Source organism: Castor canadensis, chromosome 14 (assembly GCF_047511655.1).
Source record: "Castor canadensis chromosome 14, mCasCan1.hap1v2, whole genome shotgun sequence".
Classification (NCBI taxonomy): domain Eukaryota; kingdom Metazoa; phylum Chordata; class Mammalia; order Rodentia; family Castoridae; genus Castor; species Castor canadensis.
The window spans coordinates 18144270-18216358 of NC_133399.1; the positions used below are offsets into that span (position 1 = coordinate 18144270).

General features: G+C 38.1%; 1 protein-coding gene and 2 pseudogenes across 1 annotated transcript in view; all 3 read right to left on the reverse strand.

Annotated features, from left to right (window-relative positions):
- The window catches only part of LOC141416129 (RNA-binding protein 12B-like), a 3748-nt gene extending 2581 nt beyond the window's left edge, over positions 1 to 1167 (reverse strand). Inside the window, 2 exon segments of the mRNA XM_074053257.1 lie at positions 761 to 856; positions 1005 to 1167. Coding sequence (XP_073909358.1) covers positions 761 to 856; positions 1005 to 1167 — 259 coding nt within the window.
- Positions 1168 to 10617: 9450 nt separating this feature from the next.
- Positions 10618 to 12561, reverse strand: LOC109676073 (olfactory receptor 7A10-like; annotated as a pseudogene).
- A 7640-nt stretch (positions 12562 to 20201) lies between these two features.
- Positions 20202 to 30965, reverse strand: LOC109676072 (putative olfactory receptor 7A2; annotated as a pseudogene).
- Positions 30966 to 72089: the final 41124 nt, after the last annotated feature.

Genomic DNA, 72089 nt, shown 5'->3' on the forward strand with positions numbered 1-72089 from the left:
CAAGAGATAAATGGATTAGATTTGTAATCCATGTTTGAAAATAAAGAAATATGAAACTAATAAAGGGGAACCTTTTAAATGTCAGAAAGAGCAGAAATCTTAAAGGGGACTAATATAAATTTCATAAGAATTGTATATACATCAAATAAACAGGAGCAAGTTCTAATTTCAAATTTGATAAAAATAAATTTATTGCACTTAGAATCAGTCTTGGAGTCAACAACAATTGTTTATGCCCAGAATAATGGGTAATTTTGCCTTTTATTTCTTGTTGAATGTTTTCAGAGCTCTCTTGATATCTTTGTTCCTTAGACTTTAGAAGAAGGGATTCAGCAGGTAAGTCATCACTATGTACATCACCGACCCTACTGGCATTGAATGAGAGTTTGGGGTCAGGACAGAGCTGGTATATAATCTTAGAATAGTACAGTAATATAAGGAGACAACTGAGGTAAGAGACACAGGCAGAAAACGCTTTGTATTTCCTCTAAGGTGATGACATTGCAATGATGGAGGAAAGTATCTTAGAGTAAAAGTAAAAAATTCCAATGAAGGGACCACCACCAACCAGGCAAGTACAAAGTTCATCACCACAATTTTAAGGAAAGTGCTAGAACAGTCTAGGGGAACCAGCTGATTACATTCACAAAGAAGTATTGGACTTCTAAATCTGTGCAGAAGGACAGACAAAACAACATGTGGCTGTGTAACAGGGAATTCAGGGCACTCGGGAAACAGGACAGCAACAGTAACAACTCACAGATGTTAGTCTTCATGATGACTATGTAGTGTAGGAGGTGACAGATGGCCACAAAATGGTCATGAGCCACCACAACCAGGAGGAAGTTGTCCAACCCTAGAAAAATTTGAAAGAGTAAGTCGGGGTGATGCAGCCTTTATGTATTATCACCTTGCTTTGTGTCTGTAGGTTCAGCAGCATCTTTCAGATGGTAGCAGAGGTGAAACAGAAGTTCCCAAAGGAAAATTCGGAGAGAAAGAAGTACGTGGGTGTGTGTCTGTGTGAGCCAGGATGATAAGTACGTTCCCAGGCACAGTGACCAGGTACATGGACAGGAACAGAACAAATAAGAGAAGCTGCAGTTCTGGTTTTACTAAAAATCCTAGAACATGAAATTCTGAAGATTTAGTACAAGTTTTTGGTTCCATGTGCTGAAGGTGACTATAGGAAAAAATAACATGATTACTTTTGTTACTCGGTCTTATTTTATAAGTACCACATGCTATATTTGATTATGAGTTCCTGTCCCTATCTATATTTTTTTCTCAATATATCGATTTTTCTACATGTTTTTTTCTGTGACTTGGATTTGAACTCAGGGACTCATGCTTGCCAGGCAGGCACTCAATCAAATTCATCAGTCAACACTTTTTTGTGTTGAGCTAGTCTCATTTACTAGTTGCCCATGTTGGGCTTGAACCTCAATCTTGGTATCTGCTTATTGAGAATCTGGGATTAGAGGAATGAGTCATTGTAGCCAAACTAGTCTACAGTTTTCATGAGAAATTCTTTCATGCACTTGAGAAATGTAAATTTCTCATTTGGTCTCATCAACTTAATTTGGTCTCATCATATAATTGTTGAGAGACATCTATGTTTTAAAGGATTTAAAAGACATTCCCCTTTATAAAATGTTAAACAAATTGCCACTTAGTGAACTAAACAAACATAGAGATCTCTCAGCTCTGAGTAGGATGGCTTGGTCCTCAGGTGACACTAAGTAAATTATGCTAACTTCCATTCTTGCTGAGCCTTTCCCATAGTACATACCCAGAGTCTCAGACTCACCTGGATGGGGTTTATATGTAGAACGTCTTGTTGTGGAAATCTTTATTCAACCATGGATGGTTATTATGGAGACTAAAGTACTGCCTAGACAAGATGGCAGGGGAGAGTGAATTATTGTTGCCCTACCGAGACTTGGGAATCCAAAAGGAACCACCAGTCCTGTTTAATCCAGGATTTTACCCTCTGAGGGACAATACCAGAGGATGTATTTGTACCTCTCTACTTACTAATTAATCACATTTACTCTTGTTACTTCAGCATCTGAGACACTGATTTCCCTGAGTTCCATCAGTCTGAACAGAAAGAAAAGCTTCCTGCACAATCTATGTTCTGAAAAGACCAGGTCAGAAATCAGGTAAATCCAGTCTTTATTACTTTTTTGCATGAATTCTCCTGACTTCCTGGGCTGATGTTCTCAACACTTTTGCCCAATTCTTAGTTTGATTTTTCTCCAAAATCTGAGTACCTAATTTTCCTAATTTGTAGTGAGAACACAGCCCTTGATAGCTCATGGAATTCCCGTTCCTTCATCAAGAGGGATAACTTTGTTCATTTGGTATGTAATAATGAAATGTTACTAGAACACTTGTCTTTTTTGATTCATTTGCAAAACATGGAGGAGCTTGTGCTTACAGCACATATTTATACTTGTCAATTAAATTTTAACTTCTCAAACATTTGGTACTTATGAATTATTTTTAATTGCATAAAAATTCAAATGTTAATGATTAATGTGACATGAAGTAATTGCAAGATCTCAGTAAAAACAAAAATAAGGATTACTGAAGGCAAACATTAAATAAATGAAGAAGGATATCTAAGGAATGTATTAGAATACTTCCATTTTCGAGATGCCACTTATTCCCCAAATGATCTATTGATTTAATCTAATACCTTCCATAACACACCAAGCTTTTATGGAAATGGACAGATTGATTCTAAAGTTTACAAGCAAATCATATAATTTTTTCCTATTGAAATATTACCTTGCTTTGACATGACACATAATTCCATAAGGCAGTGCATTGGTGTGTTGGAGGAACTTCCACACGCTTAAAATACAGTACATTACCCTATGTTACTAAACTACAGCTTGTTACTTGGTTTCACTGGGGACTATTACTGTTAACTGGCAAGAGAGCTTAGCAAGGAGTCAGTGGGACTGGCAGTCTCCAGGCTTATGCCAAGGAAAGAGCAAAAACATTCCGAGGAAAGTGACTTGCCCCATCCTTCTACAACAGCCCCATCAAATGAGGTCAATTAAAAAACAAAACACAGAGCACCACTGATGAGAAATAAAGTTAAACCAAATACTTGAGTGCAAAAAAATAGAAAGAATGAACTTCTAAACCAATCCACTTAGGGATTTTAAAGGTTAGAGCCTGGGGAGTCCCAGGTCTTGGAACCAAATCATCTGCATGGGATATTGCCATGAGAGGGAGGTATAGAGAGAGACTTTGGGGCAATCTAAGCAACAGCAAAACGCCAGAGGTCAGTGGCCCTGCCTATGCAAGCTACCTATCCCTAACAGAATGAGCAGCCCTGCCCACTCAGACCTCTCCACACTTCTAGAAATCTCACTCACATCTACAGATGCTACATAAACCAACGAACTCAGAGGATCAAGCTCTTTAAGGGAATTGGTCTGGAAAATGTCAATCACTCTCTGTCATCTGTCCTCTACCAAGACTGCTACTACAACCTAAGTTAGGGGTGCAATTCCACTCTTCTGAAGCTGTTTCCATAACAACTAAGGCAGGAAGGACTAACTTGGGGAATGGCTGGGGATTTCAACAATTCTTTCTAACAAGAAACATAAATAGTTTTTTGATTGTTGTTTGTTTTGGGGGTGTTTTAGTTTGGGTTGTTTCCTTATATTCTTTTTCCTTTCATCGAATTTGTTTTCATTTGGCTGTTTCTCTCCTTTTTCTCTTGTATTATTCCTTCTCCTTTTAAAATTTGGTTTCTTATCGATGCAATTTTTTCTCCACTTTTTCTCTTCTTCCTATTCCTCACATCATTCTCAATCTCCCTGTTATAACAATATCAAGCTCTCTGTTATTATTATCTCCTTAACATACTTCCACTTTTTTCCATCATTCCTGGTCACCTCTCTTCCCTGTGCCCACCCTCCATAATAGTCCATTTCAAATATATATTTTATCTTGAGTTAAGTCCACAATCATCCCCATAGAAACCAGAATTTTGCTCTTATATAACCTTATTGGGTAGGTAGGTAAGGTTTACAATTGTTCCTTCCTCATTTAAAATTGTTAGTTTTTTTTATCCAGAAAGTTATCTCTATACACAAGAACCTAAAAGGAAACAGACCAACTTATGTACAAAACACAGCATAGAAATTTGAATATGAAAAAACTAAGGTAATTTCTTACTTTAAGCTCCCAACATAAGTCAATATGTGAATCTAAGGATAATGAATGTCCCAAGTGTCTGAGAGAGAATCAGAAGACTGTTAAAAATGATGACTGATCTTGTCAATAAGGATTCAAATAAAAAGATAAATGAAGTTTGGAAATCAATCCAAGGCTGAGACAAGAAAGTTAGCAACATATAAGAGAAATTCAGCAAGGAAATGGAAACTATGAAAAATATCCAAGAACCACATTTACAAATGGAAACTTAAAAAAATCAAATACAAACCACAGTGAATAGTATTATCAACAGACAAGATTAGCAGAATAAAGAATATCAGAGTTGGAGTAGAATATCACAGAACTATTTCATACAAATAATCACAAAAATGAATGTATGTGAATACAACATATAATAACTCTGGGATATGATCAAAAATCCAACCCAAGAATTCATGGGGTGGACGAAGGAGCTGAAATGCAAAGTAAAGTCCTAGAAATCCTATTCAATGAAATCATAGCAGAAACTTTCCCTTATCTCTGCAATAATATAGACAGTAATGTACATGAGGCATTTTATACATGACCAGAAAAGAACAACTCCATATCAGATCAGAATTAAAAATGTCAAAAGTTGAGAACAAAAAAGGATACTAAAGATTTCAAAAGAAAAATACCAGCTTACATCCAAGGTAAAAAGCATAAGAATCACCTCAGAGCTCTCAGTGCATACAATAAAATCCAAAAAAGCATGGAACAATATAATTCAAACTGTCATCCAAGAATAGTATATCCAGTAAAGCTATCCTTCAATCTTGATGGAGAAATAGGGACCTTCCAAGATAAGGGTAAGCTACAGTGATTTATGTCTACCAAGCCTATAGTACATTTGGTAATAATTCACAGAGAAGAGGATGAAAAACAATCACAAATATGAGAGAACAGAAAAGAAAAAAGCTTAAAGGAGGAATTAATGAACCTACAAGAACGAGGCAATTAGTAAACATTATCAACTTGGTTAACCAGCAAAATCCAAAGTTGAATAAAGCCAAAAGTAAAGAATAATCAACATAAGGTGCAATCTCAAAGATAAGCAACAGAAAAACAAGAATCAATAAAAATCTATCATAACCCTAAATGTAAAGGGACTTACCTCCCCAATCACAAGACACTAACTGTCTGATTGAATCAAAAAGCAAGATCCAACAATCTGTTCTCTGCAAGGAACACACCTCAAAACTGAAGACACACCAAGCAAAAGCTAATGGTTAGTAAAAAATTACCAGGCATGTGGAAACAGAAAGAAAGCATGAGTACACTGCAGATTTTACTCAAATATCAGTCAGATGAGATAAAGTTCATGATATATGAAAGGGCCAATTCAGAAAGATGATACTACAATTCTAAAGCTACATGCACTGAACATCATTACAAATTCATAAAACAAACACTTTTGAGTTTGAAGGAACAGATAGGTCCAGACAGCATAATAGAGGTAGATTTCAAAATCTCAGTCTCATCTATAGACAGAACATTCAGACACAAACTGGTGGTGGGAGACAAAGTGGAAAGTGAGACTATTGGGTGGGGTCAAAGGACCAAAGTAAATTACACCCACAGTGGGCATACATTTAGACACCTTTTTGAATGCCAACTTAAATATTAATAATGAAAACCATGTCTGTAAAATAGGAACAGTATGTGTTGCGGTACTAGTGGGAGGGGGAGAAGAAAGGAGATTAAGGTGATAGTATTTGGTAGATGAACTTCATATACCTTTACAAAATAGAACTAAGAAACCATTTGCAATTACTATAAGTGACTTGAGGAGAAGCTGAGGGGGAGAGAAAATGGGTGCTCAGTAAATAATATACAATGTAAATCTAATTGGAATTCTCACTATGAATACCCCCTGTATAATGAATATATCTTACTAAAAATTTATAAAATAAAGAAACTGTATTAAAACTAACAAAACCACGAATGAAATGGACCCAACAGACATTTGTAGTCTATTCCATCCTACAGCCAGAGTTTGTAAACATCTTTTCTCAGCATCTCATGGAACTTTCCCCAAAATAGATCACATATATCCTAGGTCATAACAAATACAAAATAATCCCCTAATAGACAATAAAGAAATAAAATTAGAAATTAATTGCAAGGAAAAGCACAAAATCCATTCATATTTATGCAGATTGAACAACACACGTTTGAACAATCAATGGATAATTAAAGAAAGTAGGAAAGTCATCCCTATATTCAAAGGAAAATGAAAACACAACTACCAGAATCTATGAGTTTTACAGCAAAGGTAGTGCTAAGGAGAAAGTCATTTATTGAAATTCTCAATTAAATCAATGAAAGAGAGAACAAAAAATATATACAAAGAGTGAACAAAATAAAATTTGTTTCTTTGAAAGACAAATAAAATCTTTAGCCATTCTGACTCAGAAGAGGAGGGAAAAAAACCAAAAATTAATAAAATACAGTTTTAAAAAGTGGACATAAAAAATACCAATGAAATCCAGAAAAGTATTATGGAATGCCTTGAAAACCTACACTCAAACTAGAACGTCATGAAAAAGTGGATGAACTTCTGTATGCATTGGAACAATCAAAATTTGACCAAGAGTCTGTGCTGTTTTAACACCTAAATAAATGTCCAACAAGCTATGAATGTGAAGCAGTAAAGATTCTCCCAACAACTAATAGCCCATACTCAAATGAACCTGATTCAATCTCACCCAGGTCAGATTGACTTTCATCAAGAAAAACAAAGAACAAATACCAGTGGATTGGGGAGAGAAACTCATGTACATTGTTAGTGGGAATGTAAATTAGTATAGCTATTATGGGAATTGTTATGGAAGTTCCTCAAAAAACTAAAAATAGAACTACAAATCGTCCTGCTCTATCACTCCTGAGCTTACACCGGAAGGAATGTACATCAGCATACAATAGAGACATCTGCAGGCCCATGCTTGTAGCAACACTACAAACAATAGCCAAGCTATGAATCAGCTTAGGTGCCCATCAACTGATGAATGCATAATGAAAATATGGTGTTTACACAACAGATTATTTAAACCAGAAACAGAGAATGAATTTATATCATTAGCAGAAAAATGGATGAAATCAGAGTTTATATTAATCTAAGTAAGTCAGGCTCAGAAGGAAAACATATTTTCTGTCATAGGCAGAATCTAGACTTGAAAGAAACATACAGCATGAACGTGAAAGGAGGCCTGTTTGGGGTGGACCCAGGGATAAGATAGACAGGGAAAGGAGAGGGAGATGGATGCTGAACCTGATGGGAACACATCAAATGAACATGCTAACTTTAAATAATGAAACACATTAAAATTGTAAAACAAAGTGGGGACATGAAAGGCAAGCTGAGGTAACAGAGTATATGGCTAATATGATGTATATATGTTACAGGCACATATGGAAATACCACAATGAAACCTCTTTTTACAAGTAATATACACTAATAAAGTTATAGTTTGAATTTTTGTTTAACATACACTAATTGTACATACTTGTGGTACACTGTAACACATTTTCATAAATATATACTTGGTGTGAAGAGCAATCCAGATTAATTAGCATATCAATCAACTGAAACATATGCCATTTTTTGTGCTACATGGAACCATTCAAAATCCTTTTTAGTTTTTTAAAATATGTACTGCATTTTTGTTAGCTTTAGTCACCAACTGTGCAACAGAGCACTAGAACTTTCTCCTTGGATCTAATGGTAACTCTCTACCATTGGACAACCTCTCTACACTTTCCTCCCTCCATCCATATCTATCCTCTGGTAGCTCCTATTCTACTCTCAATTTTGATTCCACTTAAGAGTAAGATCATGGCTGTTGGTCTTCTGATATTCATTTTCATAGGTGGGAGATTTATCTAATTGTGGTTTTGATTTCCAAGAAGTTCACATTTTGTTACCAATGGATAAAATTTTGTTGGAAGACAGACACTGCTATTCATTTATGAACTGCCTGTGACTGCTTGCACACTTATAATGACAGAGATGAGTCATTATGAAGACCATCTGCCTATGATGCACAAGGCGTTTAAACCTGGCCTTTGGAGAAGATGTTTTCTGGCCACTCCAAGCAAGCAGGCAAGGTGATAACTACGTTATTGGATGTTCTTATGTTTGCGTTTCAGAATGTGTGTGTATGTGAACTCATGTGTGTTCAAGCAAGTGTGCATAAACTTTCTTGGGTCAGAGATGCCTGGTGGATGGTAGACATGATAGAATCATAGTCCCCCACATGTATCACAGCATTAACCCCTGCATCCTGTGACTGTCACTTTATCTTGCATGCAAAGGGATTTTGCAGATGTGATTAAGCAAAGTGTGTCAGTCAGCGTTCTGTCTCCATGGTAAAATACTAGTATAATCAACTTAGAAGGAGGAAAGGTTTTCTTTGGCTCAGAGAAAGGTTTCAGTCTGTGGTCTCTTAGATGCACTACTTTGGGCCTGCCATAGGTAAAGCATCATGTTGGAGCAAAGCCCCTCACCTCATTAGGGCCAGGAATCAGGGTGACTGGAAGGGTCCAGGGTGCTACTATTACCTTAAGGGGGAATTCCACTAGTCTGTGTTGGACTCTTGCCTTGACCATAACAATCTAACGGAGAGGAGGGGGTGTGGGGAGGAGAAGCCACTTCTGAAAAACAAAACCACCCTAGATCCACCTAAGGTCAGTCCCTAGGCTCACCTGAGTCCCCAGTGTATTAGAATGCCCAGCCAAAATCAGTTGATAGCCCAAGGCTAATCCACAGCTGACTACAGACACATAAGTCTACCAGGCAATCTCAGAGCAAGTTCTTCCCATGTAGTCCCATTGAGAACACAGGCATTATATTAAACATTTTAAAAACAGTTTTTATGCAACAATGGATGATCTTGACATTAATCAAGTGGACCATCAAGGAAGGCAACTATTCTCACCTGCTTACTTGTATATTTGGCTTGTGCTCTGGTGTTTAAAGGCGACATCTACTATTGCTGTGTTACTCATGGTCATTGGAAATAACTGTATTTAAAGGAGACTGTATGGGGATCACTTTTTGGGCAAAAGATTATGAATGATTGCAAGAAAACTTGTTGACTGAAATCTCAAGACACCAGGAATTCAAGCTTTCTTGCAGCAGCTATGAAAATGACATAGGAGGACAGTGTTTAGAGAGAAGAGAGAACAGAAAGCTTAGCAGTACATAAGTTTGATTTTTTAAAAACATTTTTACTAGTATACAAGTGTTGTACAGGGGTTTTGTTATGACATTTCCATAAATATAGCATGGATTTGTTTATCCCCTCCATTTTCTCACTATTCCTTCTACCCCTTCTTATAATGACTTCAACAGCTTTAGAGTTTTCATATTCATACATGCATAGAAAGTACCTCAACTCTGCCTTTCCTTCTTTATTTACTCTAGCCCTCCCACTAGTACCCTTCCTTTAACATGACCTGTTTTACACCCCAATTCTTCATTATTTGAGGGACTGTTCAATGTTCAGTGATGTTTTGCCTTGGTATTTTACCCAAAAAATATACTATTTAAAATCAGTCTAAACCCTCTATTACTCTTCCTTATCCTTTTCCCCTTAACATCTATGGTCCAATCAGTTTTCAGAGTGTTTTGTTCCTACACTGATGTGATTTACATCAATATTATTCACTCAATACCATTCCCTTCTTCTTCACCTCCTCTCCTAGTCTTCTCTAACAGTTCCACTATTGAAAATACAAATATATGTATGTATGTGTATGTATATATATATATATATATATATATATATATATATATATAGAAAGGAATAGGAATCCACCCCACCCCCCTGTTGGCGAAACCGGTACCAAATGCCCCCGTGTAGATAAGATAAGCAGAGCAGCAGGGCTCAGCTCAGGCATATAGAATGTGAGGAATGTGAGCAGGTTGCGAAAGATAACGGGATGTACGTGCAAGATGGGCTCTGCCTGCTTGCTCAATGTTGATAACGAAAATATGCGTGCAACTGCTGACCTTTTACTCAATAGGCTGAAATTGCATGAGATGTTACAAAATCATTGGTTAACTGTTGCGCGGGCTTTTGTTGTAACGGCAGGTAATGGTCTATATAAGATATTCCATAAAGAGGCTCAGGGTCGTGTTTTCCTAACCGGTCCTGCGTGTCCGTGTGGGAGCTCGACCCTGGCTAGCCAGCACAATAAACTCTGCTTTGTAGATTGCATTCACACGTGACTCTTTGTCTCTCGGAGGAATAGGAATCCCCTTCCTAACAATATGATCTTGATTAATCAAGACATAAATTTTAAAGAAAAGCTGAAATCAAAGTTAATAACATTCTAGAAAAACAATATGTACTTCCAAAATCTGTTCAAAATATTATAAGCTAACTAGTCTTACATTCAATAGCACTTTTTAAGATCCAGTATAATGAGATCTTTCATGGTTAGTCTGTCAAAGAGTGTTTTTAGTGCTCTCTTGATCTCCTTATTCCTCAGGCTGTAGATGAAAGGGTTCAACATGGGAGTGACCACAGTGTACATCACTGAGGCTGCTGCACTCAAATGTGAGTTTTGATTAACAGAAGAGCTGAGGTATACTCCAAGGAGTGTAGAATAAAATAGAAAGACAACAGAGAGATGAGATGCACAGGTAGAAAATGCTTTGTACTTCCCCTGAGCAGATGAGATTGCACGGATGGAGGAAACTGTTTTACAATAAGAGTAAAGGATTCCAGTTAGGGGTCCACCACCTTGCAGAACAGTTACAAAATAGAGTACCATATTGTTAAGAAAGTATCAGAACAGGCAAGGTGAACCAACTGGTGTGTTTCACAAAAAAAGTGTGGGATTTCCAAGTTGGTACAGAAGGAAAGATGCAAGACCATGAAGCTTTGCACAAAGGAATTCAGATCACTTATGATCCAGGACACTAGCACCAGCAATCCACAAAGCTGGGGCTTCATGATGACTGTATAGTGCAGAGGGTGACAGATGGCCACAAAGCGGTCACAGGCCATCACTGCTAGAAGGAAGTTGTCCAACCCTACAAATAATGTGAAAAAATAAATCTGGACAATACAGCCTTCATACCTTATGACTTTGCTGTGTGTCTGGATATTCACCAGCATTTTTGGGACAGTGCTGGAGGTGAAGCAGATGTCCACAAGGGACAGGTTGTGGAGGAAGAAGTACATGGGTGTGAGCAGATGGGAGTCTGAGATGGTGGCCAGGATGATGAGCAAGTTCCCAAGCATGGTGAGCAGGTACATGGATAGAAATAGTTCAAATATGAAGGACTGCTTTTCTGGATCATTTGAAAGTCCCAGAAGAAGAAATTCTGAAATTCGTGTATCATTTGTTGATTCCACGTGCTGTAGATGATTACTATGAAATAGAAAACAATATGACTAATTTTCATGGCTAATCTTTTCTATGACATTCCCTGTGTCATGTAACTGGGAATTTCTATTCCTCCATCTGCACTTTCCACAATATATTGTGTAACCTGTGGTTTTAATGAACAACTCTATCATTCACTTGAGAATGTAATTTGAGCTCCACCCACACCATATTGATAAACTGATGTTCTTTAAATCAATTCATCAAGAAATTATCTAAAATGAGGAAGGTAGCTTTATGGTAGAGTGTGTGACAACACACATGAGGACCTATGCTTGATCACTAGAATGGAAAAACAAAGAAACCACAACTCCTTCAAAACAGTGATTATCAAAGTAAACAACTTAAAAGGAAGACAGAACATTAGAGATACCCATACATTGTTGCATCTCAAGTCTGAAACAAAACATCAAACGTTTCATCAGCCACAGGGTGTAATGTGTGGTGTGTGGTAATAAAGGCAGGTAGTGGGAGTGTACTAGTAAGTAGTGGACAGTTGTCGACCAGGAGAAATGCAGAAACTTTCACTTTAGATTTGTAATAGAGAGAAAGGAGCTTACCATTGGGTGTTAAACTGCATTGTAAGGAAGATGGAGAATCCCTCTCAGAGGATTCAGTTAAAACAGACTAGGGAAGCATTAGCCAGAAGCTCAGGTACACAATTTCACAGCATTCAAATGCACTGTTTACATTGGTAGGTGTGCAATCTGCACAGAAAGCTGGAGGAGATCCCTCAAAAAAGACATATTGCACATTGATCAGATTAAAGCCTTCTGTTGCTCCATCTTTTCTGCTTACCTCTCCTATTTTCAGTTGCGTTCACTGAGTAGCCCTGTGTCACTTTCATACCTAGACACAACATATTGAGGTATTGTCCTCCTACCCCAATCTCTTTTCCCCTCTGCTCTTCCCTTCTCCTTACCCCAGTCCGAGAATTGCAGCCATGTTTTGTATATGTTTTTGACACTGGTTATACCTCAAGAAAACAACAGCAAAATTAAGCAACAGCTTTCATTAAAATATTCTAAAAGATTTCTTTCTGAGCACTTACCATAAAATGTGAGCTAAGTGCAATGTATTCGTTCATTTATTCCTCTCAGTAACACCATGAATATTTTTATTTATGACTATTATGCACAAGGGGAAACTCTACAAATATATTGAGGCTTGTGTGTATAAAAATATGCACATGAACACAAAGGAACGTAATCCTGGACATAATACAAATACCTGTACACCGATATTTATCACAGTACAATTCACAATAGCAAAGCTTTGAAAACAGCCCAGGTGCCCTCAACTGAAGAATGGATCAAGAAAATGTGTTTTATATACACAATGAAGTTTACTCAGGAATAAAAACATGTAGTTTGAAGGTAAATGGAAGACCATTACATTAAGTGAAATAAGACAGGTTCAGAAAGACAGAAGTCATGTGTTTTCTCTGATACATGAAATATGGATCCAAAGATAAACATATACACAAAAACAATCATGCAAACATTGTCATATACAGTCATATGTAGAATATGTTTGCAATGCTAAAACTAGTCTATGGAACTCAGGGAAGGAAAGGAGAGGAAAAGAGAATGATATAGTATGAACAATAGCATAAAACGTAACATCTATGAAGGTAAAGGATGTAAGGATATGTATAAAATCAGAATTCCAAGATGGCGGCTAGAGGTAGGAAGCAGAAAGCGACCCTCCTATAGTGAAATCTTGGAGAGACGCTGGAGACACACTTTGCAAGCATAATCACCGAGAAAAGGCATAACTTTGACCCCTCCACATCTCCAGCCGGCGCAGAGAATCTCCACTTCACCTTAAACCAAGAACCGAGGAGGCCCCCGGGTCCACCAGTGGCCGGCGCCCATACGGCTCGGGAAGACGCGGACCAGCTTACTGTCGATTAGTACACTAACACTCCCTGTTTATACCTTTGAAACTCTCTTGTCTGATACCTTGTTCTGCTTTCTCCCTCTTGTCTGTATATTTGTTTTCCTCTTTTCTTTAACTTCTTGCTTTCCATCTCAGCTCACTCTTCCATTCTCAATATTACCATTGTTATTATTACAAGCTAGAAAATACTTAATTACACACAGTACAGGGACAGTAACAACACCAAGGACAATGACAGGAAGACAGAAAAAACAAGGAAACCAGTTTCCCCACAGCAAAAAATTAGTACAGGAACCAGAGGGGAATGAAGAGAACAGAAACTCAGAGCCAGACTCCAACAAAATGAAGATAAACTATGCCAAAGGACCCAATGAAGCCCACAAGAATAATTTAAAAGAAGACATACTACAGGTACTCAATGAGAATTTTATAGAGATGATACTGGATACGGTCAACCAAAATGTACAGGAGACACTCAAGAAATTCCAAGACAACAAAAATAGAGAATTTGAAAAAGCAAAAGAAGAAATAAAGGAAACCATAGAAGCACTGCATAAACACCAAAGTGAAAGAGAGAACACAATGAATAAATGGATAAATGAACTCAGGACAAAAATAGACAACAATAAAGAAGAAAACAGCCAGGATATGGAAAACCTCAGAAAAAAGAACGAAACAGAACTGCAAAACAAAACGGAAGTCCAATCCAGCAGAATAGAACAAACAGAATACAGAATCTCAGAACTTGAAGATGAAATGGTAATTAAAGGAAAAACTGAAGAACTATTAATTAAACAACTCAAGACCTGTGAAAAGAAAATGCAAGAACTCACTGACTCCATCAAAAGACCAAACTTGAGAAACATGGGCATCAAAGAAGGAGAAGAGGTGCAAGCGAAGGGAATGCGTAATATATTCAACAAAATAATAACGGAAAATTTCCCAAATCTAGAGAAAGATATTCCCATACAAATGCAAGAGGCCTCCAGGACACCAAACAGACCAGATCAAAATAGAACTACTCCACGACATATCATCATTAAAACAACAAGTTCAGAAACTAAGGAAAGACTATTGAAGGCTGCAAGAGAGAAAAAACAAGTAACATACAAAGGTAAACCCATCAAAATCACAGCAGACTTCTCAACAGAAACATTAAAAGCAAGAAGAGCATGGGGTGAGATCTTCCGGGCACTGAATGAAAATAACTTCAACCCCAGGATACTCTACTCAGCAAAGCTATCATTCAAAATAGATGGAGCAATAAAAGTCTTCCATGATAAGCAGAAACTAAAACAATATGTGACCACAAAGCCACCATTACAAAAGATTCTGCAAGGGATCCTGCACAGAGAAAGTGACACCCAACTTAACCATGAAAAGGCAGGCAGCACCAAACCACAGGAAAAGAAAAAGCAAGACAGTAGACAGTAACATCAAGTTAGGTACACACAATCAAACCTTCAAACAACTAAGATAACTAAATGGCAGGAATCACCACATACCTATCAGTACTAACGCTTAATGTTAATGGACTTAATTCACCCATCAAAAGACACCGTTTGACAAAATGGATTAAAAAAGAAGATCCAACAATTTGTTGCTTACAGGAGACTCATCTCACCGACAGAAATAAGCATATGCTTAGGATGAAAGGCTGGAAGAAGATTTACCAAGCCAATGGCCCCCGAAAACAAGCAGGAGTAGCAATACTTATCTCTGACAAAGTAGACTTCAAACCTACATTGATCAAACGAGATAAAGAAGGACATTCCATACTAATAAAAGGGGAAATAGACCAAAAGGAAATAATAATCATCAATCTGTACGCACCCAATGTCAACGCACCCAATTTCACCAAACATACCCTGAAAGACCTAAAAGCATATATAAACGCCAACACAGTGGTTGTGGGAGACTTTAACACTCCATTATCATCAATAGATAGGTCATCCAAACAAAAACTCAATAAAGAAATCCAAGATCTAAAATATGCAATAGATCAAGTGGACGTAGTAGATGTCTACAGAACATTTCATCCAACCTCTACACAATATACATTCTTCTCAGCAGCCCATGGAACCTTCTCCAAAATAGATCATATCCTAGGGCACAAAGCAAGCCTCAGCAAATATAAGAAAATAGAAATAATACCATGCATACTATCTGACCACAATGCAGTAAAAGTAGAACTCAACAACAAAAGTAAAGACAAAAAACATGCAAACAGTTGGAAACTAAATAACTCATTACTTAATGAAGAATGGATCATTGATGCAATAAAAGAGGAAATTAAAAAGTTCCTGGAAGTCAATGAAAATGAAAACACAACCTACCGGAACCTATGGGACACAGCTAAGGCAGTCTTGCGAGGAAAGTCTATAGCCATGAGTGCATATATTAAAAAGACTGAAAGATCCCAAATCAATGACCTAATGATACATCTCAAACTCCTAGAAAAACAAGAACAAGCAAATCCCAAAACAAATAGAAGGAGAGAAATAATAAAAATAAGAGCTGAAATCAACGAAATAGAAACCAAAAAAACCATACAAAGAATTAATGAAACAAAAAGATGGTTCTTTGAAAAAATAAACAAGATCGATAGACCCCTGGCAAACCTGACTAAAATGAGGAGAGAAAAAACCCAAATTAGTAGAATCAGGAATGCAAAAGGGGAGATAACAACAAACACCATGGAAGTCCAGGAAATCATCAGAGACTACTTTGAGAACCTATATTCAAATAAATTTGAAAATCTAAAAGAAATGGACAGATTTCTAGATACATATGATCATCCAAAACTGAACCAAGAGGAAATTAATCACCTGAATAGACCTATAACACAAAATGAAATTGAAGCAGCAATCAAGAGTCTCCCCAAAAAGAAAAGTCCAGGACCTGATGGATTCTCTGCTGAATTCTATCAGACCTTTAAAGAAGAACTGATACCAACCCTCCTTAAACTGTTCCATGAAATAGAAAGGGAAGGAAAACTGCCAAACACATTTTATGAAGCCAGTATTACACTTATCCCAAAACCAGGCAAAGACACCTCCAAAAAGGAGAACTATAGGCCAATCTCCTTAATGAACATTGATGCAAAAATCCTCAACAAAATAATGGCAAATCGAATTCAGCAACACATCAAAAAGATTATCCACCACGACCAGGTAGGCTTCATCCCAGGGATGCAGGGGTGGTTCAACATACGAAAATCAATAAACGTAATAAACCACATTAACAGAAGCAAAGACAAAAACCACTTGATCATCTCAATAGATGCAGAAAAAGCCTTTGATAAGATCCAACATCATTTCATGATAAAAGCTTTAAGAAAACTAGGAATAGAAGGAAAGTTCCTCAACATTATAAAAGCTATATATGACAAACCTACAGCCAGCATTATACTTAACGGAGAAAAATTAAAACCGTTCCCTCTAAAATCAGGAACCAGACAAGGATGCCCACTATCTCCACTCCTATTCAACATAGTACTGGAATTCCTAGCCAGAGCAATTAGGCAAGAAGAAGGAATAAAAGGAATACAAATAGGTAAAGAAACTGTCAAAATATCCCTATTTGCAGACGACATGATCCTATACCTTAAAGACCCAAAAAACTCTACTCAGAAGCTTCTAGACATCATCAATAGCTATAGCAAAGTAGCAGGATATAAAATCAACATAGAAAAATCATTAGCATTTCTATACACTAACAATGAGCAAACGGAAAAAGAATGTATGAAAACAATTCCATTTACAATAGCCTCAAAAAAAATCAAATACCTAGGTGTAAACCTAACAAAAGATGTGAAAGACCTCTACAAGGAAAACTATACACTTCTGAAGAAAGAGATTGAGGAAGACTATAGAAAGTGGAGAGATCTCCCATGCTCATGGATTGGTAGAATCAACATAGTAAAAATGTCGATACTCCCCAAAGTAATCTACATGTTTAATGCAATTCCCATCAAAATTCCAATGACATTCATTAAAGAGATTGAAAAATCTACTGTGAAATTTATATGGAAACACAAGAGGCCACGAATAGCCAAGGCAATACTCAGTCAAAAGAACAATGCAGGAGGTATCACAATACCTGACTTCAAACTATATTACAAAGCAATAACAATAAAAACAGCATGGTACTGGCACAAAAACAGACATGAAGACCAGTGGAACAGAAGAGAGGATCCAGATATGAAGCCACACAACTATGAGCAACTTATCTTTGACAAAGGAGCTAAAAATATACGATGGAGAAATAGCAGCCTCTTCAACAAAAACTGCTGGGAAAACTGGTTAGCAGTCTGCAAAAAACTGAAACTAGATCCATGTATATCACCCTATACCAAGATTAACTCAAAATGGATCAAGGATCTTAATATCAGACCCCAAACTCTTAAGTTGATACAAGAAAGAGTAGGAAATACTCTGGAGTTAGTAGGTATAGGTAAGAACTTTCTCAATGAAACCCCAGCAGCACAGCAACTAAGAGATAGCATAGATAAATGGGACCTCATAAAACTAAAAACTTCTGTTCATCAAAAGAAATGGTCTCTAAACTGAAGCGAACACCCACAGAGTGGGAGAAAATATTTGCCAATTATACATCAGACAAAGGACTGATAACCAGAATATACAGGGAACTTAAAAAACTAAATTCTCCCAAAACTAATGAACCAATAAAGAAATGGGCATGTGAACTAAACAGAACTTTCTCAAAAGAAGAAATTCAAATGGCCAGAAAACACATGAAAAAATGCTCACCATCTCTAGCAATAAAGGAAATGCAAATTAAAACCACACTAAGATTCCACCTCACCCCTGTTAGAATAGCCATCATCAGCAACACCAACAACAACAGGTTTTGGCCAGGATGTGGGGAAAAAGGAACCCTCTTACACTGTTGGTGGGAATGTAGACTAGTACAACTACTCTGGAAAAAAATTTGGAGGCTACTTAAAAAGCTGGACATCGATCTACCATTTGATCCAGCAATTCCACTCTTGGGGATATACCCAAAAGACTGTTACTCAAGAGGCACCTGCACATCCATGTTTATTGCGGCACTATTCACAATAGCCAAGTTATGGAAACAGCCAAGATGCCCCACCACTGACGAATGGATTAAGAAAATGTGGTATCTATACACAATGGAATTTTATGCAGCCATGAAGAAGAATGAAATGTTATCATTTGCTGGTAAATGGATGGAACTGGAGAACATCATTCTGAGTGAGGTTAGCCTGGCTCAAAAGACCAAAAATCGTATGTTCTCCCTCATATGTGGACATTAGATCAAGGGCAAACACAACAAGGGGATTGGACTATGAGCACAAGATAAAACGAGAGCACACAAGGGAGGGGTGAGGATAGGTAAGACACCTAAAAAACTAGCTAGCATTTGTTGCCCTTAATGCAGAGAAACTAAAGCAGATACTTAAAGCAACTGAGGCCAATAGGAAAAGGGGACCAGGAACTAGAGAAAAGGTTAGATCAAAAAGAATTAACCTAGAAGGTAACACCCACGTACAGGAAATCAATGTGAGTCAATGCCCTGTATAGCTATCCTTATCTCAACCAGCAAAAACCCTTGTTCCTTCCTATTATTGCTTATACTCTCTCTACAACAAAATTAGAGATAAGGACAAAATAGTTTCTGCTGGGTATTGAGGGGGGGAGCGGGAGGGGGTGGAGTGGGTGGTAAGGGAGGGGGTGGGGGCAGGGGGGAGAAATGAACCAAGCCTTGTATGCACATATGAATAATAAAAGAAAAATGAAAAAAAAAAAGAAAAAAAAAAAAATAAAAAAAAAAAATAATAAAATCTGGTGAAATTGGGGGATGGGAGTTAAAAGGATAAGGAAGAACAATGGAAGGGGTTGAACAGACCAAGGTAAGGTGTACTCACAGCAGGAGTACTTTGAGGCACCCCTTTGAAAATCAGCTTATATATTAATAATGAAAGACAGGACTGTTAAATAGGTATAGTGTGTATGAGTGATATTTGTGGGAGAAATGAGGGGAATGAAGGAGATTAAGGTGAGGTTATATGGTTGATGGACTTCATATACCTATATGAAATAGAAAAAAGAAACCCCTTTCTATTTCTTTAAGTGAGGTGGGAAGGGTACTGAAGGGGGCAGATGGTGGGGGTGTTCTATCCAACATATAATATTAGCCTATTTGGAATTATCAAAATTAATCCCCCTGTACAGCAAATATACCGTATTAAAAATTTTAAACATATGCTCATGAGGCCAGAGGTAGGGTGCACACCTATAATCTTAGTACATGGGAAGCTGAGAAAGGAGGACTGTGAGTTCAAGGCTAGCCTGGGTTACATAGTGAAGCACTATCTCAAAAATATGCTTATGAAGAAGATGAAGGTGATGTTTAGTTGAATTTAAAAGCATATATTGTACAAGATGGCAGAGGATGATTGCTATTTATAAAATTCACAAAAGGCAAGATGGCAATAGCAAGGAAAAACAGGAAATAAAACAAAGGTGTAAAGAGCACATTATTAGCACTAATGATTCAGAAAAAAACACAAATTGTAAAAGGCAATTAGGATGAAGAGCCTGGAATATTAATGAATAATAGATTGCTCACAAAAATTTATTAAGTTTTACATATCACCCTGAAAAATCTATCTATCTATCTATCTATCTATCTATCTATCTATCTATCTGTCTGTCATCTACCTAAAGCAGTGAAATAGGAAACAGTAAACTTAGTGAAAAAAATCTCCAATTCTTCCTTTAAAAAATGAAATCAAAATGTAAAAATGACTCAGTCTCTAAAAGGCAAAGAAATTGCATAACTACTGAATTGGAAATCAAAAGGACACAGCTAACAACCCCTCAAATATTATAGCCGCAACAGTGATGAATGAATTACAACATAAATCCCTGTCATTCCTCCCTTTCCCTATCATATAAAAATTATTTTTCATGTGAATACCCATAGTTTGAGATGATACTGTAAAAAAATCTATGTATCATGATCATGCAAGGTCACATTCTTAAGCAATCCTTTAGTATAATCTTTTTATTGAATAAGAAAATAAGGTAAAAAATATTTCATGACAAAGCTAAAGAAAAATGAAACCTCTTGAAACTATTCCAGGAACAGGGGAGATGATAAAGGAGATTGATGGAGGGGGAGAATTCAAACATGATATATTGTAAGAAGTTTTGCACAGGTGCCAGTGGCTCACACCTGAAATCCTAGCTACTCAGAAAGCAGAGATCAGAGATATGGAGGATAGTGGTTTGGGGCAAATAATTTGTGAGACCCTATCTCAAAAATACCTAAGACAAAAAGGGCTTGCAGGGTGCCTCAAGGTGAAGGCCTTGAGTTAAAGCCCCAGTACTGAAAAAACCAGAAATTTTGTAAATTCAATGTACTCCTAGCACAACAATAAAAACCTAAAAGAATAAAAAGCTAAGGGAAAAATGTCGTCACTTCACTTCATATCCCTCAAAACTAGAAATTCAAATCTCTTCCTCCCTAATTATAAAAAACCTTCAATATATTCTAATTTTGTGGGAAATAATTTAAAGCACTTCTTCATTCATCCTCATCCAACATGACTTTTCCATAGCTGTTACATAATTGTCAACAATGGCAGAGTCTAAAACCACATGCCTTTTTAATACATTAAATAAGCTGCCAATTAGTGAGTGATGTATGATCTCTCACCTCTGGACAAGGCTGGCTTGGATCTCATGTACATCCAGGTTTTCTGGTTCCATCCTTTCTTTTATTGACTACTGGAGTCTCAGACTCACCTGGATGGGGTCCATGAGACAAAGGCCTCTGTATGCAACTCTAGATTCCAACGTGGTTAATTGATGATGGAGACTGAAGCTCCATCCCAAAGAAGAGAAGGAGTGAAGTAAAGGAGTGAAGCATTTGTCCCTAAACTGTAATTAATACTCCAAAAGAAACAACTGTGTCCTATGTAGCCCAAGGTTGTTGCCCCTGAAAGACAACATCTCAGCATCTATTTATAGCTCCCTCTCTCTCTGCTCATTAGTACACTTCTCATTATGCCAACTCTTGAGTGCCCTCCTGATTTCCCTGAGTGGCAATGTACTAAGCAGGAATAAATGATTTCCTGCTCATTTTATGTTTCAAGTGACCAGATTACAAATCAGGTAAACCCAGAGTTTATTACTTCTTCTCCATGAAGTCTCTTGCCTTTCAAAAACGTAACCACCATAAAAATTTTGCCTAATTCTTAGTTCCATTTTCCCCAAAGTCTAAATTACCTGATATTTCTATATTCCTGGATTCCCAAAGGACAGAGGGAGTTAGTCTGTTTAAATTACAATATATTCATGGGTGAAATATCATGGGAAGGCCCCATGACCATGAATATACACTTTAAAAGAGCAAGACAGGAATGCATAACACGACCTATTAGGTGTGGGTAGTAGTTGGAGCGGGGAAGGAGGTGAATAGAGAGAATGGAGGACGAATGTGGTTGATGAACTTTGTATATTTGTACAGGTATATGAATACAACAATTAAATCTGCTGAAATTGTTTTAATAGGGGAGGAGGAGGATGCAGAAGAATGATGGATGTGGTTAACCTGATCAAGGCACATTGCATTGATAATGCAGATTGCATTTCATAATAACCCCTCTGTAAACTAACATATGACAATAAAAGTGTAAAAAATTCATGTTGTGCATAATAAAAAGAAATTCTGATATTACCAACACCTTAGTGAAATGACTTTAAGAAAGTATCAAATTGATAAAGTGTACTCTGTTTTGATGGCAGGGGAAGCAGAATTCTTACAAGATGTTTTGGATGAATTATATAAAATGTTGAAATCAAGGAAATAGAAACTTCTAAAAATAAGTGCAAGAGACAAGAATTACTTCCATGTCTGATCAAATGATGGTAATTTCTTGTTCTGAGGCTTCCAACCTTTTGCTGAACAGTGCTTTTACAGGAGTAAGTCAATGACGGTTTTACAGTTTCTCTGTCAAAGACATATTCTAAAGACCTCTTGATATCTGCATTCCTTAGGCTGTGGATGAAGAAGTTCAGCATGGAGGTGACGACGCTGTACATCACTGATGCTTTTACATTTGACTGGGAGTTTTGAGTCACAGAAGAACTGAGGTACACACTTAGGCTAGTGCAATAAAATAAGGAGACAACTAGCAGGTGAGACACACAAGTGGAAAACGCTTTGTATTTCCCCTGATCTTATGAGATGGCAAAGATAAAGGACATGATCTTGGATTAGGAATTCAGGATGCCACTTAGGGGACAAATAGCCAGCAGCATACCTGTTATTTACATCACCATATTAATAAGAAATGTGTCAGAACACACAAGTTGAAACAATTGATTAGGTTCATAGAAATAGTGAGAGATTTCCACCACTTTATAGGACAGCTGCAGTACCATGGGGCTGAGTAACAAGGAATTCAGGGCACTTGTGATCCAGGACACCACCACCAGAAATACAGAGCTGGTTGTTTATGATGACCGTGAAGTGGAGGATGTGACAGATGGCCACAAAATGGTCATAGTCCATTACAACCAGGAGAAAGTTGTCCTAATATACAAATAATGCAGAAAAATACATCTGGCTGATGCAATATTCATAAATTATGACCTTGCTCTGTGTCTGGATGCTTACAAGCATCTTTGGGACATTGTTGGAGGTGAAGCAGAAGACCACAAAGGACGAATTGGAGAAGAAGTACATGGATGTATGTGGTGGATGAGAGTCTGAAATCAAGGCCAGGATGATGAGACAGTTCCCAGGCACAGGGACCAGGTACATGGACAGGAGCAGTCCATATATGAAAGGCTGAAGGTCTTGTTTTTGTGAAAATCCCAGAAAAAGAAATTCAGAAATTATGGTATAATTTTTTGGTTTGATGTAAGGTTTGCGACTATCAGAAAAGAGAAAAATTACATGAAAAAATTTTGTATCTGTTCTTCTTTACATTATGCCTCCTTGCATCTCTGATTAAGAATTCCTATTCCTGTATTCCTGTCTATGTTTTCTTAAATATATTGCCGGTTGAATAAGTAATTCTTTTATGCAACTGAGATATCTAAATTGAGATATATCCTTGTTTTTAGCATTGTGTAGGCAATGATTACACCTTTATAGATAAAGCATACAATGGATAAGTGAATTCTCAAAAGTGTTTGTTGTTATCTCCTCCTTTGCATTTCTGATTTTACTGATTATTGTTTTTTTCTCACCTCATTTTAGTCAGGTTTGCCAGGGGTCTGTCAAACTTGTTTACTTTCTCAAAGAACCATCTTTTGTTTTGTTGATTCTTTGTATGTTTTTTGGTCTCTGTTTCATTAATTTCGGCTCAAATTTTTAATATTTATCTCCTACTTGATTTGGGTTTTGCTTGTTCTTATTGTGCTAGGAGTTTGAGATGTAGGATTAAGTCATTTATTTGAGATCTTTCTGTCCTTTTAATATATGCACCCATGGCTATAAACTGGACTGCCTTTGCTGTGTCTTATAGGTTCTGGTAATGTTTTCGTTTCCATTAACTTCCAGGAAACTTTTAATTTCATCTTTTATTTCATCTATAACCCACTGATCATTGAGCAAAGTGTTATTCAGCTTCCAATTGTTTGTGCGTTTTCTTCTGTTATTTTTGTTTTGAGTTCTAGTTTAATGCATCAGATTTAATGCATGGAATTTGTTCTCTTTTCCTATATTTGCTGAAGCTTGCTTTGTGCCCTAAGATATGATCAATCTTGGATAAAGTTTCACTGGCTGAGAAGAATGTGCATTGTGCAGATGTTGAATGAACAATTCTGTAGACAGTAGTTAGATCCACTTGATCTATGGTGTGATTTAGTTCTAGAATTTCTTTATTGAGTTTTTGTTTGGATGACCTATCTATCTGTTGGTGATAGGGGGTATTAAAATCTCCTGCTACCACTGTGTTGGAGTCTACATGTGCTTTTAAGTCCTTTAGAGTATGTTTGATGAAATTGTACTGACATTGGGTGCATTTTTGATGAAATTATACTTACATTTGATGCATATAGGTTGATAGCTGTTATTTGATTTGGTGTATTTCCTCATTTATTAGTATGTAGTGTCCTTCTTTATCTTGTTTGATCAATGTAAGTTTGAAGTCTAGTTTGTCTGAGATAGTATTGCTACTCCTGCCTGTTTTTGGGGCCATTGGCTTGGTAAATCTTCTTCCAGCCTTTCACAATGAGCCAGTGTTTGTTTCTTTCAATGAGATGGGTCTCCTTTTTAATCCAGTTTGCCATGCTGTTTCTTTTGATGGGGAATTTCAGTTCATTTAGATTCAGTGTTAATATTGATATGTATGTCATGATTCATCGTATTTAGTAGTTTTTGTTGTTTAAGTGTCTGTTGTGTACAGCTGAATCAGTCCTACTCTCTGATTCCTTGTCTTTCCTTCTCCTGTGAGTTTTTAAAAATTTTTATTGTTTTATTATTCATATGTGCATGCAATGCTTGGGTCATTTCTCCACCCTGCCCCCACCCCCTCCCTTACTACCCACTCCACCCCCTCCCTCTCCCCCCACCCCCTCAATACCCAGCAGAAACTGTTTTGCCCTTATCTCTAATTTTGTTGAGGAGAGAGTATAAGCAATAATAGGAAGGAACAAGGGTTTTTGCTAGTTGAGAAAAGGATAGCTATACAGGGAGTTGACTCACATTAATTTCCTGTGCGTGTGTGTTACCTTCTAGGTTAATTCTTTTTGATCTAAACTTTCCTCTAGTTCCTGGTCCCCTTCTCCTATTGGCCTCAGTTGCTTTTAAAGTATCTGCTTTAGTTTCTCTGTGTTGAGGGCAACAAATTCTAGCTAATTTTTTAGGTGTCTTACCTATCCTCACACCTCCCTTGTGTGCTCTTGCTTTTGATACTTCTCATCCTCTCCTGATTTTGTTTGCTTTCATCTTCTGTGTGCAGAATTTCTAGGATACCCTTTTGTAGTGGTGGCTTAGTGGTCTTATATTGTTTCAGTTTCTGCTTATTGTGGAAGAGGTTTTTTGCTCCATTGATTTTGAATGATAGTTTTGCTGGGTAGAGTATTCTAGGTTGAAGTTATTTTCATTCAGTGCCTGAAAGACCTCACTCCATGCCCTTCTTGCTTATGGTTTCCATTGAGAAATTTGCTGTGATTTTGTTGGATTTACCTTTATTTTTTGTTTTTTTCTCTCTTGCAGTGTTTAGTATTCTTTCTCTATTCTCTGTGCTTATTGTTTAGTATGCTGTGGAGAGGTTTTATTATGTTCAAATCTGTATGGTGTCCTTTAGGTTTCCTGTACCTGAAATGGCAATACTTTCTCAAGACTTGGGAAATTTTCTGATATTATTTTATTGACTATATTATGAATCCCTTTGGCTTGAACCTCTTCTCCTTCAATACTCATGATTCTCAGGTTTGGTATTTTGATGGAGTAGGTGATTTCTTGCATATTCCTTTCACAGCTCTTGATTTGACACTGTCCTCATCCAAGTGGCCTTCCTGTACTCTCCTTCATGTTCTGCCATTCCCCACCACCAGCATCAGCACAGGAAGCTCACTGTTCTCAGATACCTCAGGCTCTGCAGCAACAGTACATCCCCTGGTGCTACACGAAGACCCCATTCCTTCTTTGGCCAAAACAGTCTTTAGGTCCTGCTCATTTCCTACCATAGCCATTATATGCCACAGGCTCCAGCTGCTTATGTTAAGCCAGGGTCTGCATTTCTTCTTCCACATCTTGCAGAGAGAAGAAAATACTAAATGAGTGTTCATTTAAATGACATCCTTGATCCATTACCCTGCATGTTCTACCCAAATTGGTGGAAAAGAGTACTGGCATCTGTTCTCCCCATAATGATTATAATACAGGTCCTGGATGTGGCTCAGTGTACATTGCTTGCCTTGCATGAGTGAGGCCCGGAGTTCATTCCCATCACAAACATAGACACTCAACACGCACACAAATGCACACAATGTGTGTATACAGCAGGTTCTGTGTGACAGAAAATGAATGCAGTAGGTGTCTTCCATTAATACTGACTTGGAACAGGTGGTGGAAAGCACAAATAAGCCAAGAGTTACATGTCTAGGACCCATCATGGTCAACTGCATTGGTCAAGGTGTGTGAGGTGTAGAGACTGTGTAGAGACCCTCTACTCATCTAGGAGAACTTGTCATTGAAGGCATGGGTCCAGCTGCAGAGCAGCCCATATCTCCACAGTTGATCAGAAAATCAGGATATATGGGCCATCTGAGCCAAACTTTGATCATGAACCATGCTGACATTGGGAATCTGAAAAGGGGACAGAGAAGCTACTGGCTTAGGGCTGTGTACTCTGACCTGATGTGCTGTCCATACTTCACAACCTGACTCGTTGTCACAGAGCCACTGTCACTCTGTTTCACAGAGGCACAGATTGTCTTCTCCTCCTGCTCTCATGCTTCCTGATGACATCATGTTGTCTGAGTTGTGGATCATGCATCCACTGGCCCCAGCTCAATGCCTCTTGCAGGACCAAGGAACACAAAGGATTGCTCTCTACATGTGCCTGGTTACCTGGTCTCAGTTATGTCAGTTAAGGTGGGGTGGGCCTTGCCTTAATAATACCTCATCCTGAGTCTGAGCAGCTACAAGGAGAGAGAGCTGCATGATGCAATTGGGAACCGGGGTGGATTGAAGTCTTTTCTAAACTTCAATCCATCAGTGAAGAAATTGTGATGTCTTCTGTGGGGTGTCTTCTGGTAGAAGTTAAATATTGTTCTCAGGAAAATTACAGGATGTGTGGGTGCTCACAACACAGCTGCTAAAAACATAGGTTTCAGGTGCCACGAGTTGAGCAAGTCCTTGGTTTTTTGGGCCTCAGTTTCTTCATCAGTAGGAGAGTGGTGACCCCAGACTACTCTTATCCAGCGTGTAAGGTACTGTTCTGTGCAAAGGAAAAGCATAGAACTGTCTATAGAAGGTCATGGTGCCACTGACTGTACTCAACTCTGGTGCACTCCCACGATGTGTCTTGTCCCATTTAGAAAGGCCGACTGTAGATCTGTCTCAAGACCAGGGTGGGCCTGATGTTTCCTCTGCTGTTTCATCTTGGTTGAGGCAGTCTGTGAATCTTTCACATAAACTGTTCTGCCAGCTGAATATTCTTTCTCTTTCCTATGACATTCTTCCTGCAAGATGAGGTCTGTGGAAATACATAGCCATGACTGACCAGGAAATTTGCTTTCACAGACATGTGCATAGTCTTGAACAAAAGGAATGCTTTCCCTTCTACTAAGTATATCAGGTGGGTCACATGAGCAGCTGTTTTCTGTCAAGAATGTTCATCCAAATCTTGTGGAATTTCTCTGGCAAGGACCAGCCTCCACTTTGGAATTTGGCTATTCTCACAACATCTCCTCATCAGGAGGCATTTAAGCACTCAGGCAGTGACAACTGACTGTGTACTTCAGCCACCACACTTTATGGTGCAATTTGAAGTAGAGGAGGAACAATCTTCCAGAGTCTGAGTGAAGCCCTCACTGGAATTCATGACTCTCACCATCTCCTTCTGACTAGAGGTTTAGTGTGTTCTTGGTACTGGAAACAGAACCACAGTGGGATCATGCAGAAGCAGATGCTGATTGTGTAAATTCTGCACCTCTTCCATCTGGTGCTCCATGTCATGCAGCCCAGGTACTGACCAGGTTGAAGGAGTCCAGGGTGTCCTTGTGGCAAGCTGCAGCAGACAAAAGGTGGTGGGAAGCCCTAAGGCTGTCCTCAAGTTAACTCGATCTCTTCTCCTTTGTATTGTACAAAAATTGGTTTTGATTATGACATTTTTATACATGTATATAATGTAGTTTATCTTTTGAATTTTGAAGGAACGCAGAGCTGTGATCCTGTTGCGATTTGACAAGCAGGCCTTGCACATGCAAACATGAGCAGCATTGGCTGCAGAGTCTGCCATTGTTGACTGAAGTGCACAGTGGATGCTCCATTACCTTTTATTTTTTGTTACCTTTTTCTTGTACAAAACAGTCGGTTTCCTATAACATTTCAATACATATTTAATACACTTTGACTTTGAATCCTGACAGAAGAGAGGTTGCACTTGAGCAGCAACATAACAAGCAGGCCGTGCACATGTGCAGTTGAGCTCCGCTGGCTGCAAGGCCTGTCAGCCCTGTCTTAGGCACACTTGAGGAGCTCCATTGACTTTTTCCCTCTTTTTTATAATACAAAAAATGTATTTATGACATTTTGATAGACCAAAAAATTTCAGTTCTGAGTTTAGCAATTCATCTTGTGATTTGGGACCTTTGCCAATGATAGTGGGTTTGCTTCTCCTTGATGCAGGTTGGGATCAGCAGGCGGTGAGTAAGCCAGCTGCTGGGCAGGTGATGGAAAGTAGGATGCGCCTGGGTGTCAGTAACTACAGCGAGAGTGAGGGATGGTGGGGGTTGCACAGATCATTCCTGGAGAGGTGGGGATGACAGGGCCATTGTTGCTTATGTCATGGTAATTCTCCCAGTCATTTCTGTACCTGACATCACTGGTATTTTCACATACATGTCATTTGGCTGTGACAAAAGTGTTGCCAGTTAAATCCAGGCACCTCCACCCTGTGATGTAAAATCCCAAATCGGGTAGGATGGCAGGCGGCCCATAGAATGATGCTGTCCTTGTACCTGGACCACATGGAGGCTCTGGGATTTGAGATGCAGTGTCTTGTGGGTAGTGAGGAGATTGTGGCTGTCCTCAAGGGAAGTCATGCTTGCCTCCCATTGATGTTCTCTTCTATTTTTTTACTGTACAAAAACTGGTTTTCATTATGAAATTTTCATGCACATATATAATATGCTATGACTTTTGAATTTGAAGAATTTCAGAGCTGCGTTCCTGTTGTGATGTACAGGCAGGATTTACACATGTGCACTTGAGCACGTTGGCAGCAGAGCCTGTCCTTGTTGACTGAGAGGCACACGTGGATACTCCATTAACATATTTTTTAAGAAACATTTTTATAGTTCACAACAATTGATTTATAAAGTTTTGATACATGTATATAATGCACTTTGACCTTGAATTATGGCAGAAAGATAGGCCGCTCTTGGGCTGTGATATGAGAGGATGGGCCGGGCACACTCGCAGTTCAGCACCACTCGCTGCAGTTCCTGTCTCTGTTGTCTGAGGTGCAGCTGGTTGCCCCACTGACTTTTTAATTTGCCTGTACAAAACCATGGCTTCCTAATGATATTTTCATACATATATACATATAATGCACTTTCAATTTTAAAGGAATGCGGGGATGTGCTCCAGCTGCAACTTGATAGGAAGGGCCTGCCACATGGGCGGTTGAGCACTATTGCACACTAGGCTTGTCACTGCTGTGTGAGGTGCACATCAGTGGCTCCATTGACATTTAAATTTTGCCTTGCTAAACAACAAGGGGTTACATTACGCAAATTTCAAACATGTATACAATGCACTTTGATTTTGAATTTTGAGGGCATGCTGGGCTGTGCTCGAATTGTATTTAACAGGTAGAGACTGGAACATGTGCAATTGAGCATTGCTGACCACCAGCTGTCTGACACACACATGAAATTCTCTGTTGAGATTTTTTCTTTTTATTGGGCAAGAAAATAATTTTAATGATGACATTTTGATAGGTGTATGCAACACACTTTGAAATTTGAATGAATCCTGGGCAGCACTCCATCTGATAGTTGAGAGGAAGGGCCAGGCACATGCTCAGTTGGGTAACATTAGCCCCTGACCGGTGGAGGCTCTCTGAGGCACGAGTGCACATTGGTACTCAATGGTACTTGGGATTACCTGTGTTGCAGGAGCCAGCCACACCTACTACTTGACAGTTACTTGCCACAGACCTCAGTGTTAGGCCGCTGTGGCAAGACCTGGTTGGCTAATCTAGACTGAACTATTGGGTTCTGGGTTCCGGTTAAAGCTGAGGGGCAGGGAAAAGGCCTGTGAGGCAAGGCGCCTCAACCATGAAGGAGATCTTTGGTTTGAGGGTAAAGAACAGGCCGCAGCAAACTCAAGTCTTTTCCTAGGTTTTGGACATCACAGTCCTGAGCCTTACAAGCTCAGATACAGAACTGAGATTTGGAGATGCACTCGATGGGGTTGGCATACAGGGTAATCTAGACAAAATATAGTGTATCCTCAGAGGAAGAAGGCAGAAAATGAATCACAAAGACAGCAACAAACATAACAGTTGAGGAAAGGGTAGGGAGGCAGGGCTACCTTTCCCACCTCTCCCCAGAGGAAAGAGGCCCGGCTGGGCTGCACCCAGGTGCTGGCTCTTTTCCCACCACAGGCTCCTCAGCACCAGGGACCTGCACACCTGGAGGGATGAGCATCAGGCCAACTTCCCCAGGAGCAAAACAAGACCAAGGCTTTAGCTGGTTTCCCATCCCCAGGAGCTACCCTTTTAATCACTTGATTATTTAAAAGTGACTTAACATAAAATTAAGTAATATAGCATTTATTTTAATCTACACAGTAAAAAACGTTGTTACACGAATGGTAGAAAAGTGTACAATGAGGTAAATATTTCCGGTAATGTTATCAATTTCACACAAAAATTATTCAACTAATCAAAACCATTTTATATCCCCATGTATGTAAGCTCTTGAATAAAGAATCACACCAGGAAATTTGAAGTGGAATGATTTATCTCTCCCTCCTCCGTTTTTTCAGTTATGTCATGGATGTTCAGTAGGGGTGCCATTTTCACCTCTCAGGAGATTTTCTGTATTTCTAACATTCTTCATTCTGATGTGCAAATCAGAGTCATCCTCATCAATCATCTTCATAACTTTCTTCCCCTAATAGAGGACAGTAGAGCCCACTGGCGATTTTCACAATTTCCATGCACCAAGCTCATCTCATTGTTTCAGTGAGTCCTGAGTGCAGGCAGACTACAGTCAACAGCATCATCCAAACTTCAAGTGCAAAATGTCAGAGTCTTACTGTCCCAACACCCTTATTTATTGGTATGCATTCAGGATTCTCTGAATTTTTGCCCTGAGAGCAGAGTGGGCCAAACAAAATGTCCGGTTCCCACTGCCCCCGATGTTAGGGCCCTGATGTGCAAGCTGCAGCACACTCAGACTGTGTTGAAATGTTCCATGGTACTCACAGCACCTTGTTCTCAGGGTAGCAAGGCCCACAGCCCCATGCCGAGACCCTGGTTCTGTATTGTTGAATAAGAAAATTCAATGTTCTCTAATTGTGAGCTCTTCCTACATTAATCAATTTTACACAAACTTCATAAAATGAAAAATTTCATCTTGGCTCTGATGACTCCTGCCTGTAATTCTAGCTACTCAGAAGGATCAGGAGGATCCTGGTTCAAAGCTAGCCCAGGCAAATAGTTTGCAAGACCTATCTCAAAAAAAACTCATCACAGAAAGGGCTAGTGGTGGGCTCAAGGTGAGGCTCTGAGTTCAAACTCCAGTACCATAGAGATTTCACAGTTTTTGTTTGAATTCTAAAAGTTGTTTCTTAAAATTGTGATTAAGTAAGTGTTTGCAATAAACACACTCTGGCCTTTCTCTGTATCAAACTAAGCTATTAATTTTTAAGATTCAGTCATTTGCTTACAGTTGCCATGGGAGATAAAGAAAATAGAACAGAAAATCAAGAAACACACAAATATGTAAGAATTTAGAAATTGATACCAAACCTTGTATGCACATATGAATAATAAAAGAAAAATGAAAAAAAAAAACAAATATCAGCAAAAAAAAAAAAAAAAAGAAATTGATAGTGGTGACATGCCAGTCTGAGAAGAATTATTTGTGAATAAAATGCCTCTGAACTGGCTAAAGATTCTATGTCACAAATATTGGTTGTGGATGGAATAAAATTGGACTTGTTTATATAGTAGTACTGCAAATAGTACCTGGAGAAAACCAAATACTTCTTTATACATTTTTATGTTGGCCAAAACATTTCTAGGAATGAGCTCATAAACAAGCATTTTTGGGTGCTGGGATTAAACCCTGGGCCCAGTGAATGCTAAGCATACTCTCCACCAAACCTGCACTACCCAACCCAAAAGTAATCATTGTGAAGATCGGTTTACTAAAATATAATCAGTCCTCCGTGTATAATTAGAAAATGTGTTCACAAAAGATAACACACTGGTTAAATATTTACAACACATATACCACATGAATATTGTATTTTAATTTTACTGAAAACATCTTTCATGTCATGAAGGACAAGTGAACTTTGTATTCTCATTGGTGCTGGAAAACAAACCCAGGGTCTCATGACTGCTAGGCAAGTCATCCACCATTGAGTTACACCTCAGCTCCTGAACTCTAAACTGGTTAAGATACCGCATGTCAGACTACAGGTGACCTATGGACATAGAGAAACTATTTAGTGTCCTGGGTGAAAGAATTTGAGGTATGTGCACATGACTCTACAAATCAGTTCTGTTGTAATAAAATATTTTTGGCAGATGAGATAAACATACAACTTTTTCTATTACTGCTTAATACATCAATGTATTAAAAAGAACCCATAGAACACATTATATAACTAAGTTGCAGTGCATCCATAGGATGGAATAGTATGATTACCTGTGAAGGTGGCAGCAAAATATTGATGTGTGTGGAAATGCAGACATTTATGTTCTTAGGATGAAATGAAGGTAAATATTGTAGACAAACCAGAGTAGCCACTGAACATTCTGAGTAGGGGGAGGTACATGCTTTGAAAGCAGCAAAGTGTTTTCTGATACACCAGCTGTGCTCAGAGACCCCACCACCCACCCACAGATAACTACTGTTGTCTCACATGCCTGACTCTGCCCCATCTGAACCCAGCAGCTGCCCTAATCCATTTTCTCCTCCCCCAGTTCCAGGTTATACTTGGAAAATCTAGGGCCCTGGGGAAATATGTGAGTGAACACAACAGGAGAACTGCAGGCAAATCTGAGATTGGAGGGGAGGATCCAGTGTCCTGATAGAGACAGAAGACATCCACTCTTCTAACATGGAGGAAGTACTTACTTTTTAAAAAAGATAAGCATGTTATTTGTTTTTCTCCATTATGTTTCCTTTTTTCTCCTTTTCATTTCATTTTTGTATTCTTTTCACTTTTCCTATCTCTTGTTTACAAACTATTTGACTGATTGTGTATTTTAGCTCCTTTTATTACAACTTTCTTATTCTTTTGCAACCTCTGGGAATTGATTTATCTATATTCTAACACACTAGTGATTTGTTTACCTGAAACCCTCAAACTTCACTCCACTTTTCTCCATCCTCCTTCCTCCTTATGTGGTGACTGTAGCCCTCAATGAACTAACAGATTAAAGACGAATAAATTTCAGAATAGAGGCACAAAAAATATGACTACTAGATTAAAGGCAAAGAAATTGACTACTGAAAAGTGCAAAATCACATAACAACTTGATAGTTGATAGTGAAGGGGATAAAATGTCAATTTCTGCATTGAAAAATGATAAGAATGATTAATACGATGAATAGAGGTATGCATAAACACCAGGAAGAATTCAAAGAGAACATCAATAAACAACTAAGTGAACTCAAACTGAAACTAAAAAGTGAAATAAACTCAAGGAGGATGCAGAGAAACATCTAAATTTTAAAAAGCACACAAAGGAAGACAAAAAAGAGAAACTGAGTAAAGATATAGAACTCTTGTAAATATTGATGCTCTAAAAATGAATATCTCCTTAAGTCAAATAAAGACACAGCTGAAAATATCTCCAGAAAATTGAATCAAGTGGAAGACAGAACATAAGGCATATTTCCTAGGCCTTTAGTTTTCACCTCTTCTTGAATGGCTGTGTCTCATAAGTTTGGTTTTCAAAAGAAGTCACATCCATATCCCATCATTTTTACCTCTATATCCATCTTAGTTTTTTATTATACCTACATTTTTTTCAAGCCTGATAATGTCTGGACGTCTGATTAGATGTTCCCCAGCCCTATGATGAAGGATCATCTATTTACTCAGTCTACTGATTTAACTTTTTAATCACACCTAAAAATACCTTCACAAGAGACATCTAGAATAACATTTGACCAAATAACTGAGTATCACAGGCTAGCCAGGTTAGCACATAAAATTCATCAGTACACACCCATCCCTTGTCCACTAGGCACAAATATTTCCTTAAGCTACACTTCATCTCCAAATCAAGGAAGTAGTAAGGTCACACTTCTACTTAACATGATGCAGCCATTCTGTGTAACCCAGAAACTCACTATTCCTTTTCCCAGAAGACGTATTGATATGATTTTTCTTTTCTTTCACACAGACATTAATTGAACTAATGTATCATTCTTGGTGATGTTTTAACCTCATGATCTAAATAGTACCTTGTGAAGTTAATGATGTATAAAAACTACGATATAAAATAAGTACATCTTATGCTATTTGATTAGGAGATAGGAGAGTAGATGGAGATATTTAATACACATACATGTGTATAACAACCAAGGTAGAAATAATTGTGACAGTTATGACAGCCCTCAGTCCTGTAACTGGTCACAGGGTTATGGTTATTAATAAGTGCCTTTAGAACACCTCGATACCAATATTGCATCAGTTTTCTCTGATTGCTATAAAAAGTACTGAAGGACTGGAGTGGGGCATGGCTCAAGTGGTAGAGCATCAGCATAGCAAGCACAAGGCATAGTGTTCAAACCCAGGCACTGCCAAAATAAAGAGTAGAAAGAAAAAAGTACTGAGTGGCTTAAACAACAGAATTTATCTTTTCACCACTGTGGAGGTCAGAAATTCAAGACCAAACTCGGTATGATGATACACGCCTCTAATTCCATGACTAGGGAGACTGAAGCAGGAGAATCTCAGGTTTGACTCCATCCTGGGCCACATGGTAAGGCCCTGAGTCAAAAAATAAGAAAGGAAAAATTCAAGATTGAGCTGCCAGCAGGATAGGCTCATCCTGAATCTTTTCTTGGTTTTCTTCCCATGGGATGAAAAGCCACTAGCATGTTCAAAGAAGGGAGTAATGTGTTCTGACATATGTTTTCAAAAGTCTTCTGCAGGAGTCCTCTGGAGAGTGATTATGACACCAACTAAGAGGTTCCTACAACTTGCAGGCAATCAGTGCAGAGGGTTGGACTGGGGCCAGAGGATGGTGAGAGGTGGATGTTTTCAGGGGTATTTGGAAAGAAAAGACTAATGGAGCAGTGCGATGAATAGATTCCAGCTGTAAGGAGTAGAAAGAAATGTGTGCAGCATATAGAAGTGACTGACATGCTTTGCCTGGTCAGACCCTTTCCAGAGAATCTGGTGGTCAGACACCCCAGGTCGTGTTGGCTGTGCTTTCCTTAGATTTCAGCACAGGGCATGATCAATGAATATTTGCAGGTTGATGCATCACTGACTTTAACCAGAAATTGAGGAAATGGAGACACTGTGCTTGGGAGAGTGCAGAATCTAGGGGGTGGTGGTCAGGTTGTATGTTAGGAGGGTCTTGGGGGATATCAGTTCTTATGACTAGGGTCAGGTGTTGGAAAGAGCCTTACTTATGATTGATTGGAGGAGGTGAAATTTTTAATTTCTTTGTGGTAGTGAACTCGTCCTCAGTTGGAATGTGCAAACGCTCCTGTAGTAGTAGGGTTGTACATGAAATTTCTGTGAGATAAGTTGAGAGCTGTGTTAAGTGTAGCTTGGTTTAAATGAGGGTCCTGTGGCTTTCATAGTAGTCTCAGGGCTAGGGGTATTTCTTCAGCCCTCTCACTGTCTGTGATATCATTGAGTCAACCTAGTCCTCTCTCCCCTCTCTTTTACCTCTTCTCACCTCTCTCCCTCTCTCTTCCTGCTGACTCTGACTATTCCAACTTCTGATCTCCCTCTCGCTCTTTTTACTTCTCTCCTTCTCCCTAACCCTCCCTACTCTCATTTGGGGTGAGTTTTACTTCAGATCTGAGTACCTGGCTTCCTTCTGACCTTGTACTAAACATAATGCAGTTTTTGGCATCTTTATCTTGGACGTGCTGCCCCCTAGTGGCACATAAACTTCCAGATTCAGATTAAAGGGGTCAGGGAATTCTTGTACATCCATAGATTGAAGCTGGTGTGAGGGAGGGTTATCCATGACAGTTTATGTGCAGTGTGTGTGTGTGTGTGTGTGTGTGTGTGTGTAAGGTGTGTGTGTGTTTGTGTGTGTGTGTGTTAGGGGTGTGTGTTCTGAACTCATTATGATTGGGTTCTAAGGATCTTGGACTTGCTACCTTACTTTAGACCGACAATGCAGTCCTTAGACTGAAAACCGTGGGGCAGTTTAGGTGGAGTAACCAGGACCCTTATCCATTCTTGTTTTCTGGCAAAAGACTTGGGGAGGGGTGAATAGGAAGCATTTACTTTGGGGGTAATTCCAGTGTAGCTGTGATGCTGGAAGACAGAGAGAGAGAGAGAGAAGGACATAGAGGGAGAGGAAGTAAGAAAAAGACATAGAGAGCCACAGAAAGGTAGAGACACTAATCATTAGAGAGAAAGAAACACAGGAAGGGGGCAAAGATTAAAAAGTCAGGGGTTTTGTGAAGTGGTGCACACTTGTATACCTGTACTCCCAACTACTTCATAATTCAGAGGCTGAGGCAGGAGGATTGTTTGAGCCAAATGTTTGAGTCCAGCTTGAACAACATAGGAAGATTCTTTCCAAAAGCTAAAACACAATACAACATGAAAAAATAAAACATGAAGGATGCAGAGAAAGACAGAGAAGGACACAATGTTTGAGAGCTCCTGTGTAATCAATGATGAAGGAATGAATGGATAAATTATTCCTTGTGCTGAAGGGATAAGGACCTGGTATGTGGGTTGGTGGTGTGGCTCGAGTGGTAGAAGACCTGCCTAGCAAGGATGAGGCCCTGAGTTCAAATCCCAGTGTTGCCAAAAAAAAAAGGAAAAGAAAGGACCTTGTATGACATGTATGACCTCTGGCATTTTCTCTTTATGGTACTGATGAACTGACTGATGGGGTCTCCACTGCTGACTGCTCCACTGCTGGGTTGGAGTGTGTGAGATAGGGTGCCTGCCTCTGAAGAGGACTCCACGTGTCCTGTGGGGAGAATGACCAGTCTTCTCTCAATGAGGGGATAGTTTCAAACTCTAGGCCCTGGTATGGACATGTTTGGTAGGGAGGCTTGATAGTACAGGGTGGGTCCCAGACAAAGGACAAAGGCCTTGGGACTGTGTAAAGCTATGGGCTCTGATGTGTTCTGGCCTCTGAACACATCTGTAGCAGAATGGGGCAAAATGAAGCTTCAGTGCCTGGGACAATTGGCTTTATTACCTTTCTGGGATCAAGTGGAGGGAGCCAGTGTTGTAAGGGGCTCTCACTGGAATATCTGCCCAAGGGTTACATTGGGCTGAGAAGCCCTTGGGTACATGATCAACCTTTGTTGCCTTAGTCTGTATTGATAGGTAGGGGCCTGGGAAGTGGTCCTGGTTTGGGTTCTAGGAAACCTGTGAAAGCTCCACAGAGGGCTGTTCTGGAGATGAAACATGGTGTAATCCTGAAAGTGTGTCTTTGGAGAGCATCTGTGGTGAAATTGGGAGATCACACAGATCAGAGCTTCAGGTATCAGTGGAATTGTCACAGGTTGATCCCTATGAAGTATCAGAGACACGGGTAGGCTCTAAATTCCAGAGCCTTTCTGGGAGGACAGAGAGGTTGATGAATGGGGTCAGAAGGAGCCTGGGGATAGAGACTGTGTGGGTGTGTTTCTTGGGGAAATGGAGCAAGAGTGTGATCTTTGAGTACTAGGGCCATCCTGGGTTTTGAAGTTTTGAAGTTGGTGTTCATTGTGCACTATATATTGGAGATAGTTTGTGGGAGAAGTGATGACAGTGGCACAGGTGTGGAAGGTTTGGGGGAACTAATCATGAGGGGGGAAGGGAGAGTTTCAACCTTGAGCTTTGAATACCAGGGATAATTTAGTGGTCATTTAATGGGAGACCACTGATATCAGAGTATGGGTTTCTGTGGTAGGTGGAGACTTGTATACAGAGTCTGTGAGTAAACTAGGAGAGGGGTGCATTTGGGGTTCTTAGAAAAAGTGGAACTTAATGGATACCTTTAGGAGCATTAGAAATGGGGTTAAGATCCTGTAGGGTTTGGACCGCCCTTGGTAGAATTCAGGAAGTGTTCATGGAGAACCCTGTACAGATTCCTTGGAGGAAGGGTTCCCGGCGGCTTTGAGGAGCACTTCAAAAGTGTGTGAGATGGGGATTTAGAGGCCTAAGGAATATTGGGGGCTTTATCTAAAGTAACATGTCATGTTGATCATATTAGGGGTCAGAATCTGATGGTGTCTGGAGAGATCATGTATGTGTGTGTGTGCTTCTCCAAAGTTAAGGTGCCTCAGGAAATTAATGTGAGTCAACTCCCTGTATAGCTATCCTTATCTCAACCAGCAAAAACCCTTGTTCCTTCCTATTGTGGCTTATACTTTCTCTAAAACAAAATTAGAAATAAGGGGAAAATAGTTTCTGCTGGGTATTGAGGGGGTAGGGGGGAGAGGGAGGGGGCGGAGTGGGTGATAAGGGAGGGGGTGGGGGCAGGGGGGAGTTATGACCCAAGCCTTGTATGCAAATATGACTAATAATAAAAAAGACAAAGTTAAGGTGCCTTATATTTGTGTGTTTGAGCTAAAGATTCCTGATTGATAGGATTAGAAAAGAGTTTTGTGTTATAGGTTGGTTATGGGAGAGGTTGATTTAGAATTAAGGTCTCAGAGAATGGGTCATGGGATATATCATTGGACAGATTCTAGCCAGAGATGTTTTGGGAGAATCTCAGTGGGGTAGGTATCTGGTTGGGTTCAGAACCTAAGAAGCATCTGGGTGAGTCTTTGTAGATAGAGTGGGTCAGAGGACAATAAGACAGAGCTGAGTATATAGGAAGGCTTTCCTCCCCAATTGTCTTCCTACCTGATCCCTGGGTCATTAGCAATTGCCATATATGATGTAGGATCCTGTTCCTCATACTGGACCCACAGGACCCAGAAGGACTGAAAGTGTCCAGGGAGGCCAGATGAAGCCCCTGTTCCACATTGAGACATTTCTGGTAGATTGGGCAGCCATCACCACATGGGTCTCTGTGGGGAGAGCATGCAGAAGCTCCACCATGAAGTTAATGAACTGGGTTAAGAGCAAGGAACCTCCACACAGCAGCATGTTCTGGGCAAATTAGAGGCTGGTGTTCCTGGAGTACCTTGCAAAGGCTCTGTTCAGGCATGATGCAGAGGTCCACAGGCTACAGCCCTGGGATCTCCAGGGAATGGAAAATAACTCTGGATGGTGGAACAGCACATTGCACAGCATGACAGCCCACCTCTCAGGCAGCTTCAGGAAATTCCAGCAGTCCTGATGCAGCTACACCTGCTTATGGAAACTCAAAGCTATGTAGCAGTAAGGATGCTTGATATTCTTCATAGTGACCAGGTCCTGCAGTCACAGTGAGAAGCCAGAGCTCAGCAGCAACTCTGCCAGAAAGGTGGTCAGATCGTTCCCAGCCAGGTCTAAGAACTTCATGGCCTGAGGCAGGTTGTAGCCCTCTTAAACAGGCACCATGTTGCTGACCCCATGGCCATTGTCCACCGTGAGCTCACTGACATGCCTGTGAAGAATAGAGTGACACCACCAAACTAGGCACCACATACATGGCTGGTGAGCACATTGACTAGAGGGCCACTTTCAGCAGCTTCTTGCACTCGGTGTTGTGCTGAAGGGCAGACCAGAGAAGAGCAGCAGGTGGTGTGGGCTGCCACTTGGAGGTCATGCTCCTGCATATGGCATCAGATGAGTCGGCTGCTACCCAGTCCACTACAATGCCATTATGGATGGGCTGCACCAGTGCCAGCTCTCACCCTGTCGTCTTCCACCCCACCTGGCAGGAACAATACTTTATGGTGCCATACCTCACCTAAAATAAACTACATTATCTACCTCACTACATCTCTGTGTCCTGCCTTGATTCTTTTCACAGGGGATGCAAGAATCTAGGTGTCTTCTAGCCAGAGTTTCCAGAGGTTGCTGAATCCTACAGCTATGCTGCAGAATTTTTCACCAAGATTGAGCTGGGGTTCAGGTCAAGACTGGGGGCCTTTGGGGAAGGCTGGGGCTCCTGGAACTGGGGACAATTTACATCCATGGCTTCAGGAGGCTTGTTGAGGCTTCTTGGCAAGGCTGACCACTTTTCAGTGGAGTGGAAAGCTGCAACAAGAAGAGGCCAGTTCAGCCAGGTTTTAGAGGGCCTACAGGGAAAGGTGAGGGCCAGTGGTCTATAACATCACCCTACTGGGCCCTGTGTTCTGAAGACTTCACAATGCAGGGTGACGGTTGGGCCCCCTTTTGTCTCAGGGCCCTCATCTATTCAGGATTAGCCCCAATATTGCAACTTTGAACACAGAGTATGGGCCCCTGACTCAGCTCCTGGATTCTAGAACCACCTTCATGGACAACACACATACAGTCTCAAGTTCATGTGAGTATCTACTTCCCAGAACTGACAGCAGAGATTCAGGGATCCTTCTGTGGATATCTTGCCATGTCTCCTGACAATATTAAGCAGAAGGTAACTGTCCAGCCTGGGTTTCTGATTTGCTAAATGAATCAGGTCAGCCTAGCATAGGGTTTAGGGAGAGGTAAAGAGGAATAGGGGCATCCTATTCTGTTTTATTCTGCCTACTCTTTCCCTCTTGCCTGAATCACACTCCACATTCTGTTTTGCCCAGCAAACATTTGCCATTTCAAATACAGATTCTACCTTTCTCTATCCTCAGAGTTTTCTCTGGTTTCCTCTCTGAGGCCTCACTATATGTAGCAAGGGTTATGCCTTCTCTCCAGGAAGAATTCTCTGCTCCCCAGCCCCTGGGAGTGGAGCTCTGTGGAATACAGGCTTTCAAGTACAGATAGAAGTGAATGTGCTTTAGGGAGCAAAGGATAGTAGGGCTGAGGATGTAGCTCAGTTGTAGAGCTCTTACCTAATGTGTGTAAAGCCTTAGGTTTGATCCCCAGCACTCCCAAACAAAAGCAAAACCAATGGAGAGAAGGCATCACAGTGCATTAGGAGAGTTGTGTCAAACTCCGGACTGATATCAGTTGTGAAAGAGAAATTTTAAAAAAATGTGAGTAAGTTACATTGTAAGCTTTTATGTAAATGTAACAATGTACCCCTTGTGTAAATATAACCTGCTAACAAAAGAAAATTTTTCTTTGTGTGTGTGTACACACAGAGGGATAAAATCACCAAGAACAGCACTATTGAATGCAAATGAGTTTATTTCTCTAATGTGTGTTGATGCCTTCCTCAGCCAGTGAGTAAGGTTTATTGAATAGTGGGTTTTTTGGACATTTAAATTAATGCACTTATTTAAGTTTGGTGTGAGTGGTCTAATGCATGCTGGTGAAAATTTTCATTCACTCAGAAATTTATTGAGGATTGTTTTGACTGGTCACAACAAATGCACTGATTTCAAACATGATTTTCTGATACATTTATTTCCTTTTTATTGGGATGTATTAATTTTACAACTTGAGGGTTTCATTATGATACTTCCACACATATGTATGATGTACTTTGATCATACTCACTGCCTTACTCTTTCTTATGTCCTCTTCTGCTATCAGCTCTTCACTTCCCTTTCCACATCCCTAGGAGCCCTCCTTTTATCCATTTTACTTTTGTGTGCTTTCTTCCCCCTAGATTCCACATGTGAGAGAAAACCTGTGGTACTTCCTTTTCTGGGAATGTCTTATTTCAGTTAACCTGGGGATCAAAAGTTCCATCTATTTACCTACCAATGACATCATTTGTTATTCTTTACTACTAAGACTCCACTTTGAATATATGCCATATTTTCTTTATCCATTCATCTCTGTGTGGGCATCAAGGCTGATTCCATATTTTGAGTAGTGTGATTAGTGCTAGGAAGAACATGGTATGCAGATATATCTGTAGTAAGCTGACTTTCTTTAAGCTATATATCTAGAAGTCATGTGGCTGGGTTATCTGTGCTTTTTAATATTTTGAGGAACCCCCAAATGTATTTCCATAGTGACTGAGCCAATATACATCCCAACAGGAATAAATGAGCATTTCTTTTCCTTCATGTTCCTGCCTCGATTTGATGTTATTTGTTTTCCTGATTATAGCCATTATGACTGGTAAGGTGGACTCTCAGTGTAGTTTTGATCTGCATTGCTAAGGATGTAGAGCTTTATCTCATGTATTTCTCACCCTTGGTGTTTCTGCCTTTGAAAACTATCAGTTCTGTTCATTTTTTCATTTACTGATTGGATTTTTTGCTCCTGTTTACTTTTTGAGTTCTTTATACACTCTTGATATTAATCTCCCATTGGTTTAATACCTGGCAAAGATTTTCTCCCACTCTATGGGTTGCTTTTTTTCAGTTTGGATTGTTTCTTTTGCTGTGCAGAAGGTTTTTAACTTTATTCAGTCTCATTTGTCACTTCTTGTTCTTATTTCCTGAGCTTTGGTGCTCTCTTCAGAAAGTCATTTCTGATGTCTGCACCTTGAAGGTTTGTCCTGTGTTTCCCTCTACTAGCTTCAAAGTTTTAGATTTTATATTACTGTCCTTGAACCAATTTGTGTATGTATGGGGTGAGCAATAGGGATTTAGCTTCAGTCTTCTACATGTCGCTATCAAGTTTTTGCAGCACCATTTGTTAAACAGGTGATCTTTTTTTCGTAATGTATGTTTTTAGTGTTTTGTGCCTGGAATCAGATGGATGCAGCTGTGCTGGAGATATTTCTGGATCTACTATTCTGTTGCATTGGTCTAAATGTGTTTTTTTGCCAGTACCATGATGGTTTTGTGACAATCGCTTCTTTGAATAGTTTGAAGTCAGGTATTGTGATACTTCCAACAATACTCTTTGTTGCTCAGAATAGTTTTGTCTATTTGGGGTCTTTAGTATTTCCATATGAATTTTATGATTCATTTTTCTTTTTTTGTGAAGAAAGCCTTTGGATATCTGGTAAGGATTGCAATGAATTTGTGTATCAAGTTTGGTAATTTAGCCATTTTATTTATCTTCATTATTCCAGTTCATGAACAAAGGATGTCGTTTTTTTTCTTCAGTTCTTTACACATTGCATTGTGAAGGTGTTTAACATTTTTGGTTAAGTTTATTCCTGGCATTTTTGAGGCTATTGTGAATAGGATTGTTTTCCTGGCTTCATTTGTCATGAGTTCATTGCTGGTATATAGTAAAGCTACTAATTTTTGTGTGTTGATTTTGTATCTTGCTACTTTGTTGAAAGTATTGATCAACAGTCCTCCACTTTCATCCTAAAGTATAGGATCAAATCATCTACAAGCAGGAATAATTTGACTTGCACCTTTCCTATATTTATCCTTTTCACTTTTTATCTTGCTTTACTGTTATGGTTGAGATTTCAAGCAATATAGTGAAGATGGGTGGTGATATGGGATTTTGTTTCATGTCATTTCTTTAGATTTCAGTGGTATCTGTCAAAATATTACCATTTTCATCTACTATATTTTATTTTATTATTTTTGTGATATAGGGTATTGATGGCTGGGATTACAGGCATGTGACACCATGTTAAACTATAATTTTATTAATTTGTATCTACTCTATCTTTCTTCTTATTTGTTTGGCCAAAGGGTTGTTAACCCTGTTTATATTCTCAACGAACCAATTATTTGCTTCATTGATCCTTTGCATTATTGCATTTCATTTAATTTCAGCTCTGATATTTCTTATGTCTTTACTTCTAATTTTGGGATTGATTTCTTTTCTAATGACATTTAGGTGTATAGTTAGGTTATTTATGGTAGATCTCTGATTTCTTCATGTGGACAATAATGGCTATAAAGTTCCTTCTTAAAATGGCTTTCATTGTATCTCATAGATTCTGATATGTTGTATTTTATTTTCATTTCATTTAAGAATTTCTAATTTCACCCTTATTTCCTCAATGACTTGTCATTCAAAAGCAAATTGTTTAATGTACATGAGTTTGTACTTTTTCAGTAGTTTCTCTTTGCATATTTATTCCTCTGGATCTAATAAAGAAAGATGTTATTTAATTTTTCTTCCATTTTGAAGACTTGCATTGTGCTTTAAAATATGACAGATTTTGGAATAAGTTCTATTTATTGCAGGGAAAATGTATGTTACACAGCTCATGAGTGGAATATTCTATAGGTGTCCATTAAGTCCATTTGATTCTGAAGTTTCTTTGTTGATTTTTTCCCAAGCAACCTATCTGTGGTGAGAGAAGTTAAAATAAGTTGCTAAGTTTTGTTAGGGAGTCCATCATTTTATATGCAGTAGTGTATGTTTTATGAAATTGGATGTGCCAATATTCAGAGCATATATATTTACAATTGTTTTAACCTGTTGATTGCTTGTTTCCCTTTGATAAAGGGAATTTCTTGCACTTCTTTTTCTCTCCCAACTAATTTCAGTTTGATTTCTGCTTTGTCAGATATGAGTTGACCTACATATGCTTGTTTTGGGGTTCCATGTATTTGGAATAACCTTTGTCATGTTTTCACTTTAAGTCTTTGTCTTTTTGATGGAGGTGCATTTCTTTCCTGTAAGCAACAAATGATTGCATCTTGTTTATTAATCTAGTCCATCAGTTCTCCAATCATTCAGAGATATTATTTAAAGATCTGTACCAATCCCTACTTCATTATTTTTTTACTGTTTAATTCATTTCTTATACTCATTTGTTTATCTACTTTTTCGCATGAGAATTCTTTCCCATATTCTCATGATTGTGTTTTAATTCCTCATCTGTGTTTATTATTCCTTTAAGTATCTTCAAAGATTCTGCTTTAATGGTAATGAATTCCTTTAATTTTATCATGAACATGTTTGTTTCTCCTTCAATTATGTGGGTATCAGTTGGAAACAGTTCTCTATGGTGGCAGTTATTTTACTTTAAGGCGGCAAACATACCATCCCATGTGCTTCTACGTTAGTGTTTCTTATGAGCAATCTTCTGTAATTCTGTTGGTTTTGTATTTGTATGTAATTTGGAATTTCTCTCTGGAATCTTGATATTCTGCCCTTATTTCATGAATTTTCATGTTTTAATTATAACACACATGGAGAGGTTCTTTGCCAGGAGGCTTTCCTTCCCACAGAACTCCATACTACCCCAACCAGGATAAATGCCCTGCTGCCATGTCAGAGTGTGAACCCAGTTCCTCCACTGAACACTAATTTGACACTCTGTTGTGCCAGAAGACATGCTTCCTTAAGGTATAAAAGGCTCAGAGCTCCCCACCACTCCTTCCCATAGGAGAGCCTCTGTCTCCCAGATTTCTCACTGAGGAGAGGAAAGCAATAACCTGCTTTCTGTGGGAGGCATTAGAACACCTGCTTCCCCAGGGTGTATAGATGCCAAGCACTTCCCACTGTGTCTGCCTGCAGGATAGTCCCATCTCTGTTGTCTAAGCAGCTCCTCCACTGAGAAGTATTCTGATACTCTTTGGGCACCAGGAGACCTGCCTCCCACAGTATACACAGTCCAGCACTTCCCACTGTGCTGAAAAGCAGGAGAGCCTCTACTATCCCTTTAAAGAGCAAGCATGCCAGATTACCCACTGAGTAGAGGAAAGCAGTAACTTTCACTCTGTGGGTTGCGCCAGAAGAACTGCTTCCCCAAAGTGCATAGTCTATGCAATTCCAACCATTTGTGCCTTCAGGAGAGTCCCATCTCCCAAGTTTTAAGAGGTGGAATCTCATGTCCTCCACTGGGTGACAATCTGCTGCTCCACAGGTGTCAGGAGGGCTGCACCCCATGATGCGCAGAGGCTCAGCACTTCCCACCATGCCTGACCACAGGGGAGTCCCTGCTCACACACTAAATAGTTAGAACTCCAGATTCCCTACTGAGGGGAAAAAAGCTGTCATCTGCTATTCTTTAGGTGGCTCCAGAAGACTTGCTTCCTCAAGATGCACAGAGGCCCAGTACTTCCCACTGCACCTGCCTGCAGGAGATCCATGTCTCCCCCAAGAGCTGGAATCACTGATTATCCACTGTATGATATTTTGCTACTCTGCAGGTGCCAGGAGACCAGCCTCCCACAATGCACTTCCATGTGACCATGGAAGAGTCCTAGCCTCCATCCAAAGGCACGAACCCCAGCTACCTCACTGAGGGGTGGAAAGATGTAATCTCCACCACAACAAGAACTTGTACAGGCAAATATTTCTAGCATACCACTCTCTGAGGGAATCTGCTGAAACCCCAGAGTAAAAAGCTCAAAACTCCAGCTATAGGGGCACATAAGATTAAAACCTTAACCAAAAATAACTCTTGATGTGAAAATCTCAATGCGGAATGAAACACCAAGACAATAGCTTTCGATCAAAAGCCTACCTCACCACTAAGGATCTAAACACCTGAATAGAGAAAAAGACATCAATTCTAGGAAACAATAGTAAAATGATTAATGAGATCAAAAAAGAGATACAAAAGCTAGTATCTTATCTCAAAGATAAGCAATTAGATTAGCTCAAGAGAATATAAACAGTTGAATGAAATTAAGAAGATTATGCAACATATGAGAGAGGAATTCCATAAAGATATGGAGACCATGAAAAAAAAATCAATCTGAAATAAACAACTTGATATCCCAAATAAAAATCTCAAACAAAAGCTTGGTGAACAGAGTGGAGCAAGTTGAAAATAAAATATCAGGAACAAAAGACAAAATAGAAGAATTAGATCAAACAGTAAAAGATCACAAAAGAATCTTAAGAAAATATGAATGGACTATGCAAGACACCTTGGATACCATGAGAAAACCAAACCTTTGTATCCTGGGTTTAGAAGGAGAAGAGATAAAAAGTAAAGGCATTGAGAACCTATTCAATAGAATAATAGCTGAAAACTTCCCTAACTTCAAGGAAGAGAGTCATCTATGTGCAGGAAGCTTACAGGACAACAAACCATCAGGACCAAAACAGAAATGCCCCCAGACATGTCATAATCAAAACACTCATCAAACAGAATAAGGAAAGAATACTGAAAGCTGTAAAAGAAAAAAGACAACTCAAATATAAAGGTGAACCCTTTAGAACAACAGCACAAACACTGAATCAAAAAGGTCATGGACCGCCATAATTCAGGACCTGAAAGAAAGGAACTTCCCACCTAGACTAGTCTATCCAGCAAAACTATTATTCCTAATTGAAGGAGAAATTAAAACTTTCCATAGCTAGGAAAAACTAAAGGAATTCGGAATTCACAACTACCAAGTCAGCACTACAGAAGGTACTTAAAAGAATTTTGCATACAAATGAAGAAATTAGTGTGAGACAGGAAGACTCAAAGAAGAATAAAACCTTTTGAAGGCAGAGCAGTAAACAAGGAATAGGTAAAACTAAACAACAGGGGAATAAAAATGACTCAAAACAATAGGCATTGCTCATTATTAATATTGCATATAAATGGCATCAATGACCCCAGGGAATATATATATATATATATATATATATATATAGCACTGGCTTAGAGTGAAAGGGTGGAAAAAGTTTCTCCAAGCAAATGGACCCTATAGCTATACGAGTTTCTGACAGAATAGACTTCAGAATAAAATCAGTCAAAAGAGAAAGTGAATGCCACTTAATATTAATTATGAAACAATTCAGGAAGAGGTAATATCAATTCTTAAAATATAAGAGCCAACAAAGGGGAGCCCATTTACATTAAAAACACAACCTACAATGTACGTAAGAGCACAGATACACACTGATAGTGGGAGACTTGAATACCACACTGTCAACAACAGATAGGCCATCCAGGCCGAAGACCAACAAAGTAACTTCAGAAGTCCTATATACTTTAGACCAACTAGACATATTAAATATCTATAAAGTATTTCATCTAGCAATCAGGTTGTACACATTCTTTTCTGCAGCTCATGGAACTTTCTCCAAAATAGGTCATATTTTAGGACTCAAAGTAATTCTGAACAAATTCAAGAAAACTGAAATAACACTCTGCATCATATCAGATTACAACAGAATAAAACAAGGCGTCAACAACAGCAACAAAAAACCCACAGGAAATATTCAAACACATGGAGACAGAACGACACATTGCTGAAAGACTAATGGCTTACCAAAGAATTAGGGAAGAAATAAAAATGCACCTAGAAACTAATGAAAATGAAAATACAACACACCACAATTGTGGGGCACAGCAAAGGCTGTGCTAAGGGGACAGTTTATAGCTCTAAGTGCCTACATTAAAAAAAAGCAGAGACCCCTCAAATAAACAACCTAATGATGCACCTTAACTCCAGAAAAGCAAGAACAAACCTAATCCAAAACTAGCACATGGAGAGAAATTAAAAAGATCAGGGCTGAGACCAATGAGATTGACATGAAAAAAAATCTATCCATGAAACAATAAGTTGAATCTATGGAAAAAAAGTTGATTCTTTGCAAATATTAAGAACACTGACAAACTATCAGCAAACATGATAAAATGGAGGAGAGAAAAGACCCAAATAATAAAACCACATGTGGAGACCCAAAAAATTCTACTCAGAAGCTTCTAGACATCATCAATAGCTATAGCAAGGTAGCAGGATATAAAATCAACATAGAAAAATCACTAGCATTTCTATACACTAATAATGAACAAACTGAAAAAGAATATATGAAAACAATTCCATTTACAATAGCCTCAAAAAAATCACATACCTAGGTGTAAACCTAACAAAAGATGTGAAAGACCTCTACAAGGAAAACTATACACTTCTGAAAAAAGAGATTGAAGAAGACTATAGAAAGTGGAGAGATCTCCCATGCTCATGGATTGGTAGAATCAACATAGTAAAAATGTCAATACTCCCCAAAGTAATCTACATGTTTAATGCAATTCCCATCAAAATTCCAATGACATTCATTAAAGAGATTGAAAAATCTACTGTGAAATTTATATGGAAACACAAGAGGCCACGAATAGCCAAGGCAATACTCAGTCAAAAGAACAATGCAGGAGGTATCACAATACCTGACTTCAAACTATATTACAAAGCAATAACAATAAAAACAGCATGGTACTGGCACAAAAACAGACATGAAGACCAGTGGAACAGAATAGAAGATCCAGATATGAAGCCACACAACTATGAGCAACTTATCTTTGACAAAGGAGCTAAAAATATACGATGGAGAAATAGCAGCCTCTTCAACAAAAACTGCTGGGAAAACTGGTTAGCAGTCTGCAAAAAACTGAAACTAGATCCATGTATATCACCCTATACCAAGATTAACTCAAAATGGATCAAGGATCTTAATATCAGACCCCAAACTCTTAAGTTGATACAAGAAAGAGTAGGAAATACTCTGGAGTTAGTAGGTATAGGTAAGAACTTTCTCAATGAAACCCCAGCAGCACAGCAACTAAGAGATAGCATAGATAAATGGGACCTCATAAAACTAAAAACTTGTGTTCATCAAAAGAAATGGTCTCTAAACTGAAGCGAACACCCACAGAGTGGGAGAAAATATTTGCCAATTATACATCAGACAAAGGACTGATAACCAGAATATACAGGGAACTTAAAAAACTAAATTCTCCCAAAACTAATGAACCAATAAAGAAATGGGCATGTGAACTAAACAGAACTTTCTCAAAAGAAGAAATTCAAATGGCCAGAAAACACATGAAAAAATGCTCACCATCTCTAGCAATAAAGGAAATGCAAATTAAAACCACACTAAGATTCCACCTCACCCCTGTTAGAATAGCCATCATCAGCAACACCACCTACAACAGGTGTTGGCGAGGATGCGGGGAAAAAGGAACTCTCTTACACTGTTGGTGGGAATGTAGACTAGTACAACCACTCTGGAAAAAAATTTGGAGGCTACTTAAAAAGCTAGACATCGATCTACCATTTGATCCAGCAATACCACTCTTGGGGATATACCCAAAAGACTGTTACTCCAGAGGCACCTGCACATCCATGTTTATTGTGCCACTATTCACAATAGCCAAGTTATGGAAACAGCCAAGATGTCCCACCACTGACGAATGGTTAAGAAAATGTGGTATCTATACACAATGGAATTTTATGCAGCCATGAAGAAGAACGAAATGTTATCATTCACTGGTAAATGGATGGAATTGGGGAACATCATTCTGAGTGAGGTTAGCCTGGCTCAAAAAACCAAAAATCGTATGTTCTCCCTCATATGTGGACATTAGATCAAGGGCAAACACAACAAGGGGATTGGACTATGAGCACATGATAAAAGCGAGAGCACACAAGGAAGGGGTGAGGATAGGTAAGACACCTAAAAAACTAGCTAGCATTTGTTGCCCTTAACACAGAGAAACTAAAGCAGATACCTTAAAGCAACTGAGGCCAATAGGAAAAGGGGAACAGGTACTAGAGAAAAGGTGAGATCAAAAAGAATTAACCTAGAAGGTAACACCCACGCACAGGAAATCAATGTGAGTCAATGCCCTGTATAGCTATCCTTATCTCAACCAGCAAAAACCCTTGTTCCTTCCTATTATAGCTTATACTCTCTCTACAACAAAATTAGAAATAAGGGCAAAATAGTTTCTGCTGGGTATTGAGGAGAGGGAGAGGGAGGGGGCGGAGTGGGTGGTAAGGGAGGGGGTGGGGGCAGTGGGGAGAAATGAACCAATCCTTGTATGCACATATGAATAATAAAAGAAAAATGAAAAAATAAATAAATAAAACCACATGTGGAAAAGGTGACATATTCACACACACAAATGAAATCTAAAGAATCATTAGAGTGTACTTTGAAAACTTATATTCACATGAACTGGAAACTCTAAATGAAATGGATAAATTTCTAGATGCATATAACCAACCAAAATTGAACCCAAGAAAATATTAAACACCTAAATAGACCTATGACACACAATGAAATTGAAAGAGTTATAAAAAGTACCCCTACAAAGAAGTGTCTAGGACCCGATGGATTCACAGCCAAATTTTAACAAAATTTTAAACAAGAGATAACACCAATACTCCTTAAACTTTTCCAGGAAATAGAAAGGGAATGGCCATTACCAAACTTGTTCTATAAGGCCAACAGTACATTCATTCCAAAACCCAATAAGGATGCAACCAAAAAAGAGAATTATAGACAAACATCATTAATGAATGTAGAGTCAAGGATTCATGCCAAATACTGGCAAACAGAATTCAACAACACATCAAAAAGATCACACACCACCACCAAGTCAGTTTCATTCTAGGGATACAAAGATGGATCGATATACATAAATCCATAAACATAATACAGCATATAAACAGAAGCAAGAACAAAAACCACATGATCTCTCAATAGATGCAATAGAAGCCTTTGACAAAATTCACCACCCTTCATGATAAAAGCTCTGAAGAAACTAGGAATAGAAGGAATGTTCCTCAACATAATAAAGGCTCTATATGACAAATCTATAGCCAACCTCATACTAAATGCAGAACAACTGAAACAATATCCATTAAAGTCAGGAATGAGACAAGGATGTCTGCTTTCTCCACTCCTATTCAATATAGCCTTTGGAATTCCTAGCTCTAACAATAAGACAAGAGAAAAAAGTAAAAGTGATTAAAACAGGGAAAGAGGAAATCAAGCTATCCATCTTTGTAGCTGACATAATACTATATGTAAAAGATCCTAAAAACTATCAGATATCATGAATTTTTTTTGGAAACTATTAGGATACAAATTATGCAGAAATCAATACACTGCCTATACACCAACAATGAACATACTGAAAAAGAAATCACAGAAACATTCCCATTTACAATAGCCTCAAAAACAATAAAGTACCTTTGAATAAATTTAACGGAAGAAACCAAAGACCTTCTTAATGAAAGCTTTAAACCTCTGAAGTGGTAAATCAAAGACAACCTTCCATGCTGTGGATTGGTAGAATCAACATTGTGAAATGGTCATACCACCAAAAGAAATCTACATGTTCAATGCAATTCTTATCAAAATTCCAATGACATTCTGCACAGAAATAGAAAAATCCTGAAATACATATTGAAACAAAAAAGACCTCAAATAGCCAAAGGAATTCTGAGCAAAATGTCCAATGCTGGAGATATCCCAATATTGGACTTGAAATGATACTACAGAGACAAAAATTAAGTTATTGGCACAAAAACATATAGGAAGAGCAATGGATCCGAATAGAAGACCCAGACATAAACATACTCATCTACAACCAACATATCTTCAACAAAGGAGCTCATAACACATGATGGAAAACATACAGCCTCTCTAACAAATGCTGCTGGGAAAATTGGATATCCACGTGTGATATACTGAAACTGGATCCCTTTCTTCACTTTGTACCAAAATCAACTCAAAGTGGATCAAAGACATTAATATAAGGCCTGAAACTTTGAAACAACTCCAGGAAGCAGTAGGAAATACACTGGAAGAGATAGGTATAGGGAATTACTTCCTAAACACAACTCAAAAGGCTGAGCATCTAAGAAAAAGAATGAATACATGGGACTGCATCAAACTAAAGAGCTCCTGTACAGCAAAAGAAACAGTTTCTAGACACAAGAGACAGCCCCAGAATGGGAGAATATCTTTGTCACCTATTCATCCAGTAAGGTAGTAATATCCAGAACCTACAGAGAACTCAAAAAATTAAACCCCCAACAATCAATGTCCCAATGAATAAATGGGAATATGAATTAAACAAAATTCTCAAAGGAAATTGCAGTAAGAGTCAGTAAATACATGAAAAATTATTCAACATCCCTGGTTATAAATGAGATGGAAATCAAAGCTACACTGAGATTTCATCTCACCCCAGTTAGAATGGCCATATTGAAGGGCAAAAACAACAACAAATGCTGGTGAGGATGTGGAGAAAGAGGAACCCTTATACAGTGCTGGTGGGAATGGAAATAAGTACAACCAGTATGGAATGCAGTGTGGAAATTCCTCAAAAACCTGAAGACAGAACTGCCATATTATCCAGTGATACTGATCTTGGGTATACACGTGAAGGAACGTTAAGTTAGGATACAACAGACACACCTTTACACCGATGTTCATTGCAACACTATTCATAATAGCCACAGTTTGGAAACAACCCAGATGCCCTACAACTGATGACTGGATCAAGAAAATATGGTATATTTACAAAATGATGTTTTACTCAGCTATAAGAAATAATGAAATGTGGTTTGAAGGTAAATGGATACAATTGGAAGATATCAAGTTAAGTGAAGTGAACCAGTCTCAGAAAAACAAAGGCCACATGTTTTCTCCCATACTTGGCAGATAGATCCAAATAATACACATATACAAAAAAAATCAAGCATGATTATATACAAAATCACATGTAGAACATGTTACTAATGATGGAATTACTCTCAGACAATGAGGGAACAGAAAAGACAATGAAAGCAAACCATTAATATCTTAAAACATAGTATCTGTGTATATACAGAAAATAAGGATGTGTATTGAAAGCTGTTGAAAAATGGGGGTAAGGGATAATAACGGAAGTGGGTAAACAAAGCAAAGTAAAATATACCCACAGAGAGTATATACTGAGAAACCTCTTTGAACATCAATTTAAATAATAATGAAAGGCACGACTGTAAAATATGTAGAGACTGAGTGTGAGAGGTACCAGTTAGAGGGAGAAGGTAAATGGAGGAAATTAGGGTGAGTTTATTTGGTTGATGGACTTCATATACTTATATTCAGTAGAACAAAGAAACCTCTTGAAATTGCTTTAATTGGCGTGGGGAGGGGTTGGTGAAAGACAATGGTGGTGATATAACTAATGTACAGTATAAGCCTAGTCAGAACTGTTACAGTGAATTCCCTTGTATGATGAGTATATCTCAATAAAAATTTTATAATAAAAAGAACCTCAAGTATACAAAATAATATTTATTTTTTTAAATTAAGCTAAATTTAGTTTCAAATAGCAAAATAGACCTATATAAACTATTTCAATATACTTAGAATGAAAACACATAAGAACATGATCAAAGCATGTGAACCAATGCTTTAGAAAGACAAATATGAATGATTCATAAACCTGATTTCATAAACATACCAATAAATTAAAATCAAAATATTAAGGAAATTGTAAGGAATCATACTTTGTAGTTACCTTACTTCTAAGTTTCCAACACCCAGAGCCTTTTGTTGAGGAGGCTTCCAGAAGCAGGAGTTGAGATCAGAAGGTGCTATTTTCTTTGGGTTTTACCCATTATTTCACAATGCTTCCTAAAGACAACACCTACAAGAGCAGCCCAAGGGCCACAGGCTTGTATTTGAGCCTCTTCATTACGTCTATGATCTCTGGCTAGTTGCTTAGATACCATAACCTCTTATTTCCTCATAAAGGAGTTGCTAGGAGCCAGCACCAGTATCTCACACCTGTATTCCTAGCAACTTGGGGATCTGAGATTGAGAGGCCAGCCTAGACAAATAGTTCAGGAGACCCCCATCTCCAAAATAACCACAGAAAATGTGTGGGAGGTATGGGTCAAATGGTAAAGTCCTTCTTTGTGAGCACAAAGAGCTGATTTCAAACCGCAGCCTCGCCAAAATAAAAGAGTTACTAGAAACACTATATGAGGCAATGTATGTAATATGATTCATTGGTATTGGCATATAATTTGTCACAGGGTTATTTTTTAAATTTAATGTAATGTAATAACTGTATGTACTGATAGGGTACAGTGTGGTGTTTCAACACTTGCATACAGTGTGCATTGAGTAAATCAGGATTGTTATCATTTCCTGCCATTCATCATTTACCTTTGAGCTCCTCTTTTCTAGATTTCCATGAAATACATAACAAGATAATGATAACTTCAGTCCCACCGTTCTATTGATTCTTTGTCTGTTTTGATAATTATCCAACTTCCCCTAATCCCCCCTCTCTCTCATCTTTACCAGATTTTATGAATCAATATCCTTCATTCAAATGGACTTAGATGAGTTTCCACATTGGTAGAGAACACAATATCTGTCATGTCTGGTTTACTTCACATACCCTAATGTCCAAGTTATCATGTTGCTGGAAATGTCAGGATTTCATTCTTTGTGGCTGAATAACATTCTCTTGTATATAAGTGCCACATTTTCGTTTTCCATTTATTCATTAATGGGAGTCCAGGTTGGATCCTTACATTGACTCTTGTGATTATGGTTGCAATAAACATGGGAGTACAGGGATATCTTCTGAATGTGTATTAGCTTTTCTTAGTAGTTATCAAAGTGAATATCTCTGAGCTTGACTACTCTTCTAGTATACTGTGGACTTCATCTCAGAGCATTTCGCTTACTAGGCAAGCACTCTATCACCTGAGCTATATTCCCAGGAAATTTTCCTTCAGGATCATAAATTTCCTACTTCCGCATCCTAAATAGTTGGAATTACAGACATGAACCAAACCCTATTGTTTGAAAGAGAGTTTGATAATGTTTTGCTTATGTTAACCTCAAACTGAAATCCTCCCAACTCTGTATTCTAAATTTCAAGGATTATAGGCATATGCAAAAATGAGGTTTGTTTTTGTTTTACAGTACAAGGGATTAAACCCAGGTCTTCATGCCTGCAAGCACTGTGCCATTTGAGCTAATCCTTAAGCCACCTGTTGGAATTCTTTTCTATGCCAAAACCTTGTTTCATTCCGTCTACATCCATTTTTTTATTCAAACTTTGTATTCAACCATCCCTGTCTCAGTTTTTGCTCCATTTGACAAAAATTCTCTGAGTATAAATTCCTAACCTCATGTTATGAGATTTAGGCATGAAACAGGAATAAGATACTGTTCTCAATTTATATGAGTAGAAAATGCTCAGTAAATTGAGTGGATTGAAAGGAAAGTGAATCAAATAAAAATGTGAATAAGTCTTGAGTTGATTTCATTTACATCATCTCAGAATCCATCTCTGTATCTGAGTTTCCTTGGTGAGATTTCAAAACAAGTTCCACATGGCATCACTTTGGAGAGTGTGTCTTAACTATGCAATATTTCACTTAATTTGCAAACTTGAAACAAATTATTATTGTAGATATCTAAAAAATGCCAGTTTCTAGATGTACAAGGTTAAAATGGCTAGTTAAAAAGTAAAAAAAGTGACCCAATATAAAACAGCATGAACAGGAGCTGTGGCAGGGACAGCACAATAGGAGAACCAATGGAATACTTGCTTTAATTACATAAAAGCAGAAGTTAAATATTAAATGAGCCCATTTAATATTTTTCTGTCCCAATTCTATACACACTGCTAGTCATGAGGGTCCTGCCCTTGCCCTTCATGAAGAGGCACTTGCTTGCCCAGATATCTCTTCAGGGCCTCTTCATGTCCCCACACCTCAGAATGCAGATGAATGGATTTAGCATGAATGTGACCCCAGTTCACCTCACAGAGCTCCTCAGATTCTCCTACAAGACAGCGTGACTGCAGGACTGAGAATAACCTCAAGGCAATTGCTAAATTTGGGCATTTAAATATCCTTGAGTGCCCCATATATTAACTTTTTTGTTCCCAGCATATCACTAATAGGGAGTGGTAGAACTTTTAAGATGGCCTTAGATCATTGAGGACATGCCCTTGAAGGGGGCATTGGGACACTAGTTTCTAATTGAGTTTTGAACTTTGTGGCCATGACGCACAGGCAGTTTTCCCCACCACATGACCCCTCCCATTCAATCCATGCTGCTTATCCACAGTTCAAATCCACAGAATCTTCAAGTACTGAGACAAAATAAACCTCCTCTATTTATAAGCTCATTTTCTCAGGTATTTTGTTACAGCAGTGGAAAGCTAACCCAGAGACCAACAAGAAGAGGAACCCCCAAATGGAAAAGGGTATGTATATCACCCAGGTTGGTGAAATTCTGAGAATGTAAGAGAAAATCTTAGAATAAGAGAAGATGATCCCAGCTGGAGGGAAAATACTTAGGACAATGGACACAAAATGCACAGCAATGTTATTGATGAATCTCTAAGAAGAGGTGAGCTTCAGGATGTCAGATCAGAGAAATGTGGGGCTTCTCTGTGCAGATGAGAGGAGGTAGAAGATGCTCCCTGTTAAAAATCCACATTTCAGAACACATTCCCATCACTGTCTCCCTCAGTTTCTCCAATGAATACATTCTTAGCAATGTAAGGTAGGCCATCAACATTTAGTATTCCCAAAACTGTTTCATTACTCAACTTATTTACACCAATATGAAATAAAGTTTAATCACAGATTGCCAGAGTGTATGAGGTCGCATGTCCAGAATGACAATAAAACAACCCTTGCATTCACTTTTATTTACCTTCCATTGAAAAAATTAAGTATGCTAATTTTAAGCATAATATATAATTATGTTTTGTATATGAATTGTCTTCCACAAGGTCATGTGTTTTGACAACTGATTGTTAGCTGACTGGCTTTTAGGAAGTGCTTGGATCTCCTCCAATCAATGGATTACTCCTTGCTGTATTCCCAATCTGATGGCATTCCGTGGAGGTGGTGGAAAGTAGGAGGTAGAAGTCTAGATGAAGGAAGTGGTCACTGAGGGCATGCACTGCACGGATGTATCTTGCCCCATCTTTACTTTTTGATTTTGCCTGATGGCCACCATAAAATGATGTTCTTTTCACCACCACACCTTCTGTGAAGTTCTATCTCACTATAGCCCAGAAACAGTAGAAGCAGCTGATCATGTACTGAAACCAATAAGACTTTAAAACTGAATACAGTTCTACTCTCTTAAAATGGGAGTAAGTTAATGAAATAATAGATGAAATGATAAAAACACATGAGAAATACTATCTTCTAAGATTTTCTTCCAAAATAAAGTCTTCTAAGTGTCCTGCATTTCCAAACTGATCTCCCACAACGGGAGTAAAACTTAGATTATTTTAGTAAAGCAAAATAATAATTATTTAGTGTCATATATGTCTCAAGATGAAATAATTCCTATAAATTTGTCTTACAGGAAAAAAGAGAATATCCAAATATTTCCAATCCAAAGATGGAAAAGCTTTGGGAAAGATGAAAAATGATAAAATGAAAAAGAGTAGGTGTCACCAAGAACAGAAAGGGACATAATGTGAATTTTGTATTTGAGTTACGTAGCAAAGATGATCAGAATATTAGAAACATGAAGGATCTTTCTACAGCTTCAGCACATTGGTTCTTTTACTGTTTAGATCTGATGGAGATTTTTGAGAGCACTATTGATTTCCTATTTCTCAGTCTGTACATGTAAAAGTTTATCATGGGGGTTACCACGCTGTACATTACTGAGGCTCTTGCAGTTGAATGTGAGTTTTCCATTGAAGCAGAACAAAAGTAAACACCTAGGTATGTACAGTGATATGAGGAAACAACTGAGAGTTGAGATGCACAAGTGGAAAATGCTTTATATTTACCCTGAGTTGATGAGATTCCACAGATGGAGGAAATAATCTTGTAGTAAAATAAAGGATGCCAGCAAGTGCATAGCTGCAAAATTTATCACCAAGTTCAGAGAAAAAGTATGGGATCTCTAAGTCTGTACAGAAATACACCCAGAGCAACATTCAACTTTGTAGGATAGAATATATGACATTCACCACCCAGGACAGCAGTACCAGCAAAACACAGAGTAGGGCATTAATGATGATTGTGTAATGTAGGGGGTGACAGATGGCCCTAAAACATCATAGTTAGTAGAAAGATGTACAATCCTGAAAAGAGTATGAATAAAAACATTAAGGTAATGCAGCCTCCATAGATAATGAAACTTCTATGTGTCTGAATGATCACAAGTATCTTTGGGACTTGGTGGACGTGAAGCAGATGTCCAGAAAGGACAGGTTGAAGAGAATGAAGTACACAGTTGCGTGAATATGGGAATCTGAATGGTGCTCAGGACAATGAGTAGGTTCCCAAGCACTGTGACCAAGCACTTAGAGAAGACCAGTACAAAGATGACATACTGCAATCTTGAGTCCTCTGAAAACCCAAGAAACAGAAATTCTGATTGTATTTTGTTTTCTAACTTCATGTGGTTAATGTGACTAACAAAAAAAGAGAGAGAAAAGATATGACCAAGTTATATGATACTAATCTGACCAAATGCTGTTACATATATTCTATAGTCAAGAATTCAGTGAATGGGTTCTGCATATAAATCTTCTTCTCCATTTTAGAGAATCCCCTTTTCCACTCTGATTTGTAATTCCTGTCATGCTCAGCCTTTTGCCAAGAGGGTACCCATTGAACAAGGAGAAACACTAATACTTGCCTGCATTTCAGAAATAACAAAAAATGACACGTAACAAATGCTCAATAATTATTAGCTGAATGAATCAGGAATTATGCCTCTGTATGTACTGACATTTAATACATGGCAAGTTTGTTTCAATGTGGCTAGAGTAGCTGAAAGTGTAAAGAAAAAGTAACACAAATAATTGTCTTTCTTGAGGAAAATGAACTTGAGCCCTGAGCTCAATATCTTACCCAAAATCAGAGGAAATAAAGAACACAGTAAGAAAGTAAATCATGTATTTTAGAAGAAAACCAGAAAATTACATATGAAAATTACATTTTAGAAGAAAACCAGAAAATTACATATGAAGTCTGTGGGTGGGAAAACTTATCATGGCCAAGGTAAGAAACTTAGATATAAAAATATAGATGTATTTCACTGAATACCATTTAAAATTTCTATGAGCAAAGTATCACTCCACAAGTAAATAGAGAAATAGTAAATATAATTACATGGCAATGCTGCAACCTTTAGAAAATGGGTGTAAGATATAAATAAATAAACACAGCACTGCACTTCATAAACAAGAAAGCCCTCATGTCACTGCACAACCCTCCACCGGAAATGTAATTTCTCTTTTCCACTTAAATAAATACAAAGTCCTTGGAAACACTAAACACACTTTAAGCCTCAAAATATCTTTTCTAACTAGACTTCCACAGCCATCAATTCATTGTCAACAATAACTCTGCATTGCAGAGTTCAGTGTTCACTTTCTTTTCCAGCATGGCAAATAAATACATCAATGAATTAATGCAATAAACAAGGACGCATCCACAGCCATCTTTCAGCTCTGAGAGAAGTTGTGCTGGCACATGGCTGACCTTAGCTAAATATCCTTGGCTTCCATCTCTCAGAAATTCTCTTGAAGTCACTAATGAGCCCTCAGACTCACCTGGATTGTTTTCCTGCATGGAAGTTCTCCATGTGCAAGTCCAAATTCCTTTGTGGATGGTTGTCAATGGAGGCTGCAGTTATGTAGCTAAACATAACTGTAGGAAGCTGTCAAACATTATTCCCCAAAAGAGATGAGGACTGTATTGGAAAGACTACCTCTTCTATACCACAGCTATGCATTCCCAAAACAATGGCAGGGGATGTATTCTCAGCTGCGTGTGTGTGATCACTAGACACACTTCCTTCTTGTTATTCCAATCCTTGTCATCTCCATTTCTTATGGGACCTTGTACAGCACAGACAAAATATTTCCCTGCTGATTCTCTATTCCCAAGACACCTGGTTAAATGTCAGACAAATCAACCTCATTAATTATCCTCCATTAACTCTTCTTCATTCCAGAATTCTAAACTACTGAAACCATACTGTGATCCTCAATTAAGGTTTTCCAAAAGTCTAAGACTTATGAGCCTGACTTGATCAGGTCTCTTGACACCACAATACTATGAACTGTGTTGAGAGCACTTCCCCAGTATTTCCAAAACACCTGCCTCATCTTCCTTCCTGAAGGGGTTGACCCATGATCCCTTGATATAAAAGCATGGATACTGCTCTCCTTGGTTTATCATTTTCTAAAATATCTAAACAAGTTAAGGTCTGTTGTTTAGTCGTGCACTCATAAGTGTTTGAAAATTCAATGATCATTTATTTAGATCATTTTATATATAATACCCAGATGTTAGCAACTAAAGAGATTTGTCTGATTTACTTTTTAGAAAAGTACATTATAAACCTCATTATACATTCACACAAATAGGACTCAGAATGGTGAAGGCATCAGCCCTTCTGCGTCTATTAGGAGTTAGGATCCAAACACAGGAATTTTAGTGGGGTAGAAGTATGTAGTTCATAAAAAGTGGAAATGCCATGAAGGCACAGGTGAGAGACCCACAATTTAGCAGTTGTTCAGTAGATATGTGTAAATTCTTAATATGCAAATGACTTGATAGGGTAGATGGATTTAGACATCTGTGAGAAATGCTAGTGAAATAGCTTAAGATGAAGAATCAGTGAGTGGTAGGAAAGAGAAGAGGTGTGTAATATTTTCAAAGGTACATAAAAGTGCTGAGGGCAGTAAATAAGGGAAATGTAGTATGTCAGAGATATGGAATGTTCTAGCAATTATCTTTGAGTAAGATCTTGAAAATCATTGCTTTCCTGCCAAACTTTATATACTAAGCTGCTACGTTTTGATAAGATCACATACCAAGAGCATAAGGAAAGTTTCCAGTGCTGAAAGTGAGTCTTGTCCAACACCTAGCATGACAACAGGACATCAGTGGCACCAAACAAGTGAATGAATTCTGCTCATGACCTGGATGAGCCTGGAGGAGGCCCCTGAGCTCCAGGTTAGAACTCAGCCAGACCAATGGTGTGTTTTGGACAATGTGAAGCCCTGACCAGAAAAATTAGCAGAGGCCTATGTGGAGTTCCCATCCATAGATTCGAACTTTAACAAATGTGTGTTGCTTTAACACACATGGTTTTGGGTAACGTGCTTCACAGGATTAACAAAGTAATATGTCTTAAAATATTTTGGTTTTATTTTTGTTTTAAAAAGAAACATAACTTCTTGTATTTATGGGGAATAGTATGTTACTTCAATATATTTTAAATAGTCAGTGGTTTACTTAGGGTAATTAGGATATCTATCATCTCTAACATTTATTATTACTTACTTCAGAGAACATTCAAAATACTTTTCCAAGCTAGTTTACAATCTACAATATATTTCCTCCTGACTAAGTACATTTTTCTACTCCATCACAAATCTCTCATCTCCCTCCCTCATACCTTTCTCACCAGCTGACAGTGAGAATTCTACTCTCTTCACAGACACACACTTCATCACATTGATGATGAAGTCAATTAATTTAATTTCTTCTATGTGTAGTAGAGTAGATTTTTGTTATTCACATGGACAAGGTTCCAAGGTGATCATCACTGAGGAAAAACCACAAATGCTCAAGATGCACGGATTTCAGTACTACGCTGTGAATTCTTATTTATTATTCCCATAGAGCCACATCACTTTTGAATATACCTGCCACCCTTCAACAAATTTAAAATTTTCTATTTATCACTTTAATTAAGCATATTACATGCCATTATTGGTTTGGTAGGATTATTATAATATTTATCTTGCATTTTGTACACGACTTACTTTGGGGGAAGCATATTTTTCACAAAATTAAGGGAAGGGAAACACTCAGCAGATGACAGAGCAATTTAAACACAAGTGACTAGCATGAGATTGAATGCAAGTCTCTCCACATGAACCGAGTTGAGTAATGCATGGGTGAGAATTTAAAATTTCCCTTTTGAAATTTGCTTTTATTTTTAAAAATATATTTATTTGTTGAACATGCTTGGTTAAAATGAATGTAGTAAATCCAGAAATAAGGCAGGCTTAATGAATTTGTCTTTCTGTCTTGGGCTTCCATCCCTGTGTGTTTCTTACTCACTGCAAATGGCAAAATTTCATTCTTTCTTCTGGCCAGATAACTAACATTCCATTGTGCGTATCTGTCATGTTTAAGTCATCAGTTCATTTGTAAATGGATGCTCATTTTGATTCCATATGTTAGCCATTGTGAATAATACCTAAATAAGCATGTGAGGGCAAATACATCTTCAAAACAGTGATTTGCTTTCCTTTGGGGTTTTTACTGTGTAGTTGGATTGCTAGATTACAAAGTAGTAGTATGTTTGTTTGCTTTTCATCTCCAGGGTTAAAAGCAATTCTCTGTAGCATACTGTGTTGCTGCATTATGATGTTCAATTGGTTAGGTGAATTAAATTTATGTGAAACTCATGGCATTTTCAAGATATGATGCGTTCAATGGAAGGTACATTGGTACATGTGATTGTTTTGAGTATCTTTCTCCTGGATTTGTAAATAAACCACTGGAGAACAGAAGATAATGCCTGTTGTTACTTTAAAAATGTACTTAAACATCAAGTTTTAAAGTTTAATGAATTATTATTTTTAATGTACAAATATTGGGGTATAGTATACAGTTAGCTACATATATACAGCAAAAAATTATCAAGTCATATGTTAGAATTTTAAAATTCTCAATAACACATTATATTTGACATGTTTTGGAACAATGTGATATTTCCATATGTGTATAAAAGATACACTGATCAAATCAAGTAGTGAATATGTCCGTGTGTATATTGTAAGTTTGTGTGTGTATTTTCTAAGCTTCTCTTCTAAATTAATAATGAACTATGAAATGGGTTACTGTGAAGGATGGTCACCCATTGTGCTGTAGCGAACTAGAAAAAATTCCTTCTCTCTAATTGGGTTTGGGGTTACCTCCCAGTATCCATCTCCCTTCACTTCTAACTAGATTGTAATGGCCATATACAAGTAATCTGAGACGGCAGACATGAACAAGTATATGTGCTAAAATATCTAGACAAAGCTAATTGCCATCAAACCCTAAGGGTGCTACTGGTGCCAGTCCCAGAGCCCAAAGGCTAAAGAAACTAGAGTCTGATGTACCAGGCAGAAGCTATAAAGAGCATTTCATGCTCCAGAAAGAAAAAGGGAGAAGGAAGGAGAGAGAGAGAGAGAGAGAGAGAGAGAGAGAGAGAGAGAGAGAGAGAGAGATTTCTCCCTATTCTGGTGGTCCATCTGGACCACCAAGAAACTGGACACTGCTGCTCACATTCTGGGCAGGATGTCCTCACTTGGTTGTTTGACAACCCATGTGTCAATCTTCCCAAGGAAAATCCTCCTGCACAATGGAAATTAATGATTTACCAAATCTGTAGGCATTCCTTAAGCCAGTTGAGTTCACTCCCAAAACTAAGCATCAGTTTGTCCAAGACTAAAGCCACATTTGAGTGACATGCACGCCTATCATGTGATTCACTATCAGGACCCAAAGCAATGGAGAGGATGAACACTCTTACTATAGAAAAATAATAGCAATCACAAATGATAAAATATTAATCAAATTCTATGTGGAGCAGGAAAAAACAGGAAAGCATTTCATTCTTCTGTGAACAACAAATGTTTAAAAATTACAAGCTACAGATTTAAAGAAGGAGGGAGACAAGAAAGAAAAATAGTTTGATTCTCCAGTAGATGAAGAAAGATAGCACAGTGAAAATGAGGCATGATAAACAGGATCCTGGAATTTAGAGATAAACACATTATTAATGTTTAGCATGATTAAAAGCACACCGATTCTACCATCTTTTCTCTAAGCTTCACATTCCAACACTAATCTGTAATGTTCAGTGAAAAACAGAGGTAGCTATCCCTCTGATTTTGCCTGCTTGCCCAAGTACTTATACACTCTGGAAACTGAATAAGTTTATCTTGAAAAACACTCTTGTCCTGGGAGCAAACATTAGAGAAAATCACTCCTTTGATTACAAAAGTGTTTACAAAGGAAACTATTTATTTCAAGGTAGGATACCTGCCTTAAAGGGAACATCTGGCAGAATGCCTTCTTTTCTGATGGATTACTCAGACACCATTGTCATAGTGACCCAAATTTAATAAACGCAACCATCTTGTTATCTGTGGGCCCAACTGTCAACACACTGTAACAACAAAATGATTACACATACCACACGTCTCAAACAAAGGAAAATATCAGACTAAGGCAAATTTACACAAATATCTAATCCTCTGATGTTAGAACCCCGATATTAAACACTTATCACACCTGTTACCAGATGTGCCTAAACCCACGGCAGAGTTGTGTAGAATAATTTCTTTGATTTGCTTTACTAATAAACTCCTTTGGTTTATATCTTGATGTGTTCAAAAACTCTTTTTTGCAACAACATAACAAACTCAGTACTCAAGGGCTAGGTAGTAACCTTCTTTCTCTAGCCTCTCCAGTTCTGTATCACAAACATCAGCTTTATAGTTACATCCAGTTTTGGAGCATAGGACCCTTGCTTAAAACTGTGTCTTAATGTGCCAATCTGGAGCTGGTAGGAGGTGTCAGACATGACGATCATGAGGCCAGCACAGAATGGAGGACTCCAAAGCTCTATGTTGCCTGCCTGGGCCCTGGGAGGATCACCCCAACCACACCACCACTGCCATCTCTCAGAATTAAGGCAATGCCCCACTAACTTCCTGTCCCAAGTATGTTTTTTGGTGTCAAACACAGTGAAGTTGGAAAATGAAGGACAATGATACTCACAATGGTTATTATCTATTAAACTCTACTATTTGCTAAGTGAATTTTTTTTATCTATTTGGTTCACTCATAAATTGCATTTAGTGAGGGGAAGTTTGCAAGATTATATATGAAAAACCAAAGGCCTGCAAGTTTACTTCTATGTCATGAAGAAAGAATTCAATAGGCAAATGAAACTGAACTACAGATCTCAACATCTGACCACCGACATTCAGAACTCAGGTGGGTGAGAGTATTCTTGGGGATGAAGAATCAGTGTGCCCACACTTGACTCAAATGCTGGACTGCATCCTTTGGGCTCAGTTTGGAACTATAATATGACTCACTACTGAATATAAAATCCAAAGGTCATTAAATTAAGGTATGAAAGAGACACCTGCACATCCATGTTCACTGCAATATTATTGGAAGTTTCTCATATTTGCAATTCATCTATGTGTTCATTAGTGGAAGAATGGAAAATGTGGTACACCCTGATAACTACATTGTCTTTTGGGACAACACAAATGTAACTGGATGCTACTGTGTTAAGTGAAAAAGAAAGAGAAATATCATATGAGCTCTCTCAAACCTGGAATCTAAAGTAGGATAGTTCATAGAAATAAGAATAGTGGTTGCCATGGACTGAAGTGATTGGAGTGGGTTGGTTTGGGGATGATGTTGGTTAAAGGATACAAAATTTCAATTACATCTGAGAAAAAAGATGAAAAAATATACAATGTGTTGACTATAACCACCAACATATTTCATTCTTGAAATACTGAGGTGATATTAAGCAGTCTCACCAATGAAATGATACCCACGTGAGGGAGTGCTTGTGTTATTAGTAGTATACAGTTATTCCACAAAGTAGATGCCCTACAAAACTTTATGCTACACAGCATAACACATACATCTGTTTAAGAAAAAACAGTGGTCAACAAACTGGAACTGGCAGTAGCAATACCATCTGGGAGCACATTACAGAATCTCAGGGTCACCTGGACCTGCCAAATCTGAACCTACATTTGAATGAGACCCCGGTGATCCACACTCACACTGAAATAGGAGAAGTTCTGCTGTGCAGTAGTGGTTTTCAACCTCTTCACTGGTGACATGCGTGCTAGGGGATACTTTGTGGTGTACTGTGCTGTGAATCTAAGAAAATTGGGCAGCATCCATCACTTATACTACTAGGGACAGTATCAATTCCCCAGTTGTAGCAACCAGAGTTTTCTGCCAACATTGCAAAGTATCTGCAGATTACCTGATCTCTCTCATGGTGGAGGACCAATGACCTAGGGAATGAAAACTGGGATCACTTTGATGGAGTTCCAAGCACAGATTGTCCTTACTAAATGCACAGCTGTGGGCAGATCACTAAGCCCCTCTGAGCCCCAGTTCTTCAGATCACAAATGTGTGCCTGGTAATGGTATCATATAGTAGGCATGTGTGAAAATTATCCCAGACAATTCTTCAGAGATTATAACTTCAGTCCATGGTGCATTAAAATCATCCAAATATGTTTCTTACAACTCTCTATTATTTAATAAATGAAAATGCATATATAGTTTTGAAACATTATTCCAAAAATCAAACTCCAACAGCTCATCAACCTAACCAAAACGTCAAGGGTTTTGCTGATGTCCTGAGGTCTTATGATGAGTGAAGACAGTTGTCTCCCTTGACTAAGAGGAAATATTAATTTTCTGAAGTGGTCAGGAGCTTAGTCGCCTCTATAAGCCACAGTTTTACAAGGAATCTAGAAAATCCAGTTATCTCACGCCTTGGAGAAAGAAGGAATGGGCAAAAGTTTTCAGGAGGTTAGACATCAGGGAAGCAGATTTCATAAAGAAGGAAAAAGGAATGCTGGAGTTACCTCATTTCTATCTTGTCTCTTGAAAACATGGAATGGGGAGGAAAATTTCCTTTCTGTTCCTATCAATGTGTCCAGGGAAATCAAGTTTGCATGACTGTTGAATAACAAGTGGAAATACACCTAATGAGCAGGTATTGGTAGCGACTATAAATACATCACCTGGTAATGTCTCTCAGAGGATAAAATCTTGAGTTGGACAGGCCATGGCCACATGATTTCGAGTTTAAAGCCTGGCTGTTCACTGCTTTAGTACCTCCTACTGTCTTGTCTGAAGAAGAGTTACAGTCTCCATCATAGCCATCCAGAGACAAATACAGACTTCCAAATGCAGGTCTTCTTCTCAAATCCCCCTTTCAGTTTTGTCTGAGAACCTGATAGGTATTGTAGGAAGCATTCAACCAACATGGAAGCTAACAAAAGTTACGTTTGTCACATGAGGACCAAGCCAGCCTAGCCCAGAACTGAGAGATCACTGTCTTTTCACTTGCTTGACTAATTAATTGACAATATACTTAATATTGTGAAAAGATACACTTGTAGATTTTGCAAAGCATAGACCATTGTTGACAACTATGTGAAGAAAATAAAAGTTTAATTGAATGAGACTGAATGACAAAGTGGTACAAAACATTTCACATAAAAGAGCATGCAATTAGGGAGGAGGAAAATTGAGTCTCTGATTTGCACTGGTATACAGTGAAGTGAGGGCATTGTTCGTTAATTTTCACATGTGGCTTTATCTGGGGCTGTTTCTGTGTTTCTTATAAAGAACAGAGTAGTTATCCATTGCTCATAAACATGACCATTTGACAACAATTAGGCATATTTCATTAATCTCTTCTTCATGCTGGGGTTGACAGGAATACATAAGTTCTATTTGATAGTTAAAAAGGTAAAATTAAAGAGCTTAATATTGTAATACTTTTGTTGCTACTCAGGATGAGTTTTTGAGCTTTTTAGTTTTTTTTGTTTCTATTTGAAGTTCCATATTGTTCCTGAGAGGTTTTTTTTGATGCTATGAAGATTGAATACATTTATAATTTGATTTTCCTTTTTCTAAGGAAGGCTTGGAGGCTTTTTTGCATTAGGTTTTCAGTTTGCCATTTAATTCCTTTATGAATCTATAGCTATGTATGATGATAGCTTTTGCTATCATATTGTATATATACTTTTCTTTATTACTGCAATTTTACTATTGTGATTAGTTCTGTTTTTATAAGTAGCCATAATATTCTGACATCTTGTGATACATATTCTTGTCTTTAAATAAACATAAAACTACAGCTTTTTCATATGCATATTTTATATATACAAAGATCACTCTATTTGCACTGATCATATTGTGAACAATATGTTCAAATAATTGGCATCATAAGGTCACTGTGAAGAACCAGTGAGATGATTCATGTAATGCACCTGCTCACCTGTGTGGCAAGAATCGCCAAAGGAACTATTAGAATGTATTAATAATGGTTGGCCTTTAATTTTGTTATCATTGCCATTGCCACCAATGTCAAAATCACAATTAAATCCATGTATATTCATGTATTATAAAATAATTTTATATATTGTTTCATCCATTGTTGCTAAAATATCTCTTATTATTTTATTTGCAGGTTTTTCAATAAAATTTTTAATGAGCATTATGTTGGGAGAAATTATTTATTGTATTTAAGATAGTTATATTTACAATTAATTTTATATTTTCATTCAACATTTAGTAGTGCTGTTTTGAATCCATTTATTTATCTTCTCATTCTTTTCAATTATTCTCTTAATTTCTTAAATTTTTTCTACATTTTCTAAAATTTTTCACTCTTGACAAATCACAAAACTGAACAAAACAGGTAAAATACATGGTCAATTTTATATTATCATATGATTGCCGAATAGAAAGCATAAAATTTGAGCTATCTATTGTATAAACACACAAGGATGAAGCCTGTGTATAAAGAGAACAGATTGTAATGGCATACCTGCAGGATTTCATAGTGATTACACGGAATGGGTAGTCCTCACAGCCAGACTACCTAAATTCATATATTTCCAACTGAGAATAATTCTTTTTACATGCTGCTGATTTCATCTTTCTAGTGTTCTACTGAGAATTTTTCATCCATGGTCATCAAGGATGTTGACCTGTATTATTTATTTATGTCATCAGAGTCCCTTTCTAGCCAGATTCTGACTATTATAATACAGTTGCCCATTGGCCATACAAAGAAAGAAATAAGAAAGGATCCTCTGTGATACACAGAAGATTTTGAAATCAAACTACAGAATGAGTCCATGTACTTGGGTTATCTAAGGTAGTCAAACAAAGAGATGCACAGAATAGACAGGTGGGGTAATGGGGGTGGTGAGGAGAAATGTGTAGTTGTTTGTTACTGTTTATAATCTTACTGCTGCATACAATAATTTCTAGGCACATACCATGTTTCACACTGCTAGCACTAACAATGTTATGTTGTGTACTACAAAATTTTATAGGAGAATGTATCTCGTCCTTACTGTTTGTAACTCCAGAATAATTAATAGAACAAAGAAATCACAAAATGGGACATGAGAACACTACACTATGGGAGGTGATAGATATGTCTGTCATACTGACTGTGATGATGCTTGACCAGGGTTTGTTTATCTAAACACAACTAATTGTACACATTACATATGAGTTGTTATTCATGTACAAATTATACTCAAAAAGGCTGACTAAAACACAGTACAGGGACCTCACAGGAACAAAGGACTCTGCATCTTGAAAATATTTCTACTTCTGCAGCAGCAGTGAGGCCACATGCCCCCTCCACATTCTCAGACATGATCTCTCGCTCACTTCCCCAAGCTCATTCTTGTCACCATCATGGCTTTGTTCTAAGCCTTGATATGTGAAAAAGGTACACCCTCAGGCTTTTCCATCATTACTTTTTCCTGCTAGAAACAGACTTCAAATAACATTGTGTCTTCAAACCTGTCCTCTTTGATGCTTCTGTTCATATATCATCGTGTTTACCTGCCCTGCCTAGAAGCACCTATGTTTACTTTCTTTTTGCCTGCACACTTTTCTTTCATTAGAGTTATGAACAGGGGGATGAGGCCTAAGCAATGAATACACATGTAAGTAAATATAAATGTAATTGTAAAAACCATAAAAAAGAAAGTAAAAAAAGAATTATCACCATCTGATATTTACACACTAATTTTCTGGTTAACAAACATGCATTAAAAACTGTAGAAATTTATGGGAAACTGTAATATTTTAGTAAATGCATATATTGTATAATGTTCAATTCTCTCTCCTCAAACATGTATCATGCCTTTAGGGTGAATGAAGTCTATATCCTCCTCATGTTGTTTGTTAATTTCTTTATTTATTGTATAATTTTCATGCATGATTTATAGGGACTTTACTTTCTCAGTACACAAAAGTCATTGCTTAGGCAATGCGAGAAACATGGTGAGAATCAATTTGCATTCCACACGTATATGAAAGAATTGGTTAGGAAAACTGTGGAACATTGAACATATTTAGGAAACAGTATAGACAGGGACAAGAATTTTTAATCAGAGATGGTACAGGTTGGTGGGTGATTGAAGTAGATATCTAATGTAATCAAGTTATTTTTCTCTTTTGGATATTCACATGCAGCAATAGAATTATGAAATTATACATGAATTTTAGAATTTCTTCTTCAGGGCTTTTCAGAGGACCTAGAGCTGCAACTCCTCATATATGAACTTTTCCTCGCAATGTACCTGTTCACTGTGTTTGGAAATCTGCTCGTCACCCTGGTTGCAATTTCTGACATCCACCTGCACAGACCCATGTATTTCTTTCTGTCCAAATTGTCCTCTGTCTACATCTGCTTCACCTCCATCACCACACCAAAGATGCTGGTAAACATCCAGACACACAGCAAAGCCACAACTTGTGAAGGTTGCATCACCCTTTTTTGCATTGTTTGTAGTGTTGAACAACTTCCTCCTGGCTGTGATGGCCTGTGACCACTTTGTGGCCATCTATCAGCCCCTGCACTACACAGTCATCATGAATTCCCAACTCTGAGATTTGCTGGTGTTGATATTTCCTGGCTCATAAGTGCCCTTGATTCCTTATTAGAGACTTTCATGGTGTTTGGATTGTCCTTCTGCACAACTAATCAATTTGTTTATCTTGCCTGTTCTGATACTT